Raw genomic sequence first — 72,089 nt, forward strand, 5'->3', positions numbered from 1 at the left:
TTTTTGGCACCAGGGACCGGTTTCGTGGAAGACAATTTTTCTATAGGGGCGGGGGGAGGGGGGCTTTGGATGGGGAGAGACGGTTCAGATGGTAATGGAAGCGATGGGGAGTGATGGTGAGGGGAGCGGCAGATGAAGCTTCCCTCTGTCGCCTCCTGCTGTGCGGCCCAGCGGTGCTGGGGACCCCCGCTATAGAATATGCCATATTCTGGGTGTGTCTGTTTCATTCCCTGTGCAATCACTTAATTTGTTTATTTCTCCCATAGTTTTTGTAAATGGAATTGTGCCCCAGAATCTTGATTAGATTCAAGTTCATTACTTTGGGCAATAATACTTAGTGTGTGGCGTTTGTAATATTGCTTCACATCAAGCACCACCGTGTCTGACTGCTTCTCTGTATTTATGTAGACTGATCAGTGTATTTGTGCAGTAACTGCTGAATCCCTCCATTGTAAAGATCACCATCAGCCTTTCACCTACTCGTTTCATCCATTGTTGATTGTTGCCTGAATTATTACATTAGGAGTTGCAAAATAGTGACTATCATTCCTTCCATATTCTCCATCTGTAATTTCTGTAGAGGAGAAGTGACACTTACTGGGGCTATTGCTTAAGTTGACACACTGTACGAGGAAACCTTAATTCTCTTCACTTAATTGTAAAATTTAGGATGAAAAGTTGATGTCTTAGCAGCTACCAATGCTGTCCAGTAAGTTTGAGGGGATGAAATTGGTGGTGACCAATTTCAGAGGAGAGAGGGGCTCTCTCTCCTTCTTTCCCTCTCATTAGTTCCATTATGAATTTATCATTCTCTATTAAATATACATCAATATCATTGATTTCAATGATGTCTAGTGTTCTACTATTTGGCTAGATTAATGGTTCTCGAAATGTGTTCCCTGGACCAGCATCATCAGCATTATCTGGGAACTTATTAGAAATGCAAATACTCCAGCTTCACTCCCGACCTACTGAATCAGAAACTACGCGGATGAAATCCAGAAAGATGTTTTAAAAAGCCCTCAGGGTGGTTCTGATACCCACCAAAGTTTGATAATCAGTGGGCTAAATCATATCTGAATTAACCACTCATTTATTGTTATTACGATAACCTGCTTTACTTTAGAATGACAAGCTTGTTTTATATCCTTTTCCAGTGAGGCCATAATTACGTAATTTTTTTTTTCAGCTTTGTTGTTTTGTTACTGTCTACAGTTTCAATGTGCTCATCTCAGGGTTTGGCAGACAGTTTTAGTTCTTTTATCTTTCTTGTATAATTTTAAAGTAGAAACAGTAAAATATTCATACGAGTCATAAAAACAAGTATCCAATTTTCATGCAAGAAAATGTGATATATTTATTTCTCAAACAAACAGACATTGATAAGGGACAAGGACAATAGAGTTCATTTGTAACTGCTGCTTTGTTTACAGTGGGCGAAAAAAAAATTGCTTCCCAAAGCAAGGTCAGTGCTTTTAAAAAAATGTACATTTAAATCTGTTTTTTAACCAATATATTGAGAGCATCATAAATCCAAAGCCGTTATTGGACCTATATGAGAATCACTGAGAAAGAGGTTTGCTTTAAAATATTAAATATTACTATTGGAACTTTGCTGAATCTCATGGACAATTAATTATAAAGATGCCATTAAATTGAAAAAGAAAGTAAACGCATATCTTACAACAGTAACATATACAGTAAAACCCCAATGTTAGTTTTTATTAAGGTTAAAACATTCTTCCCATAAAATAGAAGATCGTTGAGAAGATTTTTAGGTAAGATGGATTTTATTATGCATTTCTTTGAAGTAAGAGAAAATCTTTCAAAAAGAAATGATGCAATATAAGATGAACATGGGATATCACATTGCACTGTAAAGCAAGAAGGCTAATAAAGAGTAACTGGGCTTGGACTTCCCTGGAGGTCCAGTGGTTAAGACTCTCTATGTAGGGGGGCACGGGTTTGATCCCTGGTTGGGCAACTAAGATCCCGCATGCCGCATGGCACGGCCAGAAAGAAAAAATGGTTAATAAGATTAACTGGGCATGCCAACATGAGCCATAAAAGAACAGTGCAGCCCCCATGGATGGAATACCTTGCACTCCAGGACTTGCTCTTTGTATTTCGTATCCCAGTGTTTAACACAGTTCCTGGTACCTATTACCTCTTAGGTATAGGGATATAAGAATTAGGAAAAGGAAAATCAAAATTTGATCAGAGTAGTAGAAAGGGAAGTAGAGGGCACTAAAAATAAATGTACCTACTTAGATGTCTTCTCTTCTGTTTTCTTTACACCCATCACCACAATACCCCCTCCTGAGCTCATACCACAAACCAGCACCACCACCAGCACCACCACCACTTGTCAACCAAGCCCTGACTAGTCACACATACCCAACATCAATATACACCAACTAGAGGAGCAATTTGAGCCAATGTCAGGATTCCTGTGACCACACACCCAAACTTAGTCTCAGCAACAATGAGAACTAAACCAAGCTCATCCATTCAGTCATTTACTCATTACTTAGCCAATATTTATTTGTGTGCTAGGCTCTTAGACAAGGACCGGCAATACAAAGTTAAATAAGACAGAGTCCTTTTAATCCAGGAAATCTTAATCTAGCAAATCATTATACTATAGAATAAAAGTCGTGCAAGATCTGCAAAAGTCAAGAAGGGAAGAATTAAATGGGGTGAAGCAATTTGTCAGATAACTAACTAGGACATTTTATCAAGATGGTTACTTTGGACCACTAAATGGACTCCAGAATTTGCAATTCCAGGTCCTTTAACAAAGAAAGATATATTATAGTTCTATCCTCTACACTGTCTTCAGAATCTTAGCTAAAGCCTGGTAGATACTTGATTACATAACTTTGGATTTATTTGATGCCAGGTGGGTCATGGCAGGAAATAACACCTATCAACAGTTACTAAGTGCTGCGATCTCTTAAGTCCATGACACATCTCCCTTCCACATTGTCTTTGGTTCAAACGTGGTGTTAATAATACCACCGTTTTCCTGGTACCTGTATTTAAACCTCACTTTTATAACAAATTTCAATCCACCTATACCTAATAAGTTCCCATGGGATTCTACCTCATCATGCTTCACATAATGTTCCTTGCCTTTCCAGTTCCACCAAAAACCACTTCATGCTGGTCTTCATGGTCTCTTGAAGGGAATCCCATAATCGCTCCTTACCAGAGTAATTTTCCTAAAGCCCAATTCCCATCATGCCTCTCTAGGAAACACAGCTGTGCTCATCATTAAATTCTCATCAGTGCTGACCCATAAGCAGTCAACAAATGTTTGTTGGAATTGACCCCTGGCTCCTGCTAATGAACTTCCCAAGGTAAGCAGAGGGGATTTAATATTCACAGGATCTGCTTCTCTATAGTATCAAGAATGTTTATGTCCAGTAGCTGGAGTTTCTCTCTCCTTTGGACAATTGTAAATAAATTCAAGCACTGACATGTTCTTTTTTTCTACCCTACTCTTTGGTTTATAACAGGGCATGATCACACTGCCTCTCTGCATTTCCACCACTTTCAAACTGGGTTACTATTTTGAAGTTTACAGACTTTTTAACATTTATTGTATTTCAGGTTGACTACTTCCTAGTGGTATAAAGGGACTTCCTGTCAGAAGGTTGCCTTTGAATCACATCAGATGAGTTATCATACCTGTATATACTTGCATGCTTTATTTTATTTTTGGGGTATCATGGTTGTGACTTTTATTTATTGATTTATATACATTTATTTATTTATTTTTGGCTGCATTGGGTCTTCCTTGCTGTGCGTGGGCTTTCTCTAGTTGTGGCAGGCAGGGGCAACTCTTCATTGCGGTGCGTGGGCTTCTCATTGTGGTGGCTTCTCTTGTTGCAGAGCACGGGATCTAGGTGCTCAGGCTTCAGCAATTGCAGCACATGGGCCCTAGAGTGCGTGGGCTTCAGCAGTTGTGGCTCGCGTGCTCAGTTTAGTTGTGGCTCGTGGGCTCTAGAGCGCAGGCTCAGTAGTTGTGGTGCACGGGCTTAGTTGCTCCAGGGCGTGTGGGATCTTCCTGGACCAGGGATTGAACCTATGTCTCCTGCATTGGCAGGCGGATTCTTAACCACTGCACCACCAGGGAAGTCTCTTGCATGCTTTTTTTTTTTTTTTTTTTTTTTTTAAAAGGATATAATCCATAAGGATTTTTATGACCCTTTACCAAAGTCATATCTAGGTCAATATTTATGGGAATTCATCTTACTGGTGCATCAGAACTGTTATTCACTGTCTGTATAGGATCATCAATCTGTGTAAACAAGCTAATCACATTTGGTATTGTGTGGACTAATATAAGGCTCGTGTGGGTTGAATGCTCTCACCTGTTCTTTTTAAAACTAATTCTACACATAGGCAATATGGGAAACTTTGTGGATAATGTATCCCACACACTTATTCCATACATTGCACTTATTCCAATGTACTTCTATCACCATTCTGCTGTGCTTGTTGCTGATTGACTGCATTACTAGTGCTCCTTAGAGCTGAGGGATGATCTAAAAAAAAACCATCGGCCAGGACATAAGGAGACAACAGCTGTGCCATCCAACCTAGTAGCCACTACCATATGTGGTTATTTAACTTTTAATTTAAATTAAATAAAATTTAAAATGTGGTTTCTCAGGAGTTCCCTGGTGGTCTAGTGGTTAGGATTTGGTGCTTTCCCTGCCATGGCTTGGGTTCAATCCCTGGTCAGGGAACTGGGATCCCCCAAGCTACGTAGCAGAGCCAAAAAAAAAAGGGGGGGGGGTTTCTCAGTTACACTAGCTGCATTTCAAATGCTCAATAGCCACATGTGGCTAGTAGCTACCTTATTGGACAGCATGTTGTATAAAACATGCTGTATAAAACATGTTGTACAAAACATTTCCATCATCCCAAAAAGTTCAATTGGACAACTCTGCTCTATAATTTAGAACATTAATGTGCTTTAAAATCACCTGCAGGACATTAAAAAAAAAAAAAAAAAAAAAGGCTTGAAAAATAGATGGGTCCCGAAGTTTTTTATCCATTAGATCTGAGGTAGAGACAGAGAATTTGCATTTCTAGTAAGTTCCCAGATGATGCTGGTGCTTCTGGTCAGGGTCTACATGTTGATAAGCACTGGTTTAGGAGTTAACATCTCAGATTACTGAGACAGAAACATCTGAGTTTGAATCTTAACTCTGCTTCTCATTAAGTGTATGACACTGAGTAAACTTCTGGGCACTAGTTTTCTTATGTGTAAAATAGGAACAATAATGCCATAATGTAAATATAATACTTATCACATATATGCTCAATAACTCTTCATTGTTCTAATTATCTATGTCTACCTAGTTTTCCTAGTACCTAACTGATTCCTAGACAAAAGTGAATCCTATTGCCTAACTGATTCACAACAAGAGGAAATCAGTTAAAAAACAGGTAGCTTGTGATGGATGAGTAGGAAATGAGCACTAGAGATCACGATTAGGGTGCTCAGAATGGTCCCTAAGAAGAGTGTCCTAGTGCTTAAGATTCTGGGCTCTCGGGGTGCTACCTGTGTCTCTGGGTAAGGAACATCAGAGGATTTTTAAGGATGGCAACACTAAACACAGTCTTTACCAGTTTCACCACTTTCTAAGGATGTCCTGACCTCTCACCCTTAGTAAAATTCAGAATATCTCTGTTCCATTCAGACACCTTGTCTGATGAATTGGAAAGTTATACTTTCCTTTCTTCTAGTTGGCCTGAACCCATGCTCCATCTTTCATTCTAATACACAATCATTAATGTTGTACATAACAAATTAAATATCTTTTTAGTGTGGTTTGAATGTCATGTGCTTAAAATACTTTTAGGTAAAGAAATACTGTATTTTAAAATACAATTTTCTAACATAGGAAACAGTGCTTAAATCATTTTAATGCTTTTTGGTTTTACTAATTATAAAAATATTGCAGGCTAGTTGCAAGAATTTCCAATATTGGGACTTCCCTCATGGGGCAGTGGTTAAGAATCCGCCTGCCAATGCAAGGGACACGGGTTTGATCCCTGGTCCGGGAAGATCCCACATGCCTCGGAGCAACTAAGCCCGTGCGCCACAACTACTGAGCCTGTGCTCCTAGATCCTGTGCTCTGCAGCAAAAGAAGCCACTGCAGTGAGAAGCTCGAGCACGAAGAGCTGCAGCCGTTTACCACTAGAGAAAGCACACGCGCAGCAACGAGGACCCAATGCAGCCAAAAATAGAACTAAACAAAAAAATAAAAAAATTTCAAATACTACAGAAATGTCAGAAAATGACAATGCGCAATAATCTCTTCCCTCGTTCTCCACATTATTACTGTACAAAAATGGTGTCAGCGTACACATTGTTTTGAAATTTGCTTTTTTACTTAAAAACATACCTGAGATTTCTTTACTGTGTGAGAGTACATTTCTCTACTTCATTATTTTCAGTGGCTGGAAAACATTGTGTTATATGAATGCATCACAAATTTACCTATCCAGTTACCTATGGCTGGATATTTGGGCTATTTTAAGTTTTTCACTAATTCAGATAACGAGTATTTCATATTTTCTAAAGAACTTTCATATTATGGAACACTTTTATATGTTGTAACATACTTTCTTCCAATGAAACTTTGTTTCACTTTTCAAAATGTACTATATTTTGTCTTTATGATGTATTAGACTGAAAAATACATTAATTTTCTTTGACATATTCTGTACTTTCGACTCTTCATTCAATAGAACAGATCGTATCCAATAATTCTGAATGAATGCATGTGAAGCATAAAGGACACAGATAAGAGAGAGGCTGGAGGACTTTGGACCACCCCCACGTGTTGGAAGCCAACCTGGAGCCACTGTGCCATGACAGGGTCATGGAACAGCAATCCAAGACAGCGCTGCAGGGCAGTGCTGCGCCCAAGAAGCTGACTACATCTCTTCTGAGCTGTTTTGTAATTTTGTGCTTCTGCCTTGAAAAAGTACATGGGTAATTTGCCCCCCACCGTCCCAAACTTAACCATATAAAACATCCTCTTCCCCCTCCCAAACCAAAACTTACGAATTGGGACTTTTTAACAACAGCCCCTGGCTGGTGGGAGAAAAAACAAACAACCTGGAAATGTAGGGTTGTTTCCATGGAAAACACCAATAATAAAAAAACAGTGGCCCTACATGGGAGTAATAAATGATTATGGGTATTGTTGGTTCTGGTATAAGGATAAATTAATCATACAGAGTCAACTGCCAACATTGGAATTGTTGACTCGTCCATTGAGACAAGGCTTCTTGCCCAGAAGAACACAGTGATAGATTAAATAGTGAAATATATTGTAGATAATTTAGGGGTACATTGTTAAGACTTATCCATGTGGACCTCTGGGACACATAGGAGAGTTTAGGAAACTTCCTCCTCCATAGTTTCTTTTAATGGCTTGTTACATATTAGCTTGGCTTTGTTATTAGTACGGATTGAACCTACTCTAAGAAAAAACAATGACGTTTGAGAACCTTTAGAATTACTTTAAAAGTACATCTAGAAATATTAGATACAATCTATTGTGAATATCTTCTGAGGTTTTAGTTAAACACCTGATGATGTAATCACTTAGTGTATATAAATCTGACTGTGAGAAAATAAAGAGAGAGAGATCATGCTTGTACATACACAGTGTTATTGATTTATTTAACTTCCCCTCGCCGACGCTGTCCATCCCTCGGGTATTCCTGGACCTGCAGGAGCTGGACTCCTGCACCCACGAGCGAACCTCTCCTGGCCCAGAATTCCAGGACCTTACACTCCAGTTTATAAGCCTGGAAATCTAAGTTCTTCAGCACTAAGCAAATTACTAAGCAACCTCACGGGAGACAGAGGCATAAACCAGAATGATGCCAACTTACAAGGACAAATGTAACTCTCAAGAGAATCAGATAGCCTTCCTGGGGTGGTCATTTTCTCTTTCTAGCCAGTTATTCATAAGAAGCCAATTTAAACATGGAATGTTGTTTGGTGAGTAAGAAAACATGGCTTGAAGAATTAGAGGTTCTCCAAGGCTCCTGTCATCATGCCCTAACAGTAGATAGCACCTATCTTTCCCTGGCTGCACAGATCAGACCATGCTGGACAGTTGGACAGCAAAACACTCAAGAAGCAGGACACTGCACAGTTATAATATTTGACTGTAATTTCCAATGTGTTCATTATAAGTCAAACGATACAGAAATATATAAAGTTAAAATTAAACACATAGCTTCTACCTTTCTCTTTATCCCGTTTCTCTTCTTTGCTTCTGTGTTTATATCCCTCCCTGAAACTTTTACTTTGTGCTCTTTTTACCCCCGTTTTGTTTTGGGTCTTTGTATTTCTCCCTTTCCTCTTTTCCTTCCTATCCTCTCCCCTTCTCTGATAACAATGTATGAATGAAGCATATTTTTTAATAATGAGTAAGGGTTCTGCCCCCATTTTCCCCTTGGGGGCGTGGGGTTGTTCCCGACAACAACAAGCTATTCCCTGACACCTGCTGGGTGTCCTACAATTTAACTCAATTCTGACGCTATGTTCACAGAGATCGCTTCAGATCCCACAGACTGCCCCTAACCCCACTTCAGATGCCAGTTGCAAGTCCAGGCAATCACCTGTACTTCTGAACAACCAGCTAGGGATCGGAGGTTCCAACAATCCCCCCCTTGGGTTCTATTAATGTACTAGAGCAGCTCACAGGACTCAGAGAAACATTGTACTTGCTAGATCACTGGCTTATTATAAAAGGATATAGCTCAGAAACAGCCAGATGGAAGAGATGCATAGGAGCAAGACATGGGGAAGAGGCACAAGTGTCACTCTCCCAGCTCTTCCCAAGTTCACCAATCCCCACCCTTTCGGGGGTTTTATGGATGCTTCATTAGGTACACTGGATTAAATCATTGGCCACTGGTGAATGATTCAATCTCCATTCCCTTTCCCCTTCCCAGAAGTCAGGTGGGGGTGAAGGAGGGACTGGAAGTTCCAATCCTCTAATCCTGTAGTTGGTTCTCCTGGCAACCAGCCCCCATCCCTGAGAGCTTTCCAAAGGTCACCTCATTAACAAAACAAAAGATGCCTTTACTGCTCTGTCAATTAAGAAATTCCAAGGGTTTTAGAAGCTCTGCCCCCAAAAAGGGGAATGAAGACAAAATTTGTATTTCTTATTATAAATCACAATACCACAATGAGAAAGGTCCAAGACAATACCATTTTTTGAAATTCCATGTATATAGAAAAATGAAGAAATGACAATGTAAATTTACAGAAAATGTTGTACAATTGTAGAAAGTGTTTACTTCTAACTGTTAAATTGAACAATTGATATATATTTTCTTTTAATCCTGATGGTACATCTCTGGCTATAGGGATAATCTCTTTTGGAGATCTTTGAACTGTCTAAACATGAGGCTCTTTGAAAATGCAAAGCTTGGCTCTCTCGGTTTCCTTTATGGCATTGACAAAAAAATCAGTCAATCTAAGAAAGAGGTGGAAAATTTTATGGGAGCCAAACTGAGGATTATAACCCAGGAACAGCTTCTTGGAAATCTCCAGGAACTGTTCCACTCTAGAGGTCAAAGCACAGTTATATAAGTTTTTGAGACAGACAGCTATACATTAAATTATGTATTATTGACAGTTTGCACAATCCAGATCTACACAAACAAAGTGAGTAGTAGGTCAGGAAGGTTATCTCCTAAGGAGTTGTGACCCTTGGTGAGATTAAGGAGGAATGTTATCTCCTAAGGAGGTTTGGTTAATGTGGATGCACAATATACACTAAAGGGGAGGGAGGAGGTCCAAAGGGACAGAGAAAAATTTTACGTTTAAATTTTTTTTCCACCTTGTCATAAAATATGAATTTTATTTCATCAATAGTAACATCTGTTCTTATTTATCGTGAAAAATTTAATTACCTTGGGAAAAATATATTGTTTACTCTTTGCTTATCTTAATTTTTCTGTGAGTGATTAACCTTCAAAAAAGGTCTTTTTTTTTTTTTTCCTCCAATCTATTTAGAGATTTAGAGTCTCACTGTTTAACTTCTCTTACGTCAGGAATCAAAAATACATGCACCGGGCTTCTCTGGTGGCGCAGTGGTTAAGAATCTGCCTGCCAATGCAGGGGACACGGGTTCGAGCCCTGGTCTGTGAAGATCCCACATGCAGCAGAGGAACTAAACTGGTGCGCCACAACGACTGAGCCTGCACTCTAGAACCTGCAAGTCGCAACTACTGAGCCTGTGAGCCAAGAGCCCGTTCTCTGCCACAAGAGAAACACTGCAATGAGAAGCCCGCGCACTGCAACAAAGAGTAGCCCCCGCTCACTGCAACTAGAGAAAGCCCGTTCGCAGCAACGAAGACCCAATGCAGCCAAAAATAAATTAAATAAATAAAATTTTTTAAAAATGCATGCACCTATAGACAGATATAATATGAACATTTTAAAGTCACCAAAAAAATACAAGGTCACAACCTCACAAGAGAAAGTGTGTGAAGAGGATCAGTGGCAATGTATTTCTGGAAATTTCTAGACCTACTATCAATATGCAGAACACTTACAGTAGTGCAATTCAGGGCTCTAATAGGCAAAATTTCCATTTATACCACTGTGCACATCCTGTAAATCTTTTGCTTCAGCAGAGTGAAGAAGCCAGTTCTTCGATGCATTCTTGACGTGTTTGTTAGCACCATGATTGAATTGATTCCGGGGAGCAAAAGATGTTTTATCTCCTTCTTCATCTCTGTATTTTTCCACCGCAACTTTAGAACAGCTCAGAAAGATGTCCATTCATCACTTATCATTATGTTTGTCTCCCATGACAGCAAATGCCTCAATGCCACAAAGGCAGGTGGTCCATTGATGCCTTTGAACCTTGAGGTTGATGTTAGAGGGGAAGAAAAAAGAGAGAGATACCTGTGTTCAAAATCAATATACACTGAATTCTAGAGATGCTTTAACTCATTATCATATTTGAGAAGGGAAACCCAGGAATAAGGAAATTGCACAGTTGTAATTTTCAACCATAACACAGAATCAGCTACATTTTGCCTTCCTTTGAGATACTCAGATGAAAGGCAGGCTTGTTTGAATGCAAAATATTACCTATCTTCTCTTTGAGGTTGCAGTTATTTAGTAATCATTCTCATTTAAGTTACTCTTACTGTTCTCTGCATGGTTATGCTTTTACCTCAGGAGGAAAGCAATTCTTATAAAAGCCACCCTATTTCAGAGCTGGGTAACATTTAAAGTCAAAGAAAGTGAATTATATTTAACAGCAGTTAAGACTTCTGAGCAAAAATGCATACATGCCGCAGAATTAAATTGAGCCTGCTTTTATACAAAGTCTCATTCCTAAATTCCTTGAGATGGTCGTCTAGGTAAAAAAGCCTCATGTACTCATGTTTTCTATTCCCTGCATCACTGGGACACTAGAGCTGAAAGGACTTTATGGGACACCACTCGTGTCATACTCCTGTCCCCTGGAGGTGGAGAGCACAACCTTCTATAGTAAGCCTCGTGCGGAGGATGGTTTGGAAGGGGCAGGATGAATGAAGATAAGAACAGCAATAAGGAGGCTATTACAGTGGTGCAGGTGAGAAGAAATGAAGCCCTGAGTACAGCGGTAGCTGCGGGGATGAAGATGAGGAATGGCAGTATTGTGAAACATTGAGGAGGTGGACCCAATAGGACTTGGTGGGGAATGAGAATGAGGAAGGAGGGATTCATCCCTCACCCTGGGAAATGGAGGAATGGTCTTGTCACTGAATCCAAGCTAATACTGCTCACTGCACAATATGCCAATGAATTGAGAGACGAGTTGTTGGGGGCAAGGAATAGTGACTTTATTTAAAAAGCCAGCAGACTGAGAAGATGGTGGACTCCTGTCCCAAAGAACCATCTTGTCTGAGTTAGAATTCAGGCTTCTGGGACTTCTCTGGCGATCCAGTGGTTAAGACTCCGTGCTTCCACTGTATAAGCATGAGTTTGATCCCTGGGGGGAGCTAATTAATACCCTGCATGCCGCATGATGTGGCCAAAGAAAAAAGAATTTGGGCTTCTTTTATGCTAAAGGGGGAGGGAGTACACATTTCCTTGTCAGCCTCCGGAGGAGATGTTTTAATTTCTTCCTCCCTGCAGTCATTCACAGGTGGACCTGTTCAGGATGTTTCCTGTGAGCTAAACAAAGGTATTTTAGCATAATGGTCATTACCTGGGAGACAGGGTTCCCAGAGATGGGCCATTATGTATAGTCTAAGCTTATAGGCAACATCCCTTTAGTGATTAACTTGTAATTGAATACAAAATGTTCTTCCCTATTGTATTCTCTTTCCTTTACTTTGAAGTAGATCACTGTATCCAGGCAAGTTTATATGATCACCAAGACTAGTACAGAGCCAGGTATTTCTCTGTTTTCTGTTCAAATAGGTTCATTAAGGCCTACAGGCTCACAGTTGCCTCTCTTCCCCAGTAACATACAAACAAAGACTTGGGAAATCAACACTCACCTATCTACAGACACTATCAGTTGGCTTGGTGAAGAACAACCTTTGGGAAACATCAATATCCTCCACGGCAGTGATGAATCTCCTGGAGTATTGATAGATATAATTTATTTTGGCTTCAAAAAGCTTTTGAAGATATCCTCAATAACATATTTGAAATAAACCAAGCGCACAGAACTGCCATGGTAATAGTACAAGTAGTGGTCTCCACACGGAAGCTGCAGAGAAAGGATGTGAATTGAAGCTGGAATAAAGCTCAGGAGCCTCTTGTCAATCCCTGTGGCCTCACTCAGAGCTGCATCGGCCTGGAGAAAGTGGCAACTTTTTTCTAACTGGTCCACTTGAGTGGATGCTTTTTTGCAATTTGTCAGCTCCAAAGTGTTATTGGTTTCAGATGTATACTAAATTTCATAAGGGCTGATAATGGCCCTAGGACACACAATTACTTTGGCACTTAGCACATACAGGAAGATCAGAAGCTAGAAACCTAATAATTGAGTAATGATTCTCCTGGAGCAGTTAATTGGGAGGAGAGAGGGGAAGTTGGGAAGGGGAAGCAGAAGGAGAACATATTAGGTGAGATTGTCAAGGAATGTTACTGTTTTACACAAACATTTCGGTATTTATGTATAATCACTGGGACAGATCTATAAGGTCTGAAGCTTATACAACTTTGGAGTTCCCTTTTTAAGAAAAAGAATATAAAATTATGAATGCACAATTGCTAGAGCCCTCACAGGATCTTGGGATGGGCCAGTGCAAGTCAAGTACTCAAAGCTTAAGCTTTAGTAGCTTCATGGTAAATCTGCCCTGATTAGCAAAGTGAGTCCTGTTCTTTAAAATAGATGCCGAAGAAAACTAGGTATATAATTCACACCACTAGGTTTGCTCACATTTTGGGAACTCCTTCTACTGTGAAGAAATTAAGGACCAGAACCACCTTTTTGTTACTAGTGCCTAATACACAAAGAAAGGAAGGCAGAAAGGAAGGAGGGAAGTTGGGAGAGAGATAGTTTATAAAAAGACAGGTTTTTTGGTTTTTGTTTTTTAATTTCATTATCAGCTCTGCCAGCTACCTCCAACTTTTCCCTTTTTAAACTAAAGTTATTAACAAAGCTGATGGCCTACTTTACTGTTTAGATTTACTTCTAAATGACTGACCTGTTTCTTAAAATAAAATAACCTAATAAAGAGCAATAATTTCCCACTATAAGAGATACTATTTAAAAGGTACATTGTCATAAATTAGGTGTGCCAAGTTCCAGTGTACTTGTTAAAGTACCAGTCTCTTGGATATGGAGAAAGAGGGGTTCTCATACACTTTTAAATTGGTAAAATCTCTCTGGATATGAATTGAGTTATACATAAATTTTAAATAAGCCTAACTTTGGACACAGCACTTCTAGGAATACACAGTGCAGAGAGATTCTGGCAAATTCTCCAACCAGCCTCCACAGTCACACCTCCCACAAAATCTCTTTATTCCATCAATATGAAATGGTGGTTATGTATGATATAATCCTATTTCATCTAGTGTAAATGCAGATTAATGGCTTTTTAAGGATCATTGCCTCCAGGTAAACAACTGTAGGCCTCAATAACTCAGCTCATTTTATTCAATCAAAATTTGGGGGGAAGAGAAAATACACATAAAAACAAAGACAAAAGAAAACCTGGCAGAAATACCCCCATATCTCTCAAATCTGTCTTCTTTTCCAACATGCTAATAATAGAAACATTTAACATTGATCCAACACGTGCTGTGCCAGACACCATATATTGGAACATGTGAGAGCCCACTCCACTCTCCCACAACCCTTTGAGCAAGGGGTATCATTTTCATCACCCCCATTTTACAAGTGAAGAAAGGGAAAGACCTAGAGGTGTTAGATAACTTGGCCAAGGTCACACAGCTAGAAGAGGAGAGGTCGAGGTTCAAATGCAGTCTGGCTTTGGAGTCTACTCTTTTTTAGTTCCCCGGCCAGGAATTGAACCCGTGCCCCCTGCATTGGGAGCACAGTCTTAACCTCTGGACCTCCAGGGAAGTCCCTGGAGTCTGTTTTCTTAACCACAACTCTACATCACCACCCAGTCACAAGTTTTCACAGGCCTAAAAATGCCTCAGTGGCCTCCTAACTCATCTTCCAGTGTCTGTGCTGATTCATCTCCACTTCTTTCTCCTCACTGCAGTTGAGAGACCTTTAAAATATGCTCATCAGAATTCACTCACTCCCATCCCATCCCCACTGCCATCTTGCATTTTTCAATAGCTTTCCATTGCTCTTAGCCTACAGATCAAAAGGCCAAACTATCCAGACTCAGTTTACACTTTCCTCCTCCCCCTCAGGACAGAGCTGGGCTGATCTCTCCCCACCTTCCTCTATTCAGTTAGGTAGCTCACCTGGTCCTTCAGATCTGCTACTTTCTTGACTTCCTCCATGAAGTCTAAACCCCTGTTGCAGGCTGCCAAATGTAGGAAATTTTCCTCCTTTTCAAGGGTCATAATTGAATAGTTTACATTTGTTTTGATAATACATATGTATATATAAGATAAAAAGATATTTGGATTTTTACTTCATTCAATAATTCAGTAGTATTAATTATGCTCAAATGTTTTAAATTGTACTAATCCTCTTTATATTGAATATATAGGACATTATTTAACCCATTTTTTTGGAATGGTTGGTGCAATTCTTTTTTTGTCTTTATTTTCAGTTTTTGGCAGTGCCATGCAGCTTGTGGGATCTTAGTTCCCTGACTGGGTATTGAACCGGGGAACACGGTAGTGAAAGCCTGTGTCTTAATCACTGGACCACTGGGGAATTCCAGGTGTAATTCTTTTAGAATTGTGTTTCCCCAAATAGCGGTTGGCCTAAGAATTTCTAAATTATAATCTCAACACACAGTACCATCTACTAACACACAAATCACGGATTTTATCTTGCCCAGGATTAGATAGCTCTTAATTTAGAACTCAGTAATGTTACCTTCAATTACGCTGGGAAAAGGAAGATGATTCAATGAAATACTTGAATCAGGCAAACCTAAACTTGATTTCTGGTTCTTTCACTTACTGTGCCAAGCAAGTAACCAACACAATCTTATATACACTTTGGTCATCTATGAAATGGAGAACAATAAAATAATGGCTGTGTGGGGACTTCCCTGGTGGTCCAGTGGCTAAGACTCCATGCTTCCACTGTAGGGGGCACGGGTTTGATCCCTGGTCGGGGAACTAAGATCTCACAAGCCGTGTGGCATGGCCAAGAAAAAAAATTAATGATGATAATAATAATAATAGCTGTGAACCTTTAATCCCAGAATTAGTACAAAACAAATACTCAATGGACTTAAAATTTTTTTTTTATTTTATTATTTGCTGCATTGGGTCTTCATTGCTGTGCACGGGCTTTTTCTAGTTGCAGTGAGCGGGAGCTAGGCTTCTTTGCGGTGCACAGGCTTCTCATTGTCGTGGCTTTGCTTGTTGTGGAGCTAGGGCTCTAGGCACGCAGGCTTCAGTAGTTGTGGTGCACAGGCTCAGTAGTTGTGGCTCACGGGCTTATTTGTTCCGCGGCATGGGGCGTCTTCCCAAACTAGGGCTCAAGCCTGTGTCTGCTACATCGGCAGGTAGATTCTTAACCACTGAGCCACCAGGGAAGTCCCTCAATGGACTTTTTTTTTTTTTTTTTTTTTTTTTTTCGGTTCGCGAGCCTCTCACTGTCGTGGCCTCTCCCGTTGCGGAGCCCAGGCTCGGGACGCGCAGGCTCAGCGGCCATGGCTCACGGGCCCAGCCGCTCCGCGGCATGCGGGATCTTCCCAGACCGGGGCACGAACGCGTGTCCCCTGCATTGGCAGGCAGACTCTCAACCACTGCGCCACCAGGGAAGCCCTCCTCAATGGACTTTTAAAACTATTATTGTTAGTTGTTGGCAGATGGGAAGATTCCAGTTATTAGTAGTACTGATGGAAAACTGAAGTTTTAATAAGTTGAATAACTTGCTAAGAAATGAAACGTATATGGTAAAAGAAAACAGTTTTGCTTTCTTCAAGCCACTGGTTTGGCCCAGAATTCTGTTGTTTCCACAAGTTTCATCATTAAATCCTGTCACACATTTCCTTCAGAAGTCTCTAGCAACTTTTCTTTTTCCCTTGGAATTTTTCTGAAGGAATTTTCAACTTCCCAATGTCTCCGGAACCACACCCTCCGTAATAATGTTTAAAACCTCACAGGAAAGGGCCCGGAATGTTATTATGTATTCATTCATACAATAGTCACTCATGAATAAGAAAGTGTGCAAGCTTAGCTTATACAGGTTGTGGGGGAAGGAACAGAGGGGAGGAGAAAAGGAGAAGCGCTTACGGGTGCCGGAAGGAGGAGGAGCCTTTAAAAGAGCAATCTTGGGCCAGGGGCCATTTCAGAAGTAAGGAGAGTCTTTGTTTTATCAAGCTTGAGATTTCTGAGCATGGAGAGTGCAAAGAACACGGAGGTAAGTACAATCTGCATGGGTTTGCTTTTGTCTGTCTTTGTCAATCTTCGTGTTTCTCTTTCTCTTGGGTACACTTACTCCCTCTTTTGAGGAGAAAAGAAGGTCCCTTAGAATTTCCTTCCCTTCACTTGTTGAAAAAAAAAATCAAGTTCCTGGATATGATGGCTCCCTGGTATACTGGACCACATCCTTTAATTTCGCTTCTACAGACACCGGTTCGAGACCAAAATTGCTGCATCTGGATTCATCTTTTCTTAGGGTCGTTAGGGCCAAGGAACAATGGGAAACCAGACGTACTGAGGAGCACTGAGGACAGCAACTTAAGTCAGACAGGCTGTGGGGCTTTGTTGAGAAAAATTGAACCCCTCTGCCAGTGCAGCCTGACCGCTCTCGGGTTCTCTGTCCTAGAGCTAGGTCATTTTTTGCCCTCCCAATTTTAACTAAGACTTTGGGAAGCCCCAAAATGAGTGAGGTACAAAGTGAGCACTTTGTGTAAGTGTTATGCCAATGTGAGATTTGAATATGAATGTAAACCTGCTATAGAGATGTAAAAAATGTAATTCGTACTCCCTTCTTGGAGGTGATAGGAATTAGATTTGGGAGTAAATCTAGGATTTAATATTGATTTGGGGTTTAATTTCTATCGCAAGTGCCTACCTGTGTGTCCTTAGTTATGTAACCTCTGAGCCTCAGCTTCTGCATCTGAAAAACAAAATAATAGATTGTTGCTGGATTGCTGTGGGGATTAAAAGAAGGAAAATAAGGAGTCTGTGGTGTGGAACAATACCTGATGGAAACTATAGGCTCAAAAAATGTTTCCTTGTATCAAACAGCTTTGTTCTCACTGGTCTCTTGTTTCTTTTGGATTAACCAATATTTATTGAGTGCCTACAACCAGAGGGAAAGGAATTCTACCCTTGGGGAGCTTATAATCAAATGGAGTAACCGGCGTGGATCAAATCGCCCAAGCAAATGTAAAACTGCAACTGACAAGTGGTAGGAATGTGGCAACGTGCAGTAGATTTGTCTTGGTCTATAAAGTGGAGAAAAGGTTACCAGATGAACTAACACTTGAAGTGAGATGCAGAAAAAGGATTAAGGGTTTAAGAATATGAATATAAGGGAAGGTGGTGTGTGTGGAGCTGAGTGATATTCTTTCAGGCAAAGTAACTAGGTTGGAAAGGAAAGTAGTTTTGTGGCAGTAGCTTGGGGCAATAGTATGGGAACGGTTTATCTGGAAGAGGTAAAGGGGTGGGTATGGGGAAAGGGGGGGGAAATAGCCTTCCAGGTGAGGGATAATGGATATTGTGGGTGATATGTAAGGGCTTTCTCCAAAGCAGAGGCTAGTTTCTTCTATGACTTTTGTTTATATATATATACATATTTTTTAAAATGTCTTTTCTCGTACATTTTTTTTTTTTGGACCTTGCCGCCAAGGCTTGTGGGATCTTAATTCCCCAACCAGGGATTGAACCCTGGCCCTTGCAGTGAAAGTGCTGAGTGCTAACCACTGGACTGCCAGGGAATTCCCCTTTTCTCATACTTTCAGATTGGCCTTCCGCTTCTCTATCACTGCTTCCCTTTCTTATAAATAAACCTGAGTATTAAGCTGATACCCAGAAAAGAATCCATGTTGCCAGTGGAGTTCAATGATTATCTTGGTACCTTGGATGTGGGGTGTCATAAGTCAGGTAGTGTATGTGGTGGGCTGGACACCCAGAGGAGTGACTTTCTGGTTCCTCTATCCCCAGTGCAACTCCACAGAGAAGACAGAGGAAGAATATATGAGTTGCAAATTCACATGTACATCAGTAGATGCCAAAGAGGGACAGGGGGCTTCTGGTAAACCAGATATACTAGAAAACTCGGCAAAGGGGACCAGAAGAAAAAGATCTGTAAAAAATAACAGCGGTAAGAGATCTACAGTTCCTCAAATCCTATTTCCCTGGGTCTGAGAAGACTGAGGGATTTTTCTGAAAAAGTAGGGAAGAAATTTCAGTCCTGTATTCTGCAAATCCTACACTTCCTTCGAAGCCTAGTTTAAATCTCACCTCCTGGTTCTGATCATTATTTTGCCTACTCTAGATTCTGGGAGTTAAGGATCTTAATGTGCAATGATCTGGGGACAGAGACCTATAAATTCAAAATCCCATCCTTGAAACTCTACTTCCTGCCTTAAAAATATGAGGAAAGTACCTACCTTGCTGAGTTGCATTGAGGTCAGGGTGGAGGGTCAGTTGTAATTTACACAGAATAATTAGGTAAAGAGCCTACACTTCATCTGCCTGTAATGGGCACTCAGTCAAACCTAGTGACTATTAGCGTCAGTCTTTCCTGAATGGTGAGAGCGTGTGAGGTGCGGCAGGAGACCAGAGTGCTGCCCTAGTGGGGTGGGCTGCCAGAATTATGGGTATTAGTCATTGTGTAGCATTTCTGGGTGGCCTTATTTTGTTTTGTGGTGAGACGGCAAGGCATCGCCTAGTAGTTACGACCTCAGGTCTAAAACTTCTATCATTCCCTGCATCGCAAGTGCAAGCTCTAGGTCAACCTCCTCAGGGTCTGTGGTTTAGAGCTCTCACAAAAGAGCAAGTGTGCGTGAGTAGTGGGGAGTTTTAGGAAGTGAAAATACTGAGGGATTCAGAAATATTGTCAGTTTGAGTTTTGAGGTTCTATCCCTTGAAGGTTACGTGGTCTTTGGCAAGTCATTTAATTTTACGGTGGGGATTAGACTGTAAGAACTAAAAGCGATTGTACTTTTGACATTTTAAAAGGCTACACAAAAGTTAATTATTGCTAAGTTTTATCTCATTCTCCTTCAGCTTGCTGTCCACGAAAAATGCCACAATGTTGTGACACTGTGAAACCTCAGAAGAAGACGATGCCAATTCCTCCTTTACCTTCTATACTGCCGCCTGTCAATCTGATTCACAGGGATGTTGTGCGCGCTTGGTGCCAGCAGTTAAAGCTGAGCACCAAAGGCCCGGTGAGTGTCCAGGGTGGGAGTTGATGCTCTTGGGAGGAAGGCTACGAGCCTCAGTTGGATTATTAACTCATTTTTCTCTTGTCTTAGAAACTAGACGGATATAAACGACTCTGTGAACATGCCTATCCTCATCAAAAAGTGAGTAATTTGTAGGGAATTTGGCCACGTCGAAGGTGTAGTTATTCTCATCCGAATCACCTATTTTAGCGTCAAAAGGTGAGTAGAAGAATTGTCTTTAATCTTTTAAACCCTCTATGTAGAACATTCCTGCCACAGCCCAGGAGGCCAGGATCCTATCACTCTCGAGAAGAAAGTCAAAGATGGACAAGTTGGAACTACCTCTGGAATGTTCTGATGAAAAGATGTCTTCTGAAGTGGCTGCCCCTCCTGAGGAGGGAGCACCTACCCTTGAAGGAGCTCCTACTCTTCAGGAAATTGTATCAACTTCTGCCTCTGACCCGGGAGCTGTGTTTGCCTCTTGGAGTAGAATGACAGCCAGGTCCATGAACCTGGAGTCAACACAATCACAAGAAACCTGTGGTAAGCTCATTAGTAAGAACTGCTTCTGGTTCAGGTGGGAAAATGAGTTTAATTGATATTAACCTCTGATTAACTTCAGGGTATTATCAAAATCATCCGAAGACCTGGTGATTCCTGGGCCCCATCCACACATTTTTCTGGTTCAGGTCTGGGTAGGCCCTAGGAATTTACATTTCTAACAATCTCCCAGGCACGGCTAATCTGGGGACCACACTTTGAGAACCAGTGATCTAAATTAATGAGGTCATCAGAAGGGGATAGAAATCTGGCTTCATTTCTTTTCGCCTCCTTTAAAGAATTAAAAGTAAAAGCAGTCTCTAAAATCAACTGCCTGAGCTAAAGCCCTGGATCTTCTAGCATCTGTCAAGTAAGTGGCATCAACTGTTATTTAATCTAGTTCCCAGTTTGCTCGTGGTAATGCAGGTTAATAATAATACCTACCTCATGATGTTGTTGTGAGAGTTACAGGAGATAAAATTAGGACCATGAACTGGTTAGGACATTACAATGCCTGTTGAGACCCCTGTCCCCCTATTACTGGTAACCTCCCCCTCCCCTTAGGAGCAAAGCCTGGGGCCAGGCCCTGCCCACTGTTTGTTGCACATAGTGGGGTGTTGCTCCAGGATCTTGCTTCAGACATGTAAGATTCCCCCATCCATTAAACCATTGATGTCGCTAAAAAAAAAAAAAGAGTTGAGACCTCTGAACTTATTTTATGAGGGCCTTCCCAGACCACTCTGGTTTAGTCTTTCTATTGAAGGAAACCAGAACGTCACCCCAAAATATACCTCTTTGCCATAAAAATCTTGAGCTGAAGGCAATCAAAAAGCAGTAAACCCAAAAAAGCTCTCCCTTTTCGGCCTAAGGCAGGATTATCTATTCTCCTTTTGCTGGAGACAGACTTATCCACTGAAAGGGGGCACCAGAGCAACCAGCAAAGAAACCTCATCCATTAGTTTCCTCCCGTATATTTACCTTCCCACTGTTTGCCACCCTTGGGAGCCTAAAACTGCTTCCCTTTGTCCTGTCATTTCTTTGCAAATTGTATTGTTCTTTGTCAAAGATGTTACATAAGATGGAATTCTAAGCTGCCATTTTGAGCTAGTTTTTGCGTTTTTCCTGCAGTATGTGCACTGCATGAATTCATCAACTGTTTTTCCCTTGTTAGTCTCTTTGTTAGAGTCCCAGGTGAAAACCTAAGACGGGCAGAGGAAAAGCTTTGCCACCCTCCCAGCCACACTGTCATCTACCCACTTGCCTCTACACATCCAGATGTATGTTTTGTTTCTTTTAAAATATTTAACAGGAACTGTTTTTGCATTGTTTTCTAAAGGGGAACAGGGTAGAGTAAGTTAGGTTTCAGGGTTCATAACTGGGAGCTGGCGCTTGAGGAAGACAGTAGCATCAAAGGCCATGATGCAACCTCGAAGTTTAGTAGACTTTGGTCTTGCTATGCCCGTACTGAACCTCTCTTTCCTTCCCCAGGGGTCTGGTGGTGCGTGGTTCATGGTAGAGGTCTCCCTGCTAACAAAGAGGGCTGGGTTCATTTACAATTTCATGGCGGACAGGCTTGGGTGCCTGAAAAACGAAGGAGGGTGTCTGCGCTTTTCTTGCCGCCTGCGGGCAATCTTCCTCCCCCACACCTGGAGGACAACATGCTGTGCCCTGAGTGTGTGCACAGGTAACCACCTGGTACCCTCTACACACTAAAAGTGGGCATCTGGGTTTTAGTTGGGGGAAAGAGGAGATACATATTCATCTTAATTAGCCCTGTATTTCAAGCACAAGTTGTCAATAAAGATTTTCACAAAAAGTTTTACTTGAGTAAGTGTATTCCTAGGAGAAAGGGCATTTATATGTCAAGGCATAATGCTTCTACCTGGAGACCCATACTTTTGGAGCAGTAACCAATTGTATAATTACTGTATTACCTGTATACGCACTACACAGAAATAATGACTAGCAAAAAAACCCTCCTTTTAGGTGGCCTACGGTCTAAGGGGGATGACTGGTACGTAAACAACTGTATCACCATGTGATGACTGGTATCAAAGAAGAGGTTTCTTAATTTAAGGGAAGAATTGTCTAGACGGAAAGGAGGAAGTCAGAAAAACCTGGCTTCTACATAGTTTTTCAGTAATTACTTGAACACTGATAAGGAGAAGAGTTGCATTGGGTTGAGGACAGAGCTTCAAGGAACAGCAGTGTTTTAGGGTCATGTTAAAGGAGACAGAAAAGAAACAAGGAGAAAACCTGAAATATGAAATCAGTGGGGAGAATTTGCATGGGGAAATTGTCTTATAAAGAAGGTAGAGATAACATACTTGCTTGGAAAATATAAGGGATTCAAAGCGATAAAGAATATAGAGGGCTTTCCTGGTGGTGCAGTGGTTGAGAGTCCGCCTGCCGATGCAGGGGACACGGGTTCGTGCCCCGGTCCGGGAAGATCCCACATGCTGCGGAGCGGTTGGGCCCGTGAGCCATGGCCGCTGAGCCTACGCGTCCGGAGCCTGTGCTCCGCAACGGGAGAGTCCACAGCAGTGAGAGGCCTGCATACCGAAAAAAAATATATATATATATAGATAATTTGGGGATGGTTGAATAAGGGGAGGAGAGAAAGAGAGGCTACAATTGGAGGTATTTTCTGAAAGATACAAATGGAGAAGGGGAGCAGTAGGATGCTTGGAGGGGATTGCCATGTGTTTTCTGTTAAATTGGGCCAAGTGTGTTTCCGGGCTTAGCTTGGGAGAGGGGCCTGCAGAGCAGGAAGAGGGAAAGAAGCCCATCCCTCTGAATAGACGGGCTTGGAGCAGCCCAGACTTGGCTCCCAGGGATCCATCTCCTCACCCTGTAATTGTCCAGGAATCATCCTGGGTTTCATCCCGAGCTCTCTGTTGGCCTGCTGGGGACCCACTTTTGGCGTCATGATGACTGAACACCAGAGATCTAGGGCAGCTGGCAGAGGATAGAAGCCTCAGTGGGGCAGGGTTGGGGGTAGCTCAAGCTGTGGGATCTTAGTTCCCTGACCAGGGATTGAACCTGGGGCTATGGCAGTAGTGAAAGAACTGAGTCCTAACCACTGGACCACCAGGGAAGTCCCAAGGGCAATTTTATTGGCATTCCAGGAGTGGGTTTCTTGGTTATTTTCAAGAATGCAATTTGATATTTTTCGTCTTGATTCTAAAACATTTCATTTGCTTTTTAGGAATAAAGTATTAATGAAAAGTCTGCAGTGAGATCACAATACCAGTAAAAAGGGTACAGCTATGATTATAATTAATGAGAGAGAAGTGACTACAAATCAACTCCATGGTGATATTTGACAGCTTAACTCTGGGCCACTCTGCGCTCTCCATGCTTCCTGCTTACAGGGTTGCATGAAAAAAAAAGCCTGTGAACTGCCAGAAGTGGAAGTGGCTATCTCTCCAAAGATTCCCAGCCCTAAGGGAGCAGACGAGAAAGGAGATGGGGACATTTTTAAAATGCTAATTCAATGAATGGAATTAATTTACTTGAAAGTGCCTCAAGTAAATTTCTACATTGGGAAAGATGGGGCTTATAGGCAAAAGTTCAAATTTGGTTATGTACACCTTAACCAAGTATTCAAACTTATCACCAGGAATGGTAAGAGCAGCAATGTGTTTCCTGATGTGATACGATATATCACTGATAATATTCTTGCCCCAAAGAATCTATTCACAAGGAAGCAATCAGTCCTGATAATGCCTCTTGTCTCCGTATAATTAAGTGAGCTTACCTTGTTTTGGGTAGCAGTTACTTAGATGCACCCATATGTAAATATTCACAGAGCTATGCACTTAAGATGTCTGTATTTTACTTATATGTAAATTATTAAGTGTCCTACATTGAATGATAAATTATAGTGCCTCTAGTAAAAAGGCAACTAGAAAATTTTGAAATTAAAGCTTTTATTTTAAAACAAAATTCTCAATTGTTTATGTGAAATGATCCTTTTGAAATATGTCAGATCATGACACTGCTCAAAACCCTTCCATGGATCCCATTCAGGGAAAACCAAAGTCATTGTAATGACCTCCAAGACCTTAACTAAAGTGCATTCTACCCCGTGCCCCTTCATCTCCTGCCTCATCTCCAACACCCTGCCTTTGCTGGTCCTTGACCATGCCTCACACGCTCTTACCTCAGGGCCTTGTCACTGACTGGAATGCTCTTTTCCCCACGTCAATATGGTAAACTTTCTTTTAATTCTTTCTTCGAATGCCACTTTGTCAAAAAGGCATACTCTGACCCCCTATTTAAAATCACAAGCTGTTTCTCCAGCCCTATAAGCACCCTGGGTCCCGATTTCTATTTTTCCATAACACTTGTCGCCTCTAACATGTTAATTTGTCATTTATTGTTTGTCTTCCCCTAACAATACAAAAGGATTTCTGGGGGACTTCCCTGGTGGTGCAGTGGATAAGAATCTGCCTGCCAGTGCTGGGGACACAGGTTCAAGCCGTGGTCCGGGAAGATCCCACATGCCGTGGAGCAACCAAGTCCGTGCGCCACAACTACTGAGCCTGCACTCTAGAGCCCATGAGCCACAACTAGTGAGCCTACGTGCCACAACTTCTGAAGCCCGTGTGCCTAGAGCCCGTGCTCCGCAACAAGAGAAGCCACCACAATGAGAAGCCCGCGCACCGTGATGAAGAATAGCCCCCGCTCGCCACAACTAGAAAAAGCCTGCACACAGCAATGACCCAACACAGCCAAAAATAAAAATAATTTTTTTTTAAGAAAAGGGTTTCTGTCGGTTTTGTGCACTTAGGTATCACAACCTCTTAGAACAGCCTGACACATAGTTGGTACTCAATAAATGTTTATTTAATGGATGATGAATGAGAAGGTATGAAGTGAATTATAAAAGGAGATGGATTACAAGTTTCTTAGAAACCAATATTAAAGAATAGACCTCTGTCCTATCTATATTCTCTAGGAAAATAAATTGCTTTGAGTTACCTTTTGGAAAGAAAATACTTCTCTGTTGTAACACGCAGTATTCTGTTTTCTAGTTCCGCCATAAATCTCATAGTTTAATTTCCTCCAAAATACAATTTTGGAAGGTGTCTAGTAAATTCTTTTAAAACTGTTTAGCAGGGGCTTCCCTGGTGGCGCAGTGGTTGAGAGTCCTCCTGCCAATGCAGGAGACATGGGTTCGTGCCCCGGTCCAGGAAGATCCCACATGCCGCGGAGCGGCTGGGCCCGTGAGCCATGGCCGCTGAGCCTGCGCGTCCGGAGCCTGCGCTCCGCAACGGGAGAGGCCACAACAGTAAGAGGCCCGCGTACCGCAAAAAAAAAAAAAAAAAGCAGGATTTGTGTTTCCTCCATGAGCCACCCTCCTGTTTTAGAATATGAAGGGCCGAAGTGTTAAGAATGGCAGTAATCACCCAGTATTTCAATCAGCCTTACCTGAAGGATATAGCTAAAATTGTATTTCTTGAAAGAAGAGGAAAAAGAACTTCCATTACTAAGGGGTAGACATATCAGATGGCAAAAGATGAAGTAAATGGGTCCAGAAGACACTTCTCTTTAGAAGAATTAACTTGAGTCATCTTTTGTTCCTGGCCAGGAAAACCTAGATTGGAATGGCCTGAAGGAGGTAAATCACTCCAAAAGACGTTCCTTTTCATTTCTGAGTCCACTACTTAAAGGGACAGATTTCTCTGAGAAAGAGTTTTGAGCTGACATCAGATTGAATGGCAAATAAGAATTAAAAAAGGAGAAGAAAGGACATTCCAGCCAGTAGAAAGGGTTGTGAGGCTCCTGAGGTGGGAAACAAGAAAACTGAAAGGCCAGTGTGTTGAGAGTTCAGAACCAGGGAACTGGTTGAGAGTGGAAAGGAATGGAAGCCCAGACAAGAGAAATCCTTTGTTTTGCCTTTATCTTAAAAAATAGGGGCTTCCCTGGTGGCGCAGTGGTTGAGAGTCCGCCTGCCGATGCAGGGGACACAGGTTCGTGCCCCGGTCCGGGAAAATCCCACATGCCGCGGAGCGGCTGGGCCCGTGAGCCATGGCTGCTGAGCCTGCACGTCCGGAGCCTGTGCTGCACAACGGGAGAGGCCACAACAGTGAGAGGCCGTGTACCGCAAAAAAAAAAAAAAAAAAAAAATAGAGGGAAGCACTGGGAGTTCAAGGGGCTGGGCTGAAATGTTAGACTTGAATTTTGCAAACATGATTTGCCTCTAGTGTAGAAGAAGGACCAGAGGAAGAGGGTGTGAATTAGAGGAGACCAGTTAGGAGTTATTTATCTCTAGCAAGAGATGTTGGCAGCTTAGACTAGTGTGGATGGAGGTAAGCTGTAATGGGACGAGATATTGGGGGGAGGATAATAGAAAGTAAGGAAAAAGTGATTCTAAAACTGATGTCTGTCAACAAATTACCACTTCCATTGTTTAATTTTTTAGTCTCTTCATCATTTTTTTAAAAAATTTATTTTCTATTGGAGTATAGTTGATTAACAACATTGTATTCTCTTCATCATCTTTTATATTAAAAACCATTTGGTAATCAAGATAAGTAAGAAGAGGAACAGTCCACCTACCCAAAGTAAATAAGATGCCACTTCTTTATCCAACTAACCCATGGGGTGGGAGTGGCCAGAATCTCCTGTAAGGGGCAAAGAGAAAATTCTGTGGTGATGGAAATATTTTCTGTCTCGACTAGGGAATTGCCTACTATTTTTCAAAACTTATCAAACTGTACACTTAAGATCTGTGTATTTTGGGACTTCCCTGGCAGATCCAGTGGTTAAGACTTTGCCTTCCAGTGCAGCGGGGTGTGGGTTTGATCCCTGGTTGGGGAGCTAAGATCCCACATGCCTCATGGTCAAAAATCAAAACATAAAACAGAAGCAGTATTGTAACAAATTCAATAAAGACTTTAAAAAATGGTCCACATTAAAAAAAAAAAATCTGTGTATTTTACTGTAAATTTTACCTCAAAGTAAAAAAAAAAGGTTTAGTTTGGAGATCAAAGAGGAAATTGCGTCTGTCACATGACTCTACTCCTAGGATTTGTATACAGAGGCCTCAGAGTAGAGTTTGAGGAGGTCCTGTTTTTTCTCATGATGGATGACAAGGAGGAGTGCCCCAATACATTCGGGAGATTTATAACACTGAGAAGGCTTATAGAAGAAGTTCACAGAGACTGGACAAGATTTCCTCAGCAACTCAGAACTCCTGCAGCTCTAACACTGGAAAATGAAGGTCAGAACTTGATTTTTTCTGGTCTTCCCGCAAAGCCCTGATTAAATCTTCTCTGATAACTTTATTTGATATATTCCCTTTTTTTTTTTTTTTTTTGGCCGCACAGAGCAGCATGGGGGATCTTAGTTCCCAGACCAGCAATTAAACCCATGCCCCCTGCAGTGGAAGCACAGAGTCTTAGCCACTGGACCACCAGGGAAGTCTCTATATTTCAATTCTTAAAACTACAACGTGTTTTTATCCATACTGGATTGGAAGTCACCACTTATTTCTTACTGTTAAGAAACACAAGAGCCCAAGCGTTGTCTTTTTTTTTTTTTTTTTAATGGTATGCGGGCCTCTTACTGTTGTGGCCTCTCCCGTTGCGGAGCACAGGCTCCGGACGCGCAGGCTCAGTGGCCATGGCTCACGGGCCCAGCCGCTCCGCGGCATGTGGGATCCTCCCGGACCGGGGCACGAACCCGTGTCCCCTGCATGGGCAGGCAGACTCTGAAGCACCGCGCCACCAGGGAAGCCCAGTTCACTTGATTTTTAAAATGAAGGTAACAACTCACACTTGCGAGGTTGCTAGGTTGAAAAAAGTAATGTATGTAAAACAATTACGTTAGGAAAGTGATAGGCACTCAGCCAAGAGTAACTGCTGTAATTTCTACTATGTTTTGTCTCTATTTTTATTTTCTGCACTGAGCTGATATGTAATTACCAAGCACTTATTAGCCATTTCAAAGCTGTGTGGCTTTGGGAATTTAATTAATCTCTCCAGCCTTAGTCAGGTTTATTGAACATATAGGTTTATTTACATACAGTGAAATTCACCCATTTTAATGTATAATCCTCTGAATTTTTTTTTTTTTTTGCGGTACGCGGGCCTCTCACTGTTGTGGCCACTCCCGTTGCGGAGCACAGGCTCCGGACGCGCAGGCTCAGCGGCCATGGCTCATGGGCCCAGCCGCTCCGCGGCATGTGGGATCTTCCCGGACCGGGGCACGAACCCGTGTCCCCTGCATCGGCAGGCGGACTCTCAACCACTGCTCCACCAGGGAAGCCCCTAATCCTTTGAATTTTGATAAACGCATGCAGCCATGTAACTACCATCAGCTAGAACTTCCATTGCTCCAGAAAATTCCTTCTTGCCTCTTTGTAGTTAACTCCTTTCTCCTCCTCAACTCCTGTAAACCAAAGATCTATTTTCTGTTCCTATAATTTCATCTTTTCCAGGATGTCTTATAAATGGAATGAGTCTGGGTTCTTTAATTTAGTATAAGGCACTTGAGGTTGACTCATATTTTTGAATGTATCACCAGTTTGTTCCTTTTTATTGAGGAACAGTAGTATTCCATTGTGTGGATATTCCATGTTTGTTTATCCATTGAGGGAGACCAGAATATGCCACCCCAGAATGTGGCTTTGGCATACGGATTATTATGAGCTGAAGACAAGCAGGGACCAGCAGATTCAGAAAGAGCTTTTTACCTTCCCCTTAACTGCCTCAAAGAATTTAGATAGAGGACCTATACTAGGAAGAAAGCTATTACTAGAGATAATATTTTATATAAGAAAGACTTATTAACAGGACTTCCCCAGCAGTCCAGTGGTTAAGACTCCACGCTCTCAATACAGAGGGCACAGGTTTGATCCCTGGTCAGGGAACTAAGATCCTGCATGATGCATGACATGATCAAAAAAAAAAAAAGACTTATCTACATGGCAGACCACACATTTGTTTACCAAACATTTGCTCTTCTCATCTTCCTGAGAACTGTCTTCCTCCCCTTTGAAGCCCCAGACCCCTACCCCTTCTCTTTAGCTTGGGATGGTATATACGCCTCAGTTACCTGACTGCCAGGGAGTCCACATATTTTTATGGGGCTCCCACACATACAAAATTTGATTTTCTCCTGTTAATTTGTCTCATGTCAATTTAATTATTAGACCGGCCAAACTACCTAGAAAAGAAGAGTTTTCTGCTCCTACACCATTCACCAGTTGAAGGATATTTGGTTATTTCTAGGTTTTGTTGATTATAAATAAGCCCTCTATAAACCATCATATACAGTTTTTTGTGTGTACATTCAAGTTTCACTCATTTGGGGGTAAATATCTAAGGAGGGAGATTGCTGAGTCATATATTAAGTATGATTAGCTATACAAGAAACTCTCACACAGTTTTCCAAAATAGTGGTAACATATTGCATTCTCACCAGAAACGTATGATATCCTCATCAACACTTGATATGATCAGACTTTAATTTTAGCTATTCTAATAGGTGTATAGTGGTATCTTAATTGTGGTATTAATTTGCCCCCCATATAGCTTCTTGATGGAGTGGCTGTTAAAGTATTTTGCTCTTTTTTTTGGCAGCGGGGTTGAGGGGGGAATTGTTTTCTTATTATTGAGCTTGAGGAGTTCTTTATATATAAATTTAGAATCAGCATGTCACCTTTTGCAGCAAAAATCCTACAGGGACTTTGATGAGTTTTCTGGGTCAATGAGTAATGGGAAAAGCAGCTTGTTGCAGGTCCAACAGGAGAGACTAACTCTAGAAAAATGATATTTGGTATTGTGTTGTAATGTTTTAGGGATAGTTATGTTTCTTGCAAGAAGAATGCATGTATGTTCCTCTGTAAGAAAATATCTAGCCTTAAGTAGAATGCAGTGTGTAAGGAGTTCTGCAAAGTAGCAGAAGGCAATAATGGAATGCAGGTGGGTTGTATGTAGTGTGGAAGGTATTAGGAAATGAAGATAACAGTCAACTGTGTTAAATTCTAAGACTTCATTGCCCTAGATGGTTAATATAACTCAACTACAATCTAATGCAATGATCTGACCTGTGAGTGGGGACTATAGAAACAAAAAAGAAGACACACATGTATGTTGGGCAAAGTGTTAATGACCTGCAAAGATTAAGGAAGTAAGAAGTCTAAGACCTAGGTTTGAGACCAGATGTGCTATTTTAGTAGACGGTTGATATTGAGTATCTGTTACCTAAATAGCAGTGATCATAATATTTATCTCACAGGATTATAAGAATTAATGAGATAATATATATAATATACTTCATATATTGACAGTCTACGCAAATGCTATTTATGACTATTTTATTAAACTCTTAGCTTCTGTTCTTCAATGTTAAGTTGCCCCAAATAGAATACTTCCCTAGCCAAGCAGTCTGCCTCCTGTGGATGGGCTATCTTGAACACTTTGGGGTAGTTGGTGCCAACAACATAATTTGAGTAGTGATAGCAAGGTTAGTAAACTGGGAATTTGTACTGCTCAGAACAAAGACGGGAATGTGAATCCTTTTATTAACTTTTATTTCCCTCTTATTCTCTCCAGAAAAAATAAACAATTTATGAGAGATTGTGTAAACATGCATTTTTTACAAAGTCACTTGTTAGAAAGACATTAATGCTACAAAATCATAATTCTTACATTGAATCATTTTGCCTAATTTTGGTATAAAGCAAGGCCAGAGAAAGCAGACAGATAGAGAAGGGGAGGATATTATTCTTAGTGTCTACTACCATACATTACTCTCTCCATACTCTATTTTGAACTATTGAGATAAACAATGTTCATCTTTTAAAAAATGGTAGTAGTACCTTACTTTTGAACACTGATCATGAGACCTGTTTGCAGAATATGCTCACCTCAGCAGAAATGGTCCAGAAATTGTCACATTTGAGAGGAGAACAGATATTATCCAGATACAACTGGAAGGAAAAAAAAAATATATATATATATATATATATATATATATATATATATATATATCAACTTAAACCAACCCCTCCCCACCAAAAAAAGAGAGAGAGAGAGAGCAAGAGAGAGAGAGACCTGGTATTAGCTAGTCCAGCAATGCCTCAGCGCATTGCAGTGGCCACTACCCTTGACATGGCTAAAAGATTTGTGATAAATAACTCAGACAAAGGGACTGTACAACTATTATGTTCAAGAAAAGGTTCAAGATCAGACAACTCTATTGTAGTTGCCCTAGCTATTTTTACTGCCACTTCTGAGTCCTGGACCCAGAAAGTCTCTGGTAAGACTGATAATAGTGCTGGTCAGGAAGAGGTAAGAAGCTCAATTTTAAACAGCTTCAAATGGAAATAAAGTGATGGAACAAGCCACTTACCATTTAACAGTCCATAGGTTGGGAAATATTTTTCCATAAAGCTTCTCTCCACTTGCGGCAGCTCACTTACTACGGGCAGATGTCAACGTCTTTCCTGAATTGATTTCTAAGCCAAGTGATTTGGCCCCTGCTCTTTCCCCATCATTGAGTGTAATTATAATTTCAGAGGGAAGAATAAAGTGTTGATGTGCTCAGACCAGGAATGCCCCAACCTAAGCATACTCTATTTCTCTTCCCTTTCTTCAAGGCATTCAAGCAAAGGGAGTATAGCATTATGGTGTGGAGATCATGCAAATGTGCCTTTCAACTCTGTACTGCAGGTCACTGGCCCCATTTTTAACACCACTGCTGTGAAGTTCACACCTATGCTATAACTCCCATCTGCTCTTTCCAGCCACTAAGTGTAGCAGGGATTCTAAAGCAGAGGCATTCTTATTGCTTAGACTCAATGACTCTTCATCAGCCTTGCTGAAACTTTCTTAGAACTGCACTGCAGTTCAAGACTCTTCCTACCCATACTCCCTTCCTTCTCCTTCACAGGGGTCAGACCTACATCATGGTCTGACAACTCTCCCAGTCTTCCAGCTCCCTTCTTACTTTCATTCGCAGTTATTTTCTATATCGAATCTCTTGCATACCTAATCCCTTCTTGCCATCTGCTTCTTGGAACCTATGAACAAATACATATCATGCCAGGAGCAGTCAGGAAAAACCAGGTAATAAGATGAGATTCTGGAACTGGCTCACTGACCTGCTGGTGAACACAAAAGGAGAACATTCTGAGTGCCATATGGGGGATGGATAATCCCTGGCCCACGATGGTGGTCCAATTGCTAAAGATTTTACTGGAGGTGATCTGGGAAAATGTCCTTTGTGGAGGGGAATGCCCTCACAAATGCAGTAATTCAGGCATTTGGAAAATATAGGTGTAAAAGGAACTACAAAGTTAGTGGAGTTGGCTGGTTACTTGTAAGTCATATTAATGTCCATCAGTAGGATAATGAGAAACTGAAGGCCATTAACAAGCATTGGAAGATGAAGTGTGAGATGTGAGAGCCAAACAGCCCCTAGTAATTTACAGAGGCCCACATCTCCTGCTGTTAGATGAATGGACACAGCAAACAGAAGCTCTCATAGTTGAAGTTGCAGAGCTAGAGACTTAAAATTTTAGCCGAGGCAGGTCTGTCATGCTAAAGTCAGCAACCTGATTGGGAAAATCTTGGACCCTGAAACATCAGGTGGGGGTATGGGAGTGGGTGCCCCTGAGAGTGTCAGCTCTGTAGGGTCCTGTGAATTCTCAGACTTTACAGAGCTGGTCCGTGGTTCCCTAGTAAGAACTAACACTACCTGTATGCTGGAGGATGCTGCACAGGCCCCACTCCCAAAAGGTAACAGTGACAGGTACTCCCCTCAAAAGTTCCTCCATACTCCTCTCCCAGCTACTGGGCCAATAACTGAGAATTACATTCCAGCATAACCCAGCTGAGGAAGTGATGGGTCTGGCAAGGGAGGACAGAGAATATCCACCAAAGGATCCGGAGACATTAGCCAGCATGTTCTGGCAGGAGCTAGGGAAATAATTCTTGTGTTAGGTTTTAAAAGCAACTGACCAAAAGGACTGGGATACAACATTAGATAAGAAAGAATTTATTGTCTTGGAGGGATATTTTCTCTTTGCACGGGATTCAATATACTAGCAAGGATCCCAGGAGATGGGACAAATTCACTGCGAGGATGATTCTTAGAGGCCCAAGGCAAGTGACAGCCAACACTGAGCAAAGTATAAATGCCCAAGCTGCCCTGGCAGAGGGTAGAGGAGGGAATAAAGAAGCTGAGGAAAGTGAATCTGCAGGGATGGACAAGTTATGTGAGGGCAGACACCTACCAGAGAATGTTCCTCAGGAGGGCCCAGCATTCACCAAGGCCAGCAGGAACATGCTGGAGAAGGGAGCACCAGTATTGCTGAGACAAGGCTGATGGTAGGTGAGGCAGTCACAGAGTTGGGCTTGTTAATGTCATTCTGGGGATTATGGTCCCTGAGGTAAACGAGTCATATGGTGACACTTAACCAGCAGAAACAAGGAGGCTGCAATTACCAGGAGGGTTGGAGGGCAGCCAAGGGGGCTAGATTCACAGGGGGCTGTGGAGATGGTTAGTAGCACATGACAGCTAGGGGCAAAGTAGATGGGCAGCCAACAAGGATGCTGCTTCTTCTTTTTTTAAATGTGGAAGTAAACAATTACTTGTATTTAAAATTTTTCCAGTTTTATTGAGATATAATTGACATGTAACATTGTACAAGTTTGAGGTGTACAACATAATGATTTAATACATGTATCTATTATGAAAAAGGATGCTTCTTAACAGCTACAGTCAAAGTCAAGGATAGAGGAGCAGGAGGCTGAGGGCAGTCATTCTAGTAAGAAGTCACCATCTCTTGCTTAGCTCCCAGACCTGAGCTGATTTTCAGATCCAGAACCCACTAGGAGATGAGATGGCGGCTTCCTGTGAAGAAGGACCCTGTAACCACCATAACAAGTATTTCTTATAATTATTCCCCCTGTCTTTCTCCAAAGGGATATATAGGCATTTAATGATGTGACTGTACACTGGAAAACAGAAATGAGACATTTTCAAGACTATTGGACACAGGATCTGTGTTGACTTTGATACCCCAATTATCATCATGACCCCCTTTTTGTTAGGTTGGGGGCTTAAAGGAGCCCCGTAATAGCTGAGTCCTGGCTAAAATCTAGCTCCAGAAGGCCCACTGTTTGTTTTTTTTGTTTTTTTTTTTTGTGGTACGTGGGCCTCTCACTGTTGTGGCCTCTCCCGTTGCGGAGCACAGGCTCCGGACGCACAGGCTCAGCGGCTATGGCTCACGGGCCCAGCCGCTCCGCAGCATGTGGGATCTTCCTGGACCGGGGCACGAACCCGTGTCCCCTGCATCGGCAGACGGACTCCCAACCACTGCACCACCAGGGAAGCCCAGACCCACTGTTTTTATGAAGACACCCAGGAATCATTTTCTCAGTCTCTGAATGTATAATTGGAATTGATATACTTGACAGATGAAGTAACCATGACATTGGGTCCTTGGCCTGTGGGGTAAGAGCTATCACAGTGGGGACACCAATTCTAAACCTCTAAAACTGCTTCCTGTGACTTCCCTGGTGGTCCAGTGGTTAAGACTCTGCAGTTCCACTGCAAGGGGAGCAGGTTCGATCCCTGGTCGGAGAAATAAGATACTGCATGCCACGTAGCACAGCCAATAAATAAATAAATAAACAGAATAATTTAATTAAAAATAAATAAATAAAATTGCTTCCTATCTCACCCTGGTGCGCACAGCACAGACACTAAATTCCCTAGTTATGAAACTCAACTTGAGGTAACATACATCAAGCATCATCAAGAATGGGTAGGGAGACTTCCTTCATGGCACAGTGGTTAAGAATCCACCTGCCAATGCAGGGGACACGGGTTCAATCCCTGGTCCAAGAAGATCCCGCAGGGTGCAAAGCAACTAAGCCCGTGTGCCACAACTACTGAAGCCCCCTGGCCTACAGCCTGTGCTCCACAACAAAAAAAGCCACTGCAGTGAGAAGCCCATGCACTGCAACGAAGAGTAGCCCCCACTCTCTGCAACTAGAGAAAGCCCACACACAGCAACAAAGACCCAACCCAGCCAAAATAAATAAATAAATAAAATTATAAATAAATAAGAAAAAAGAATGGGTTGGGGATTTCCCTGATCTGCCCTCCAATGCAGGGGACACGGGTTAGACACCCAGTCGCAAAACTAAAATCCCACATGTCACGGGGCAACTAAGCCTGCGCACTCTGAAGCCCTCACACCGCCGCAAGGAAGAGCCCACAGGCTGCGACTAAGACCTGATGCAGACAAAAAAAAAAAAAGAAAAAGAAACACAGAATAGGTTGAATCTGAAAAAGAATGTGTGTGTGTGTATAAAACTGAATCATTTTGCTTACTCTGAAACTAACACAACATTGTAAATCAACTATACTTCAATTAAAAAAAAAAGGATAGGTTGGCTGGGAGGTAATATGATCAGTGAGAGATTTCAATAACGGGTTAGAGATGCTTTAGACAAGAAATAAGGCAATGGCAGTAGAATTATAGGAGAGGCAAAAATCAAGCAAGAGGTGTACATGTTTGACTCCACAGGACTTTGACCTATTGGAGTTTAAGGAGAAGGGGTGTTTTAACTAGTTGTTACGTTTCTGCCTTTAGATGACTGGGTGGATGATAACACATCTCAAGAAATACCAAAGGAGGTAAAAGTTGGTAAGGATGTCACTGAGTTTACTTCTTACTATGTTTGAAGTGCATAGCCCGATATGCCAAAACTTGGGTCAGTAAGGCAGGCAAAAAGATTGGGCTAGAAATACATATATGGGAGTCATCAGCATATAGGTGGAGGTTGAAATTGGAAAAATGGATGAAGCTGCTCTAGAAAAGTATGAAGCATGATTAAGAGTAGAGAAATGGGGCTTCCCTGGTGGTGCAGTGGTTGAGAGTCCGCCTGCCGATGCAGGGGACACGGGTTCGTGCCCCAGTCTGGGAAGATCCCACATGCAGTGGAGCGGCTGGGCTCCTGAGCTGTGGCCGCTGAGCCTGCGCGTCCGGAGCCTGTGCTACGCAACGGGAGAGGCCACAACAGTGAGAGGCCTGTGTACCAAAAAAAAAAAAAAAAAAAAAAAAAAGAGTAGAGAAATGCAACCTCATGGGACATCAGTGTTTTAGGAGTTAGGTGGGGAAAAGGAGACAGAAAAGCCATTAGACCAGAATGGAAAGGAACTAGTCAGAATAACAAGTTATGTTCAAAAAGTTGAACTGTGAAAGAAGGAAGAGAGAATAGTAGTTAATTAAAATGATAGTGTCAAAAGAGCTGTGTGTTTTAAGGAGGATGAGGTTAAAAATGTTTGTGTGCTAGTAGGATAAGACTTGTAAAGAGTGAGAGGTGGAAAACTCAGGAAGGAACAAATGATAGGCACATAGGAGGGAGTAACCTCAGTTTACTTTTCTTGGCCTGAGTCCCCATCCTTCCTCACCCACAATCCTTATATAGTGGCAATTGCTTGTGGTCCCAAAGTCCTTGGCACCAGTCTTCAGCCACTTCAAGATGACAACATGAATTAAGCTTTCCAACTCCAGCATGTTTCACATACATTCCATCTGTCTCATAGGAAACATCTTGATGAAAATGCAATATGCATTCAATATGGAAAGAGGAGGATGAGAAAAGACTTGGTTTGACTGGTCAAGGTCACTTGCTGGTGGGGACTAAATTTGCAACTATTATTGGAGAATCTACAACCAAATCAACTCCCTGTCCACTCCTCAAAAATTGTCCTTCCCACCTCATCTCCCCTGACTGCCATGCTCTGTCCTAACCACATCTTCTGAGTCATACAGAACAGGGGATAGACCTTACTTGTCTGGATTCTGAATTTAAGATTCTCCTAATTGTGACTGTTGCTTCATGATAGAGAAGAGATTTTTTTTCAGGAAAAAAAAAAAAAAGCAAAAATGCTCATTTATTCTCGATCAGAAGACGAAGATCTGTAACTACCGCTCTAAAGTAGAAATGAATTTTCAGTAGTCCTTGGAAGTGGGAATTTCTTGAAATGAAGGATGTGGCAAAGTTGGGAACATCTTTCAGAGTGCATCTCCTCAGAAAACTGAAGGACTCAGTAGCTGTCCCTTCCACATGAGAGTGATACCGAACCATAGTTTCCAAACTGTGTCTCAGCACCTGAGGGTTCTGTGGGGTGTCTTATGGTTTTTTATATTTCAACCAGAGTTGCTGCACTTTTATCTGTTACGTATTGGTGCTCCATAAACATTTACTATTACAGAGCATGTTCCTTTGATTAAAAAAAGATAAAGGAAAACTTTTGAAAAACATTTATCTAAACAAAAAAATACAATGTATTTAAATATTTAACTTACAATATGGTAAATAAACTATATTTGAAATAGATAATGCAGTTTTATTTCAGAACTATTCTCTATTATTGGCATAAATATTAGAATCCAAGTATCCATAAACAATTTTTTTTCTTTTTAAAATCTCTACCCTACAGTCTAGCTTATTTTTTATAGCTTAACAACCATTTAGTGGCTGCTTTTCAGCTTTGAGGTATATACTGAGCCCTAAACTAAAATTGGCATAATATGATTTGAGTCCTTTGTTGTGCCTAATTAAAAGCCTTCTCTAAACCAGGCACGGAGCTGAGCATGGGAGAATAAAGATGAGTCTGAGAACTTCACAATGTCACAGTCTGACAGGAGAGAGGCAGGTCAGTCCGGTATCAGCATTTACAGCATATCCACTAGAGAAGCTGCACAGAGAGGACCATCTACTGAAAAGGGAGTTGGTGGCATGGTGTGGGGGGCAGGGAATAGAGGCTGATGCAGGATGAATAACCAGCATTGATTGAGCCTCGGTTCTGAGCCAGATACAGTGCAATGCTCTAGGTTAGACCATTGCTCTCTGGAGCCTGCTGTCTAACTGGGGAGATGAAGTTAAACAATCAAAATTTCAAATATATACAGATTTAAAGAAATTCTATGAAGAAAAGGAGCAAGAGAATAACAGGAGTAAACTCTTTTAGAGTCACTACAAGAAATTTGCATTTACACTTAAAGAACAGGATAGAATGCTAATTATAGCTACAATGGCAACAGTATTACAATATACAGATGTATCAAATTAACATGTACACCTTACATTTACACAATGTTATATGTCAGATATACTTGAATTAAAAATAAATTTAAAGAATGGGGAGTCAAATGAGTGAAGAGAAAGGGAGTGTTCTTACAAAAAAAAAAGAAAAAAGAAGTTCCTGAACTGACTCTGATCAAGACCATTTACAATAAATGCAGAGGATAGAATACTAGCTTAAAGTGGAAGTACAAATGAAATTAGCAAAACCTAGATATAAAACTACAGGAAATTCACACAATTCTTTAAGCAACAACAAGAACAAAAACAAAATTTGTGAGGAACATAAAAGATGGAGGGAGAATTTACAGATTAAAGAAAATTTAAGGTGGGAATTCCCTGGCGGTCCAGTGATTAGGACTCCGTGCTCTCCCTGACAAGGGCCCGGGGTTGGATCCCTGATCTGGTCAGGGAACTAATATCCCACGTGCAGCGTGGTAAAAAAAAAAAAAAGAAAAGAAAATTTAAGGCACATATCCTTTTTAAAAAAAATTTATTGGAGTATAGTTGATTTAAAATGTTGTGTTAGTTTCTGTTGTACAGCAAAGTGAATCAGTTATACATATATATATCCATTCTTTTTTGTTTTGTTTCTTTGGTCGCGCTGAGCAGCTTTCGGGATCTTAGTTCCACTACCAGGAATTGAACTCGTGGCCCCTGCAGTGGAAGTGCAGAGTCCTAACCACGGGACTGCCAGGGAATTCCCATATCCACTGTTTTTTAGATTCTTTTCCCATATAGGGCATTACAGAGTTTTGAAAAGCATGCCCTGTGCTATATGGTAGGTCCTTATCTATTTTATATTAAGGCATATATCTAATCACAGTGTGTAGCCCTTATCTGGATCCTGATTCCAACAGATTGTTAAAACAAGAAAATGAGAGTATGAGATAATTGCATATTTAAATACTGCTGGATGTTTAAACAGACTGAATAGTGCGATAATATTAAAAAATTAAAAAATTATTTTTAGATATGAAAAAGATATTGTAACTATAGTTAGAAAAAGTCTTTTTTTCCCCTGAATTTATGAATGAAAGCTATGAAGTTTGGTATTTCTTTTAAAATAACCCAAGGGAGGGGGAATAGGTGGTGGTTTAGATGGAAACAGATTGGCTGGGAGTCAATAGTTGTCAAAGCTGGATGATGGATCCATGAGGGCTGGTGATATTACTGTCTTCTTTTATTATTTTTTTCTTTGTTTTCAGCTTTATTGAGGTATAATTGACAAATAAAATTCTGAGATGTTTAAAGTGTACATTGTGATGATTTGATATAGGTATACACTGTGAACTGTCTGCTTTTATATGTTTGAACTTTCCCATAATATATTTTCAAAAAGCAGAGGGGAAAATCCAAGAAAATAAATAAGATAATTATATTGTAATAAACGCTAAGAAAAGAAATATGGTAATGAATGGTCTTCCCAAGTGAAGTCCCATCCTAACCTAAGGCACTGGAATCAATCTGTTCAGGTTACCAGGTCAACTCCCTTCTAAATCATCCAGAAAAAGCCTATAAATTGGGGTCACACCCAAGTGGGGAGATGGAGTGTTTTCTTGACTGAATCTCTATGGGCCAATTCAGTTTCCTTTTGGAAGGGAGGAGCCAGGATTCCAAGCATTATCTGCCTAATCCAAAACCATTTGGTCACACCCTGATCTAGCCAATGTTTACAGAGTTTTAGGAGCATAAGAACAACCCTGAGGGCTGGTTGAAGCACAGATTTCTGGGTCCTGCCCTGAAGGATCTGATTCTGAAGGCCTGGGGTGGAGTCTCATAGTTTCATTTTCCAACCAGCTCTTCAGCAAACTGAGGCAGAGCCCTTGCACTTTGAATATAATATAGTATTTAAGTTAAACTGACCCCGGCTCCCTGGGTCCTGAGACTACTGAACCAGACCATTTACCTAGGGGAAGAGAAAACCCATTGTGGGACCAACAAATGTCAGAGTTGCCATACTGTTTGTGAATATTTTCCTTTAGAAACTCTGGTTCCTTAGAGTGACCTATGAAAGCATCTGTGACTTTTCCAACCTCATGTCTCATCACATCCTGCCCCCAACATTATCCTCCAGCAATTCCCAAGTTTTTGCAGTTCCTTCTCCTGCATTCATTAGTACATCACTTGCCTTAGCGTTTTGTCTCCTGCTGTTCTTATTCTGATAGCCAAACCTTTCCCTTCTATTCAGCTCGCCATTATTGCAGGCTTAAAATGTGTGTTTAGAGCTAGATCCAGGAGAGATCATGTTATCCAGTCCCTACAATCTAAATCTAATCTCCCAGTGAGTGACACACCCATGGGCATAAATCAGTTATAAAATACCTTTGAACTTCTATTCCCTCCACAAAGCATCATTCAATCTATCACCAATATTGTTTACAAAGATTGTTTATTTGTTTGTAACTTGTCAACAAGTGTTTGTCATTTTCAAGTTTCACCTAAGTCTCACCTTAAAGGAATAAAAACCAAAATTTTTTAAAAAAATCAGGAGTGATATTAATTACCCAGTAATTTAACTCTCGCCTAATAGACAAACCTGGGTATAAAACTGATGAAATTATCGCACTGTCAGATAACAAGGGAGGGGGAAAAAGAGGAAGAAGGAAAACAGCTCTTCTGGAAAACCGGAAGTAGGAGACATTTGCTTATAAAAGGAGAAATTGGACTAGAAACCTCAGGTTAAGAGGATTAAATTGCAGATATCCTTAACATTGCCGGCTCTGCGTTTCTCTGAGAGTTCCTTGGAATGGCACACCCAAATTATGAGAAGGTAAGTTTGGTTTGAATTTCATTTATTTTCCCGCAGATTCACTTTTTAAAACCTTTCTAGAGCTCACTTATATTTCCCTCTTTCTGGATGTAAGAAATCTTTATCTGAGAATCTCCCCCTTTTGCAAGCGAATTATTACTTTTCTTTCATGTGATTGCGGTATACAACTTGGGTGAAAGTAAAAAAGGAGAAACTAAATATTTCTGTTCCTAGTTCAAAGTAAGATATTTATTTTGTAGAAAGACACGTAGCTGGGCAAGATAAAACGGTAAAGAAATGGAGAGCTGCCGTAAAAAGAAAGTGAAAAGGGTAACGTGGTTAAGGTCAAGAAAGTGACGTGACTAGGTGGTTTCTTTACCCCAGGAGTAAGAAGCAAACCTACTCCCAATGGCCTTGGTATCAAAGGGTTTCCTGACTAGGCTTGGGTAGTTCTGGACTAGAGGAGAACATAAATTGAGTAGGTTTCATAGGTATTTGCAGGGGCCACTATATCGGGGTAGAGAACTGAATTGGCCAATATGAAGTATATGATTATGGGCAAGTCATATAGCTGCTTACCTCTTGAGTGGAATGATACCCTCCCAATAATGTCCATTTTTTTTAAGCTGACCAGTGAAGTGTTTCCTGGAGTGCTTTGAAAAAGTGGTGTACAAATGCAAAATCCCTTTTGCAAGCTGAAGTGCAGAGCAAAGAGATTTAAACCGGGGGAGGAGGGGAGGAGGGGCGGACAGGCGGGATGGGAGGGACGGGCGTGGCCGCATATTCACTTAGCTGTTCAGAGAAGAGAATATTACAATTGAGAGAATATTACAATTGAGCTGGAATGGAGTTTATTCACCCTTGGATTGGAGAGGAAAAGCTAGAAATTTAAGCATATGTGACTTTATGGTATTGGTCATTTAATTTCTGAGCCTCAGTTGCCTAATTTCTAAAATATGAAAACTAATAAATTACTACAAGTATGTTATAGGATTAAATGAGAAATACAAAAAGCTCCTAGCACAGTGCATGTGGACTGTACAAAACCAGTAAATATCAGTTCCTTCCTATTTATCCACTTTATCTTTCATTCATGAAATTGTTGAAAGAACACTGAGTGTCCACTCTGTGCTGGACACCGTGTAAGCCCTGCGATAGCAATGGAGAGTAAGACAGATACATTTGCTCCCCTCAGGTTGTGCGGCTGAAACAAGGTTGGTATGGCTGAAGCTCAGAAAAATCAGGGCTCTTAAGCTGGAAAGGCAGGCAGGGGCCCGGCTGTTCAAGAATTTATAGGCTGCACCAGGGAGTTTTTTATTTTTTTCTTTTTCGCGGTACGCGGGCCTCTCACTGTTGTGTCCTCTCCCGTTGTGGAGCGCAGGCTCAGCGACCATGGCTCACAGGCCTAGCCGCTCCGCGGCAAGTGGGATCTTCCCAGACCGGGACATGTCCCTGGCATTGGCAGGAGGACTCTCAACCACTGCGCCACCAGGGAAGTGCCGAGTTTTGTCTTTTAACGTTAAGTATTTTAAACAAGCAGGAGAGCAGTCTGCAGAAAGGAGCCAGAATGGATTGGAATCACAGATTACTGCTCCTGCCAGTAAGCGTTGATGATAACTTGAATCAAACAACAGAAGATGAAAAGGCAGAAACACCTTCTGCACAGATTTAGGAGATAAAATGAAAGTATTTGGTGTTTTAACTGATGGAGAGGAAGGCCATGAAGGAAATGGTTTCCTCAAACCCAAGATCCAGGCTTTAATTTCCTCTTATCATCCACATGTAAATCTGCTTTTGCCCATTTCCTCATTGTTTTTCTCATCTAATAAAGGGTCTATGAATCAATATCAAATTCAGGGAATCTCAGTCTTTCCATCCAGCTATTGGCTTCTCTTATTCATTAGTTGTGCCATGAAAGTAAACATTTTAGTTGTTCAGCATTAAATGAGAATCAGTGATTGACCCTTGCTTTTCCAGAATTTTTTTGAAGAGGTCTTAGGTGAAGAAAATATGGTTCTGTCATTGATTCCAGTTAATGAGGAAATTGTTGAAGATCATCAAACGGAACCAAGTGTTTCTTCAACTTCGGAAGTCAAAGTGGAGTCACTGAGTCCAGACGATCAAGGTATGAGAACAACAGGGTGAGCTCAGTTTGCTGCTCCTCAAGCTCTGGAAGCCCAGGAAAAGTAAGATTCTTCTTCCCCTGTCCTTTAACTATGCAACACCCAGCTTAAATCTCACCTTGATTATCTGTGGTAGGAGATTTCTCAAACTCTCATACTGCTCATTTGCTAAGCACCATTACTGTCTTGCTTTTAAAAAGACCCAAGGGCTTCCCTGGTGGTGCAGTGGTTGAGAGCTCGCCTGCCGATGCAGCGGACACGGGTTCGTGCCCCAGTCTGGGAAGATCCCACATGCCGCGGAGTGGCTAGGCCTGTGAGCCATGGCTGCTGAGCCTGCCCTCCGCAACGGGAGAGGCCACAACAGTGAGAGGCCCACATACCAGACAAAAAAAAAAAAAAAAAAGACACAAAAACTAGGCATGTGGAGTACTTTTGGACAGAACTTGACCTCTTTCCATTTTTACATACTTATGAAAACCAAATCATTCCGAGCTTTTTTCTTTTTCTTTTATTTCGAGCTTTTGTGAGATATAATTGTCACATAAAACATGGTGTAATTTTCAGGTGTACAGGGTGATGATTGATGTACATATATATTGCAAAAGGATTACCAAAATAAGGTTAATTAACATATCCGTCACCTCACACAGTTAACTTTCCCCCCACTGTGGTGAGAACATTTTAAGATTTACCGTCTTCTCAATTATTAAGCATACATTACAGTATTAACTGTAGTCACCATGCTATACATTAGATCCCTAGAACTTACTCATAGCTGAAAATTTGTACCCTTTGATCAACATCTTCCCATTTCCCCTACTCCCAATTTCTGGCAACCACCAATCTACTATCTGTTCTTGAGTTCAGCCTTTTTAGATTCCACATATAAGATCAGATGGTATTTGGGAGACTAAATCATTTTGAAAAGCATCTAGTTTTTTGCTTGGTGAGCAATTACTGATCAAATATCTAGCGGCTCTTAATATCATGACCCTTTGTATTAGGGCTTCATATGAAGGCATTGAATAAGTATTTTCAGAATGATTTTTTGGGGGGGCAAATAATGAGGACTTCCAGATAAAGTAGACAGTGATAAGTTAAGCTAAGCAAAGTGATGTGAGACAAGGTACATTTTCTCTGTAGAGAAAAATGAGGCAGGTTGACAGAATGGAGGACCATTGTTGGATGGGGTGGTTTTAATTATTTCTGTAGGGACAGATATTTTGTGGTCCAACATCTAGACATTTTGGAGGAGCAATCCAATAAAATGTTCTATCCAGGTGGTTGTTTATGGCTGCAAAAAGCAGGTTGCTATATGTAGTGTAAACAAGGTGGAATTTAGAATTTCAAAATGTGTATTTGAGTCCCAGGCCTGCCATTTTAATGGTGGTGTGATCTTGGGCAAGTCCTTTAACTCCTGAATCTATTATCTTATTTGTAAGATGAGGAAAAATAGTTGATATGTATATGTACAAACTGGGTTATAAGAAATAAGTGAGAACTTTGTAAAATTTTAAAGAATTTACAAATATTACATTATTACTACTTTGGTTCTCTTCTTTTCTCAGTTCATCTTCCTCAAACAGATGAACAGTTCAAAGCTTGCCCAAAATCTAGTTGTAGTAAACCAATTTATCCGTTGCCAACCATATTGCCTCCAATTAACAACGTGAGTCGGGACACTTTGCGGAAATGGTGCCAACAACTTAATTTGAGTACCGATGGTCAGGTGAGTGCACTGTTGGGAGTCTCTGGTGCTTGCAACAAGTATGGGAGCTCTGCCAGCTTTTAATTTTTAAAATTAACTTTAAATTAATTAATTAATTTTAAATTAATTAATTAATTTCGAATTAATTAATTAATTTTGGGTCTTCGTTGTGGTGCACGGGCTTCTCATTACAGTGGCTTCTCTTGTTCTGGAGCATGGGCTCTAGGTGCACAGGCTTCAGTAGTTGTGGCATGTGGGCTTCAGTAGTTGTGGGCCTGGGGCTCTAGAGCGCAGGCTCAGTAGTTGTGGTTCAGGGGCTTAGTTGCTCCACGGCATGTGGGACCTTCCCGGACCAGGGATCGAACCCATGTCCTCTGCATTGGCAGGCAGATTCTTAACCACTGTGCCACCAGGGAAGTCTGCAGCTTTTAATTTTTATTTCCCTTCTTAATTTCCTTAGAAAATAGAGGTTTATCTGAGACTCCAGAAACATGCTTATCCTGAAAAAGATCAGGTGAGTGGGGAGTGTGGTGATGTAAGTTCTGATTGTGAATTTTTCCTCCTCTTCACCATCTCTATATGATGGCAAGGTTTCTCAACCAAGACAATTGACATTTCAGGCCAATTAATTTCTTTTTTGTCCTGGGGCTTGTCCTGTGCATTTTAGGATGTTTAGTAGCCTAAATATCCATGGATTCTACCCACAATGTGTCAGTGATCTCCCTCCCTGTATACACAGTTTTGACAATCAAAATTTCTCCCAGTTGAGAACCGCTGCTCTGAGGGAAGTAACATTCCTAAACCCTTCCCACACTGACATACACAGGTCAATGTATGAAGAATGATAAAATCAACCCCAATGTCCTTGGGGCAGTGATGCTTCACTACATACTCACTGTGAATTCCATTTGCAGTATATTCCTGAATCATCACGGGAGGCCAGATTGCAGTCATGTCCAGGGAAGCACAAGATGGTGACCAGGAGAGCAAGTGTTAAGAAAAGGAAGATGATTGAGAATGAGGAAAGGACCCACATGGTTGAAGTGATAACTTCAGCACAGGCAGCCATGTTGGCAGCATGGTCAAGAATTGCTGCAAGAGCCGTTCAACCTAAGGCTGTAAATTCACGTCCCCTGCCTCCCTCTGTTGAGACCTTTTTGCCGCAAGCTTCTGGTAAGATCAACCTTAAAGAATGGTTCCCATGCCAGAGAAAGAAGGCACACTTTTATTAGTCCATAGTGATGGTAGTTAAAGGGAAAGTGATATTAAAATATCTGCAGATGGGATGTTAGGTTCATAGAGGGCTTATCTTGTGATTGATAGATAGCCAAGTTTTGCCTGAATGGCTGTCTGAGCCAGGTGGCTAAGTGGGGACACTTTCTCATCACTAAGCACAGATCCAAGGTGGGAAGAAAGCATAATCTGGTAATGTAGTCAGCCACCGCCTGAGGTCTTCCTCTTTCTCTTGGATTGGAAGAATTAATTGAAATGACCATGGTTCAAACCCTCGTCTTACCACTTCCTAAGTATGTGACATTGGCAAGTTACTCAGCATAAACCCTGGTATCCTGATTTATAAAATGAAGATTTCAACTATTCTACTTCATAGAATGATTGTGAGGCTTATGAAATACAACTTGATATCCTAAAAGTAGGCAATGATAATTAAAATGTTTTGGGCCCCTGTCCTCTTGAGAAATCTCGAGAATAACTTAGCCCCATCTTTCTCCAATTCCTGCTCCACTCTTTGATATTTCTCTTTTCATTTCCATCAGACCCTACCTCAGGCCAGCACAAAGTCATTCTCTCTTTTTTTTTTTTTTTTTGCGGTACGAGGGCCTCTCACTGTTGTGGCCTCTCTTCTTGCGGAGCACAGGCTCAGTGGCCATGGCTCACGGGCCCAGCTGCTCCGCGGCATGTGGGATCTTCCCGGACCGGGGCACGAACCCATGTCCCCTGCATCGGCAGGCGGACTCTCAACCACTGCGCCACCAGGGAAGCCCAAAGTCATTCTCTTTTTTGGCTTGAATTTTCCTCTCTCCACCCCATTTCCAGAGGTGTTCTGGATCCTCTTTTCTTTATTATTAATTAATTAATTTATATTTGGCTGCATTGGGTCTTCGTTGCTGCAGGCAGGCGCTCTCTAGTTGCTACTATCCGGGGCTACTCTTCATGGCAGTGTGCAGGCTTCTCCTTGCGGTGGCTTCTCCTGCTGCAGAGCACAGGCTCTAAGTGCACGGGCTTCAGTAGTTGTGTTGCACAGGTTTAGTTGCTCTAAGGCACGTGAGATCTTCCTGAACCAGGGATCAAACCAGTGTCCCTGGCATTGGCAGGCAGATTCTTAACCGCTGAGCCATCAGGGAAGTCTCTGGATTCTCTTTTATTCAGGACTGACCTGTGTGGTAAGGCACATCGTTCACTACACAAAGAACCCAGCCAACAAAAAGACTGGGAGCTGAAACTGGCCTACTATCTGCTCCCCCAGCTGTACTCCCTTCTGTGAGGAAAAATGGGCACCTTTTACTAATGTTTAAAAGCACTGTCCAGCCATGAAGCTGTCTCTGGAGACCTGCTTCCCCAAAGCGGACACCTTTTTCTAATTTTCATTAATGTGCCACTTTAGCTAGTAGCATCCCAGACTTACTCATCCTTTTATTCATTTTTTAAAAATAAATTTATTTATTTTATTTATTTAATTTTGGCTGCTTTGGTTCTTTGTTGCTGTGCGCGGCTTTCTCTAGATGCGGCAAGCGGGGGCTGCTCTTCGGTGCGGTGCGCGGGCTTCTCATTGCGGTGGCCTCTATTGTTGCGGAGCATGGGCTCTAGAGTGCAGGCTTCAGTAGTTGTGGCATGCAGGCTCAGAAGTTGTGGATCGTAGGCTCTAGAGCACAGGCTCAGCAGCTGTAGTGCATGAGCTTAGTTGCTCTGCAGCATGTGGGATCTTCCTGGCCCAGGGCTCGAACCCGTGTCCCCTGCATTGGCAGGTGGATTCTTAACCACTGTGCCACCAGGGAAGCCCTACTCATTCTTTTAGTTCCTCTTCATTCAGCAGTTATCAAGCACTTACTGGGATCCAGGAGTGTGCCTAGCCACATTCTTTAAATCACTCTTTTAAAATTTATTTTTTGAAATGTATTTTATTGAAGTATAATTGATTTACAATATTGTGTTAATTCTTACTGTACAACAAAGTGATTCAGTTATACATATATGTATACATTTTTTTCATATTCTATTCCATTATGGTTTGTCACAGGATATTGAATATAGTTCCATGTGCTATACAGTAAGATCTTGTTGTTTATCCATTCTGTGTATAATAGTTTACATCTGCTAATCCCAAACTCCCAGTCCATCCCTCTCACACCTCCTCCCCCTTGACAACCACAAGTCTGTGTTCTCTATGTCTGTGTGTCTGTTTCTGTTTTGTAGATAAGTTCATTTGTGTCATATTTTAGATTCCACATATAAGTGATATCATATGGTATTTATCTTTCTCTTTATGACTTACTTAGTATGATAATCTCTAGGTACATCCATGTTGCTGCAAATGGCATCGTTTCATTCTTTTTTATGGATAATACTCCATTGTGTATACGTGCCACATCTTTTTTATCTGTCAATGGACATTTAGGTTGCTTCCATGTCTTGACTCTTGTAAACAGCTCTGCAATGAACACTGGGGTGCATGTATTCTTTCGAACCATGTTTTTCTCCAGATATATGCCCAGGAGTGGGATTGCTGGATCACATGGTAGCTCTGTTTTTAGTTTTTTAAGGAACTCTGTACTGTTCTCCATAGTGGCTATACCAATTTACATTCTCACCAACAGTGTAGGAGGGTTCCCCCTTTTCTCCACATCCTCTCCAGCATTTGTTATCTGTAGACTTTTTAATGATGGCCATTCTGTATGGTGTGAGGTGGTACCTCAGTGTAGTTTTGATTTGCATTTCTCTAATAATTAGTGGTATTGAGCATCTTTTCATGTGCCTGTTGGCCACCTGTATGTCTTTGGAGAAATGTCTATTTAGGTATTCTGCCCATTATTTGACTGGGTTGTTTGGTTTTTTGTTATGAACTGTTTGTATATTTCAGAAATTAAGCCTTTGGCGGTCTTGTCATTTGCAAATATTTTCTCCCAGTTCATAAGTTTTCTGTTTGTTTGTTTGCTTATGGTTTTCTTTGCTGTACCAAAGCTTGTAAGTTTGATTAGGTCCCATTTATTTATTTTTGCTTTTATTTCTTTTGCCTTGGGAGACTGACCTAAGAAAACACTGCTACAATTTATGTCAGAGAATGTTTTGCCTATGTTCTCTTATACTATCATGTCTTATATTTAAGTCTTTAAGCCATTTTGAGTTTATTTTTGTGTATGGTGTGAGTATGTGTTCTAACTTCATTGATTTACATGCATCTGTCCAACTTTTCCAACACCATTTGCCAAAGAGGATGTCTTTTCTCTATTGTATATTCTTGCCTTCTTTGTCAAAGATTAATTGAGCATAGTGTATGTGTTTATTTCTGGGCTCTCTATTCTGTTCCATTGATCCATATGTCTGTTTTTATGCCAAAACCATGCTGTTTTGATTACTGCAGCTTTGTAGTGTTATCAGAAGTCTGGGACGGTTATGCCTCCTACTTTGTTCTTTTTCCTCAGGATTGCTTTGGCAATTCTGGGTCTTTTATAGTTCAGTATAAACTGTAGGATTATTTTTTTAGTTCTGTGAAAAATCATGGGTTGATAGGGATCACATTAAATCTGTAGATTGCTTTGTGTAGTATGGCCATTTAAATAATATTAATTCTTCCAATCCAAGAGTGTGGTAGTCTCTACTCTTATTTTACAGTCTGACTGGGGAGATTTTATAGATATTTAAGCCTACAGTGATTGCTCCTTTCTCTCAATTTCAGACACTTGATATCTATAGGACTTACTACTCTGTTGTCTCTCAAATATCTCATCTTCCCAATTAAATTGTTCCTTAGACTTTTAAAAAAGATCCTTTTGCCTGTTTTCTGTAGTTGAGGCAGTACAATATAATGGTTAGGCAAATTGGCTGTGAATCAGAATACCTAGATCCTTGTTTTGGTTCTGGGAAAATTATGATATTTTAACACTGTAAGCTTCACTTAATTCACCTGTAAATAAGAAAAGTAAATAGAAGGTAAATATTAATAATGTTCTTAAGAATAAATGTATTAATACATGTAAGTCACTTAGCAAAATCCTGGACACAAAGCAAGGTTTCCAAAAGTTAATTGTTATTGTCCTCTGTGCTATGTAGTTTGTGAAGTTAGATTACGTTGTCTTTTGGTCTACATTTTTCATGCTTCTCATTCAGTTGATTCAAGAGTGACTCACTGAGGGATTGAATTGGGGTACTGTTACCTGATCGTAGCAGTTTATATTTGCTTCTTTTTCCTTGCCTAGGTGTCCGGTGGTGTGTGGTCCATGGCAGACCACTGTTGGCAGACACAGAAGGTTGGGTTCGCCTGCAGTTCCATGCAGGTCAGACCTGGGTGCCTAGCACTCCCAGAAGGATGATCTCTCTCTTCATGTTACCTGCCTGCACTTTCCCATCGCCAGACCTAGAAGATAATATGTTATGTCCTGAATGTGCTAAGAGGTAATCCTTAAGTATCTATCTAAATATAACACAAAGAACAATAGATGTCTAGATGGGTTTCTGAAAAAGTTAGTAGGAGAAGGCAGAGGGCAAACATGCTGTTTTCTTAATTTGCCATATAGATCAGGCAAAAATAGGAAGCAAAAATAATTTAGCAGTGAATTAGAACTCAGATAAACGTGGCTTCTTCTTAGCAACCTTAACAAAGTAGCCGACAAGTTAAGACCTCAACTGCCTCAATTTTAGAGAGATCTGGTTTTTTTTTTGTGTGTGTGGTACGCGGGCCTCTCACTGTTGTGGCCTCTCCCGTTGCGGGGCACAGGCTCCGGACGCGCAGGCTCAGCGGCCATGGCTCACGGGCCCAGCCGCTCCGCGGCATGTGGGATCCTCCCGTACCGGGGCACGAACCCGTATCCCCTGCATCGGCAGGCGGACTCTCAACCACTGCGCCACCAGGGAAGCCCGAGAGATCTGTTTTAAGAAAGAAAAAATTAGGTTCTTACCGTATGTCAGATACTTAGCTGGAGATACAAAAATTAGTAAGACAAAACCTATGTAGCATGCTGAGATGAAAATGAGTAAGAGATGCTATGAAACTATCTGGAAAGTACCTATATTGCAGTGACTTAGGGAAACTTCAGAAGGGATTACATGTACTGAGGAAGAGTTTACCAGTTAGAAAGTAAAAATTTGGGCATTTTGGTAGTCGAAACAGCCCCTACCAATACATGGAAGAATATGACCTGCTTAGAGATTGCAAATAGGCCAATATGATTGAGGCTTATATTGACAAATAAGTCTGGAAAGGGAAGGAGCAGACAATTGAAGGTTTTATATCTATATTAAAGGTCTCATATTATCCTGTGGGTCATAGTTTCTCAGTAACTTTTGGGACATAGATTTCTTTGAGAAAATAATGATAACAACATCTTCTCCACTCAAGAAAATACACTTTGTACGTACACATAAGCAGTGCTTTAGGTTTTATATAGACGTGGAACTCATGAGCACAAAATTCAGCTTTTGGTGACAGAATTGGATGGAGGTGATGCAAGATGGGTGTGAAGGGAAATTAGGGTTTTTAAAAAAATTTTTATTATTTATTTATTTTTGGCTGCATTGGGTCTTCGTTGCTGCCCACGGGCTTTCTCTAGCTGTGCGAGTGGGGGCTACTCTTTGTTGTGGTGCACGGGCCTCATCGTGGTGGCTTTTCTTGCTGCGGAGCACAGGCTCTAGGCGCGCAGGCTTCAGTAGTTGTGGCATATGGGCTCAGTAGTTGTGGCTTGTGAGCTCTAGAGCGCAGGCTAAGCAGTTGTGGCGCACGTACTCAGCTGCTCTGCGACATGTGGGATCTTCCTGGACCAGGACTCGAACCCGTGTCCCCTGCATTGGCAGGTGGACTCCCAACCACTGCGCCACCAGGGAAGCCCGAAATTAGGTTTTTATTTTTATTTTTTTATAGTTATATATTTTTAAAATATTTATTTATTTGGCTGCATCAAGTCTTAGGTGCAGCACACAGGCTCTTCATTGTAGCATGAAAGATCTTTCATTGCTGTGCGCGGGCTGTTTGTTGCAGCTCATGGGCTTCTTTCTAGCTGTGGCGTGCGGGCTTAGTAGTTGTAGCACATGGGCTCCAGAGTGTGAGGACTCTGTAGTTGTGGCATGCGGGATCTAGAGCATGTGGGCTTCGTTGCCCCATGGCATGTGGGATCTTAGTTCCCAGACCAGGGATTGATCCCGCATCCCCTACATTGGAAGGCAGATTCTTAAACACTGGACCACCAGGGAAGTCCTGAGGTTTTTTGTTTTTTAAGAAAGTAGATTGAAATCTTGTGACAGAGACTAGATTGGAGGGTAAGAGATTACTATAATAACTCTGGGAAGATGTAATTTATGACCTTGGCAGAGAATTTGAAGCAGAATGGGACAAATGTAAGACCTGCAGGAGTATAGAGAACAGAATGCCATCTTATTAGAAGAAAGGCAGAAGTTCAGTTCAAGGGCAAAGAATGATACATGGGACATGCTTCACATGGGTCTAGTGTTCAGAGAAGTATGGGTTAGAGAGAAACATCTTTGGGAGTCATTAACATGCAAATTGAACATAAGAATATGTAAGAATAAGAAGGGACTGCAGAAGAACCTTAAAAGAGAATCAGCTTATTGATGGCAGGTGAGCAACGAAGACTGAAAAAGTGCAAAGAGATAAATGAGAAAAAAAGCAATGGGTCGAGAGTTCCAGAAGGAAATAGTTGGTAGTGAGATGGCCGTGTAAGATTATGGTTAATGCAGTGTTGCTGGGAATGTCAATTTGGTACACCATTGGCGGCCTTTTTGAGAGTATGTTGAGAGGGTCGGGTGATAGTTGGAGCAGACCATGTGAAGAACTAGAAACAGGTCATATTGATGATCTCTACTACCTTGAGCTAGAGGAGATAGCAGTTAGTTGAGGCAGTAATATCAAAGGAGCTTGTTTGTGTCTTCCCTTCCTTCCTTCCCTCCCTCCTCTGTTTCTTCTTTTTAATTTTTAATGGGAATACCAAGAGCGTGTGTGAACAGAGAGGGGATGTGGAGAGAAGCTGTGAGGAGGAAAGGAAGAGTATAAAGATAAAGGAAGTAGAACCAATTGTAGTTTAGAGAATAGGAGCCCTGATATTAAGTGGACAATGTTGTTCCTTTGCTTACTACATAAAATCTTTTTACCCAGCATCCTTGGGTGGTGGGGCAAACTACTCACAAATTCCAGAAGAGTATTCCTCATTTTATTGGTCATTTTCAGGGGGGTTGGTATGTAATGGTCTATCTTATTCTAACCATTTTCCAAAATTTTTTTCTGACTTACTTTTTAGGAATAAGAAAATTATGAAAAAATTAATTGCAATGGGGAAGAGGAAGAAACCTGGTTTGGACATACCAACATCATTGCTTTTAGATGGGCCATGTCTTAATACAAAATAAATGGTTAGCGGAGGGGAAGGGGTGGGGTGTGGGTGAAATGTGTGAAGGGGGTAATTGTATGGTAATGATGGTAACTAGACTTATATCAGTTTTGTAGTGTACACAGATATTGAATTACTACGTTGTACACCTGTAACATAACGTTATATACCAATTTTTACCTCAATATAAAAAAATGTTTGTTAGAATACACCAGTGAAACCATCTAGTCCTGGACTTTTGTTTGTTGGGAAGTCTTTGATTATGATTCAATCTCCTTACTAGTAATCATGAAAAAAAAAAGATAAATGATGGAGAGCCCACAGTTAAATTGACTTGCATCCCAATGATTGCTATGCTCTGTCCTCGCCATCCTCAGTGTTGCCTGATGCTCTAAGTACAGATGGGAATGTCTGGATTCTGTACTTAGGTTTACCAAAAAGTGACTGTTACTGCTGCTTCAAGTACTAACTATATGGAATGTAATTTGGTTTTATTTTAGTTAATAGATTTTTGTTTTTTTAGCAGTTTTAAGCTTTCAGAAAGATAGAACAGAAAGTACAGAATTCCTCAAATACCACCCCTCCTCCCCACTCCATTTCCTGTACTATCAACATCCTGCACCCGAGTGGCACAGTTGTTGAACCTACATTGACCCATCATTGTCACCCAAAGCCCATAGTTTATAGTAGGGGTCATTCTTTGTGTTGTATACTCTATGGGTTTTGACCAATGTATAATGACATACTCATCATTTTAGTGTCATACAAAATAGTTTCACTGTGCTATAAAAATGTTCTGTGGGGCTTCCCTGGTGGCGCAGTGGTTGAGAGTCCGCCTGCCGATGCAGGGGACACGGGTTCGTGCCCTGGTCCGGAAAGATCCCACATGCCGCGGAGTGGCTGGGCCCGTGAGCCATGGCCGCTGAGCCTGCGCGTCCGGAACCTGTGCTCCTTAACGGGAGAGGCCACAACAGTGAGAGGCCCGTGTACCGCAAAAAAAAAAAAAAAAAAAAAAAAAAAAAAAAAAATGTTCTGTGCTCCACCTATTTAATACTTTCTTCCCCCAACTCCAGACCACTAATCTTCCTGTCGCTATAGCTGTGCCTCTTTACAGAATGTCATACAGTTGGAATCATACAGTAGCCTTTTCAGATTGACTTCTTTCACAACAGAAAATGTATTTAAAATTCTTTCATGGCTGGATTGCCCACTTTTTAATGCTGAATACTCCATTGTTTGGATGTACCATAATTTATCCATTCACATATTGAGGGCCACCTTGGTTGCTTCCAAGTTTTGGCAATTATGAATAAAGCTGCTATAAACATTTGTGTGCAGGTTTTTGTGTGAACATACATTTTCAACTCATTTGGATAAATATAAAGAAACATGATTTCTGAATCATAAGAGTATCTTTAGTTTTGTAAGAAACTGCCAAACTATCTTCCCAAATGGCTGTACCGTTTTGCATTCCCACCAGCAATGAATGAGAGTTCTTTCTGCTCCACATCCTCACTAGCATTTGGGGTTGTCAGTGCTTTGGATTTTGGCCATTTTATCTTATTTATTTTAAAAATAAATTTATTTATTTTATTTATTTATTTTTGGCTGTGTTGGGTCTTTGTTGCTGCATGCAGGCTTTCTTTAGTTACGGCAAGTGGGGGCTACTCTTTGTTGCAGTGTGCGGGTTTCTCATTGCGGTGGCTTCTTTTTGTTAATTTTTCTGGATTAATTAGTATATTTAGAAAATTGATGTTCAACATGATTGATATAGATGGATTAAGATCAATATTTGTTTTCCTCACCCTCTTTTTGAATTTTTTTGTCTTCCCCTCTTTTCCTTCTCATTTTAGTTGAACATCTTATATGACTCCATTATTTTCCCCTCTCCTGTATATCAGTTACACTTTCACTACTGTTTTTTCTCTGTGGATGCTTGCCCTTGAATTTGCTATGGTTACTAGCAATCAAGTTCTTTTTCTTCTTTTCTTTTTTTCTTTTTTTTTTTTTTTGTGGTACGTGGGCCTCTCACTGTTGTGGCCTCTCCCGTTGTGGAGCACCGGCTCCGGACGCGCAGGCTCAGTGACCATGGCTCACGGGCCCAGCCACTCCACGGCATGTGGGATCTTCCCGGACCGGGGCACGAACTCGTGTTCCCTGCATCGGCAGGCGGATTCTCAACCACTGTGCCACCAGGGAATCCCCAGCAATCAAGTTCTTTTTCCTTTCTTTTCTTTTTTCAATATAAGTCATTTTTAAAAAATGAATTTATTTATTATTTATATTTGGCTACGTTGGGTCTTTGCAGCTGCATGTGGGCTTTCTCTAGTTGCAGCGAGCAGGGGCTACTCTTTGTTGCAGTGAGCGGGCTTCTCATTGCGGTGGCTTCTCTTGCTGCAGAGCATGGACTCTAGGCGCGCAGGCTTCAGTAGTTGTGGCACACAGGCTCAGTAGTTGTAGCTTGAGGGCTCTAGAGTGCAGGCTTAGTAGTTGTGGCATATGGGCTTAGTTGATCAGTGGCATGTGGGATCTTCCTGGACCAGGGCTCAAACACGTGTCCCCTGCATTGGCAGGCAGATTCTTAACCACTGTGCCACCAGGGAAGTCCCCACGCTCTTTTTTCAAATAACAATATAGCAATTCACGAGTATTGCAAGTGCCTTGTAATATAGTATTTCCAACTCCTACTTCTCCCTTATAACATTGCTGTCATTCATTTTATTTATCCATTTATTTATTTTGAACAAACATGTTAGATCAATTAGGAATAAGAAAAATAAAAGATTTTATCTCCTTTTACTTCTTCTCTAGAACTCTTCTTTAGAGCTGAGTTTCTGACCTATATCATATTTTTTCTGAAGATTGTTTAAAAAAATAATCCAGGTTTATTAAGCCAGAGAATAATTTTCAAGAGATTTGTAAAACAATATTACTCTTCTGACTAAATTTCTTTTATGAAAATATATTATTTTCCATAAAGATATTTATGTTAACATGTAATGGTTTATTATTTTTAGTGAAAAAATATTTTTAAAAGTTACTCAGTTTTAATGTCTAATCTGGCAAATATTGATAGACAAACAAAATCTCAATAATTCTCAATTTTTTTTTTTGTTGCTGTTTTAATTAATTAATTAATTATTTTTTGCCTGCCTTGGGTCTTTGTTGCTGCTCATGGGCTTTCTCTAGTTGTGGCGAGAGTGGGTTTCTCTTCGTTGCAGTGCACAGGCTTCTTATTGCAGTGACTTCTCTTGTTGTGGAGCATGGGCTCTAGGCACGCGGGCTTTAGTAGTTGTGGCTCACAGGCTCTAGAGTGCAGGCTCAGTAGTTGTGGCTCATGGGCTTAGCTGCTGTGTGGCATGTGGTGTCTTCCTAGAGCAGGCCTCGAACCCATGTCCCCTGCATTGGCAAGCAGATTCTTAACCACCGCACCACCAGGGAAGTCTTTAGAGTTGTTTCGAAAGTTAATTAAGAATACCTTATAAAACTAAGCTACCAGTGGATCAGGCGAGTTCCCTGGTGGTTGAGTGGTTAGGATTCAGCACTTTCACTGCTGTGGCTCAGATTCAGTCTCTGGTTGGGGAACCAATTTTTTAAAGTTCACATTTTATTAGTTAAGAAATGCAGGGAATTCCCTGGTAGTCCAGTGGTTAGGACTCAGCGCTTTCACTGCCGAGGGCCTGGATTCAATCCCTGGTTGGGGAACTAAGATCCCACAAGTCGCACTGAGATTTAACCTCAGGATGATTAAGCATCTCTTCTGACTTGACAGCTCTTCCAATGTAGCTCATCAATAGTAACATATCAAATAAATGTAACTGTTTCTAGCACTTCTCTTTTTACAAAGTTGAAGCACACATCTTTGAGATTCCCCAGAGGGCCTGGTCGCTGGGGGTTCCTCCCGTCCCCTTAGGTGACCGTGGCCCCCACTGGTGCCTGGTAGGTGCCCTAGTTGTGAGGAGACGCAAATTTTGCGTCCTCCTAGTAAGCCATCTTCCGTGTGCATTCCTTATAGTCCAACTTATCCAAGTGGCAAAAATGAATGTGTCCATTAACAAACCAAAGATACAGCCTCCCTGGATTTGAATACCAGCTGCTGTCACTCAGTAGCTGTGCGACCCTGGAAGAGTTGTCTCTCCTCCCATTGACTCACTGTCTTCATTGCACTTTGCCTCCTTGCACCCTTGGCAACCTTCTGATCAGAGTTGGCTTTCTCGTGTTTAGTTTTTTGGCTGTAATTAACAAAAGACTTGACTGAAACTGGCTTCCATAATAAGGGTTTTATTTTCTCAGAGGAGCGGTCTGAGGAGTGGTAGGTGTAGGGTCGGTTAATCTCGTGGCTCCACACCGTCAGCAAGGATACCAGATTCTTTTTGTAATTCTGTTCTGCCGTGCTTGGGGTGTTGGCTCTGGTCCTCTAGCCCATCTCCTTACAGTTAAAAGATGGTGGCAACAGCCCTGTCCATAACATCCTCACACAACAAAACGTGAAGACCACCTTCAATAATTTTTAAGAGTGTGAAGGAGTTCCAAGACCAGAATGGTTGAGAATGGTTGATCTAGTCCAACCCTCTCTCTCTTGTTCTCCCAATTTTTAGAGGCTTGGAGTGGGAAGAGGCCCTTCCCAGGGAGATTGTGGCTCTGGTCCTGACACTCCATATTTGGTGAAAGCCTTTGAAAAGGATACCTCCTCTCCAGTGTATTCATTCTCTCTTCATTAGATCCTTATTTGGATTTAAATGTCTTCGAACTTTTTTGAAAAAAGGCCTTTCTCTATACATATACCTCCTTCCACCTTACAGTTGCTAGGTCCTTGTAACAAACTTCTTGAACAAATTGTTTACACTCATATCCCTACTTTCTCATCTTTCACTCACTCATTCTATATATATATATATATATATATATATATTTAATTTAATTTAATTTTTTTAAAGAAGATTTTGGGGGTAGGAGTTTTATTAATTAATTAATTTATTTTTGCTGTGTTGGGTCCTCGTTTCTGTGCGAGGGCCTTCTCCAGTTGTGGCAAGCGGAGGCCACTCTTCATCGCGGTGTGTGGGCCTCTCACTATCGTGGCCTCTCTTGTTGTGGAGCACAGGCTCCAGACATGCAGGCTCAGCAGTTGCGGCTCACCGGCCCAGTTGCTCCGTGGCATGTGGGATCCTCCCAGACCAGGGCTCGAACCCGTGTCCCCTGCATTAGCAGGCAGATTCTCAACCACTGCGCCACCAGGGAAGCCCTCAATATATATTTATTGAGAGCTATGTACCATATACAGTTTTAGGTGCTCATAACTCAACAATGAATTAAACAAAACCCTTGTTCTTTTAAATCTTACATTCTAGTGAGGGTAGACATGTCCAGAAAAATTGTCCAGAACTTGTAAATGGGCAGAAGAGGATTACTGGGTGATCTTTCATTGTAGTGCTGGGGTACACCTTTGATTGACTTTATATTGACTAAGCTATCTTACAACTTTGTAGGGGTAGAGGCTAACTTGTAGAAAACTGATAGCAATGAAAATAATTCTTGTCTGAGAGCAATGCAAATACTTCCTAGTAATGCAAATGGATTTTGTCTAGTAGAGATGGAATTCATTTCCATCTGGTAGAAGAAATAACTCCCAGAATTGGTTTTTTGCTTCATAGGATATTAGTAGTTTTGCAACTATTAGCAAATTCATTTCAGTATTCCTTTGGCTGATAATCTAAATCTCTGAAACTCAAATTCTCATTTGAACAAGTCTTACCTACCATCTTACTGGTTCCCTCATCATTTAAGATAATAATGGATGAGTAGTTTATTATGATGAATAAAATCTTTGTCATGTGTTCATTTTATATTTTTATAAGAGATATGTTTTCAACCTTTTGAAAATTATTTAGCAGACAAAAAGAAAATAAAATACATATCAGGTGGTAATAAGTCAAAAGAATAAAACAGGGCAAAAGGACAGCTATTAACTGGTGGTGTAGTATGGTACTGTTTTAGATAGGACCAATCAGTCAAGTCCTGCACTACACTCTCTTACTGTAAGTGGAATCCATTCTCTCCTCTCCATCTTCACTGCCACCATACTAATCCAGACCATTACTTTCTCTCATGTGCTCTCCCCGCCTTACTCCTACCTACTCCGATCATCGGCTATCAGATGATCATTTTTATAAACAATTATCTGATCATGTCCCTCTTTTCCACTGGCTCCCTATGTGGAGTCAAGTTTTGTGGGGTCTAAACCTTACGCAATTCGGGAGGCCCTCTTTGAGAAAAATAATGCAAAAATTAGGTACCAAGCCTTGAAAAGGGTAGTGCAAATGACAGGTTCTGAAACTTAAGCTTCATTAGCTTCACTGTAAATCTGCCTCTGCCTACAAGTCTAGCCTCCTTTTTCTCTACCTCAAGACCTTTCTCCGTACAATTTCTGCCCAGAAGGCTCTTTCCGTCCCCTTTTGCCTAGATAACTCTTGAAGTACTCAGCTCCCGATCCTCCCTGAAACCCCAACCGGATTAGGGACCTTTACAGCCTCTCCCAAGTCCAAGCATCCCAGCAGAGCCAGCTTTCTGTGCAAATAATCCTTCCAAAGATCCCTGGGTGGGCGGGGTTTGCACCTGAGATGTATCTGTGGGCGGAGCCCCAGGCGAGAGTGAGCCATGGTCCTCTCCCCTTTACGTCCGGAGTGGGGCGCACCACCTCTCCGGAACCTGCACGGCTCCCGTTGCGGTTCCGGTCGGAATTACTGGGCGGCGCACGCCGACTCGGCTGTGCAGGTAATGAGTGTGCTCGGGTAATGCCGAAGCGTGTGGACTTCGCGACTGTCCCTCGGTGACATAAGAAGTGGGTAAGATCCAGTGACAGCAGCCTCTTGCCGCCGCCCCTCGGGAAACTTCTCCAGCCCTTCCACTCACTTTTCTCACACTCCTCTGAAAATTTTCTAACATTTCTTACGAGACAGATCTACTGGTGACCAATGCCCTCAGTTTTTGTCTGAGAAAATTTCCTCTTCACTTTTGAAGGATAATTTTGCCAAACATAACTTTCTAAGTTTTTCCTTTAGATACCTTAAATATCGCTTCACTTTTGCGGTACGCGGGCCTCTCACTGCTGTGGCTTCTCCCGTTGCGGAGCACAGGCTCCGGACGCGCAGGCTCAGCGGCCATGGCTCACGGGCCCAGCCGCTCGGCGGCATGTGGGATCTTCCCGGACCGGGGCACGAACCCGTGTCCCCTGTATCGGCAGGCGGACTCTCAACCACTGCGCCACCAGGGAAGCCCGCTTCACTCTTTTCTTGCTTGCATGTTTCCCGAAGAGAAGCCATAAATTTCCCATTTCTCCTTCAGACCTTCATTAGGAAAACATTAAAACACAGTGAAGAGGCTTCCCTGGCGGTGCGGTGCTTAAGAATCCGCTTCCCAAAGCGGGGGACACGGGTTTTTGAGCCCTGGTTGGGGAAGATCCCACGTGCTGTGGAGCAACCAAGGTCGTGCGCCACAACTACTGAGCCTTCGCTCTAGAGCCCATTCTCTGAAACAAAGAGAAGCCACCACAATGAGAAGCCCGTGCACCACCACGAAGAGTAGCCCCTGCGCTCTGCAACTAGAGAAAGCCCGTGCAGCAACAAAGACCCAGCGCAGCCAGAAATAAATAAATAAATTTATAAAAAACAAAACACACTGAAGAACTGAAAAAAACAATACAATGAATAATACCTGTATTCCCTCTACCTAAATTTAGTGTTAACATTTTTCTAAAGTTGATATATATTATTATAGCATATATAATTTTTTTACTAAATTATTTACAAGTTGTAGAGATCAAAACCAGAGTTTTTCAGATTTTCACATTTGTTCAAAATGTTTCTAAACAAAATCCAGTCAATGTTTACATATTATATTTGGTTATTAAAACTTTTTCAGGATCTATTCCCCCATTACTTTTTTTTTTTTTTTTTTGGCCCTGCCTTGTGGCTTGTGGGATCTTAGTTCCCCTATCAGGGATTGAAACTATGCCCTGGGCAGTGAAAGAAGGGAAACCTAACCACTGGACCACCAGGGAATTCCCAAGTACAATTTATTTTGGAAGAGTCTAAGGCAGTTGTTTTGCAGAAGGTCCTACTTAAAAAAAAAATTAATTAATTTATTTATTTTTGGCTGCATTGGGTCTTCGTAGCTGTACACAGGCTTTCTCTAGTTGTGGGGAGCAGGGGCTACTCTTCGTTGTGGTGCAAGGGCTTCTCATTGTGGTGGCTTCTCTTGTTGCACAGCATGGGCTCTAGGGCGCGTGGGCTTCAGTAGTTGTGGTGCACGGGCTCAGTAGTTGTGGCTCACGGGCTCTAGAGCGCAGGCTCAGTAGTTGTGGTGCATTGGCTTAGTTGCTCCATGGCATGTGGGATCTTCCCAGACCAGGGCTTGAACCAATGTCCCCTGCACTGGCAGGTGGATTCTTAACCACTGTGTCACCAGGGAAGCCCCCTCCTTTTTTTTTTTAAGTATAGTTGATTTATAGTATTTCAGGTATAGAGCAAAGTGATTCAGTTATAGGTATACATATACATACATATACTTTTTCAGATTCTTTTCCACTGTACATTTTTACAAGATATTAAATATAGTTCCCTGTGCTATACAGTAGGTCCTTGTTTATGTATTTTATATATAGTAGTGTGTAATTGTTAATCCCAAATTCCCAATTTATCCCTCCCCCCTTCCCCTTTGGCAACCATAAGTTTGTTTTCTTTTTTTTGTTTGTTTGTTTGGTTTTGACGATTACAAAAGTTTATTTAGTAACGAAGTTCAGTAAGGAAATGTACATGACTCAGATTTTATCATAGTAAAATGTGGAGAGGCGACACATAGAAGCAGTTGATTTCTCTGGTGAACACAACCATTGTTCATACTTGTTCCAAGGCTTCTAATATGATGATACTATTTCCTCATATTACCACCATTCCAGTATTGTTCTGTTGCTCACTAGTGCCATCTCCACACATTTATGTATCACAAGATTCATAAAGGGATCGAATCCCTACAGTATTCCTTGGACATGTCTGCCACCATTTAATTTTTATGATAACTTCTTGTCCATAAGTTTCTTCAACTCGGGAGGGTGAGCTTTGCTCATGATGTCTACTCAGCAAGCTCAAAGATGCCTCCAAACAGAATTCGAGTCATCCCTCATGCTCCAGCAGTAGCCATGTTTGTTTTCTATGGCTGTGAGTCTATTTCTGTTTTGTAAATAAGTTCATTTGTATCATTTTTTTAGATGCCACATATAAGTGATATGATATCTGACTTTGTCTAATATACTTCATTTAATATGATAATCTCTAGGTCCATCCATGTTCCTGCAAATAGCACTATTTCTTTTTTATGGTTGAGTAATATTCCATGGTGTGTGTGTGTATATATATGATATGATATATATATATAATATATATTATACTATATATATGCCACGTTTTCTTTATCTGTTAATCTGTCGGTTGACATTTAGGTTGCTTCCACATCTTGGCTATTGTAAATAGTGCTGCTATGAACACTGGGGTGTGTGTATCTTTTCCAACTAGAGTTTTTGCCTTTTCCGGATATATGCCCAGGAGTAGGTTTGTTGGATCATATGGCAACTCTATTTTTAGTTTTGTAAGGAACCTCCATACTGTTCTCCATAGTGGTTGTAGCCATTTACATTCCCAGCAACACTGTAGGAGGGTTCCCTTTTCTCCATACCTTCTCCAGCATTTATAATTTGTAAACATTTTTTTTTCCATGCCACGCAGCTTGTGGGATCTTAGTTCCCTGAGCAGGGATTGAACCCTGGCCCTGGTAATGAAATCGCCGAGTCCTAACCACTGGATCACCAGGGAATTCCATATTTGTATACTTTTTGCTGATGGTCACTCTGACCAGTGTAAGTTGGTACCTCATTGTAGTTTTAGTTTGTATCTCTCTAATAATTAGTGATGTTGAGCATCTTTTCATGTGCCTTTTGGCCATCTGTGTGTCTTCTTTGGAGAAGTGTCTGCTTAGGTCTTCTGGTCATTTTTTTGATTGGGTTGTTTGTTTTTTTGATATTGAGGTGTATGAACTGTTTGTATATTTTGGAAATTAATCTCTTGTCAGTCCTATCATTTGCAAATATTTTCTCCCATTCTGTCACTTGTCTTTTAGTTTTGTTTATGATTTCCTTTGTTGTGCAAAAGCTTTTAAGTTTAATTAGGTTCCCCCCCCCTTGTTTTTTTACTTTTGTTCCCATTACTCTAAGAGATGGATCCAATGAAATATCGCTGTGATTTATGTCAGAGAGTGTTCTACCTATGTTTTCTTCTAAGAGTTTTATAGTATCTGTTCTTACATTTAGGTCTTTAATCCATTTTGAGTTTATTTTTCTATATGGTGTTAGAAGATGTTTTAATTTTATTTGTTTACATGTAGCTGTCCAGCTTTTCCAGCACCACTTGTTGAGGAGGCTGTCTTTTCTCCATTGTATATTTTTGCCTCTTTTGTCATAGATTAATTGACCATAAGAGTATGGGTTTATTTTTGGGCTTCCTATCCTGTTTCATTGATCTATGTGTCTGCTTTTGTGCCAGTACCATACTGTTTTGATTATTATAGCATTGTAGTGTAGTCTAAAATCAGGGATTCCTCCAGCTATGTTCTTCTTTCTCAGGTTGTTTTGTCTGTTCAGGGTCTTTTGTGTTTCCATACAAATTTCAAAATTTTTTGTTCTAGTTCTATGAAAAATGCCATTGGTAATTTGATAGGGAATGCATTGAATCTGTAGATTGCCTTGGGTAGTATGGTCATTTTAATGATATTGATTCTTTCAATCCAAGAACATGGTATATCTTTCCATCTGTTTATGTTATCTTCAGTTTCTTTCATCAGTGTCTTATAGTTTTTGGGGTACAGGTATTTTACCTCCTTAGGTATGTTTATTCCTAGGTATTTTTATTCTTTTTGATGTGATGGTAAGTGGGATTGTTTCCTTAATTTCTCTTTTTGATAGTTCATTGTTAGTGTATAGAAATGCAATAGATTTCTGTATATTAATTTTGTATCCTGCAACTTTACCAAATTCATTGATGAGCTCTAGTAGTTTTTTGGTAGTGTCTTTAGGATTTTCTATGTATAGCATCATGTCATCTGCAAAGAGTGACAGTTTTACTTCTTCTTTTCCAGTTCAAATTTCTTTTATTTCTTTTTCTTCTCTGATTGCCATGGCAAGGATTTCCAAAACTATGTCGAATAAAAATGGTGAGAATGGACATTCTTGTCTTGTTCCTGATCTTAGAGAAAATGCTTTCAGGTTTTCACTGTTGAGTATGATGTTAGCTGTGGGTTTGTCATATTTGCCCTTTATTATGTTGAGGTATTTTCCCACTGTGGGTCCTACATTCTGAGTGAGAAGATATTACTCCCTTTACCTTACTCTTTTTTTTTCTATTATAAAATGATTACATGCTCATTATAGTCAAAAAATAAATGTAGAAAGTAAAAACTGTATATCTGAAACTTCCAAGAGACAATAAGTAACCATATATTAATGGAAGGGTCCATTCATCAAGAAGATATAACAGTTATATCTGTACCAAACACGAGCCCAGAAACGTATGACTCAAGCAGAATTGAAAGGATAAATAGACAGTTCCACAATATTTGGAAATTTCTATACCCCACTTTCCATAATATATAGATTACAGAAGTTCAGTAAGGAAATAGGAAACTTAAATAATACTATAAACCAATTAGACCTAACAGATATCTGTAGAATACCCCAAAACAACAGAATACACATTCTTCTCTAGTATACCTGAAACATTTTCCAGGATAGACAATATATTAGGCCACAAAACAAGTCTCAGTAAGTTTTAAAAAATTGGAATCATGCAGCATATTTTTTTCTGACCAAAATGGAATGAAGAAATCAATAGAATCAATAATAGAAGGAAATAGAGCAGATATAAATGAAATCAATAATTTAAGAAGAAATAACAGAAGGAAAGCTAGAAAACTCACATCTATGTGGAAATTAAACAACACAATTTAAAATAACCAATGGAGGGATTTCCCTGTTGGTCCAGTGGTAAAGCGTCTGCCTTGCAATGCAGGGGACACGGGTTCGATCCCTGGTCAGGGAACTAAGATCCCACAAGCCACAGGGAAACTAAGCCCACATGCCACAACTACTGAGCTCATGTGCCTCAACTAGAGAGCCTGCGTGGCACAAACTACAGAGCCCACGTGCCCTGGAGCCTGCACTCCACAACTAGAGAGAGAAAACCTGCCCACCACAGCTAGAGAGACACCCGTGCACCGCAATGAGAGAGAAGCCCGCATGCCTCAATTAAAGATCCCTCAAGCCTGAACGAAGAATCCTGTGCGCCACAACTAAGACCTGATGCAGCCAAAAATAAATAAAATAATAAATAAATCTTAAAAAAAAATAACCAATGGATCAAAGAATAAATCACAAGGGAAATTAGAAAATACTTAGAGATTAATGAAAATGAAAATGCAACATACCAAAACTCATGGATGTAATGAAAGCAGTGCTCACAGGTAAATTTTTACAGTAAATGTCTACATTTAAAAAGAAGAAAGATCTCAAATCAATAACCTAGCTGTATACCTTAACAAACCAGAAAAAGAACTAAACCTAAAGTTAGGAGATGGAGGAAATAATAAGGATTAGAGCAGATATAAATGAAATCAATAATAGAAAAACAATGGAATTAATGAAACCAGAAGTTCCTTGAAAATATCAAGAAAATTGGAAACCTTTAGCTAGTTTAAAAAACAAAACAAAACAAACTCAAATACTAAAATTGGAAATGAAAGGCTGGCATTTTCAATTTTACATAAATAAGAAGGATAATTAAGAAAATATTGTGAATAGCTGTATACCAAGAAATTGTATAAGTTGGACGAAATGGAAAAATTCATAGAAACCCATAAACTACGAAAACCAACTCAGGAAAAACAGAATAAATCAATATCAAGGAGACTGAATCAGTAATCAAAACCTCCCAACAAAGAAAAGCTCAGGACCAGATGGCTTCACTGTTGAATTCTATCCAACATTTAAAGAAGAATTAATACCAGTCTTTCTCAAACTCTTTCTAACTTGTTCTAGGAGGCCAGCATTACCCTCATACCAGAACCAAAGACACTATAAGAAAACGATAGACCAAATACCTTGTGAATATAAATACCAAAATCCTGAACAAAAATACTAAAAAGAAGCTAAATTCAATGACATATTAAGAGAATTATACACTATTACCAAGTGGGATTTATCCCTGTGACACAAGGCTGGTTCAACATGAAAATCAGTGTAATATACCCATTAATAGAAAGAAGGAAAAAAACACATAATTGTTTCGGAAGAAACATTTAAGAAAATCTAACACCATTTCATGATGAAAACATTGAATAATCGAGGAGTAGAAGGGGACTTCCTCAACATGATAAAGGTGCAAAGCCCACAACTAACATCATTCTCAGTGGTGAAAAGCTGAAAGTTTTTCCCCTAAAGTCAAGAACAAGGCAAGAATGCCCATTTTTACCACTTCTTTTCAACATGGTGCTAGAGGTTCTAGCCAGAGAAGTTAGGCAAGAAAAAAAGAAATAAACATAATCTTACTTCAAAAGGCAGAAATAAAGTTATATCTGTACACACATGACATGATGTTACATATAGAAAACTCTAAATCATCCATCAAAAAACTTTTAGAGCTAATTATAGGATTTCCCTGGTGGTCCAGTGGTTAAGACTCTGCACTTCCACGGTAGGGGCATGGGTTCGATCCTTGGTGGGAAACTGAGATCCCACAGGCCGTGTGGTGCAGCCAAAAAAACCAAAACCAAAATCCCCCACAAAACTATTAGAGCTAATTATATTTGCAGAATATAAAAATCAACACAAAAATCAGTTGTATTTCTTTATACTAGCAGTGATGATCTGAAAAGGAAATTAAGAAAATGATTCCATTTACAATAGCATCAAAAATAGCATAAAATATTAAAGAATAACCTTAACTAAGAAGGTACAAGACTTGTACACAGAAAACTATAAAACATTGCTGAAAGAAATTACTTTTCCCCCTTAGTTAATTAGTGTGGTAAAATAAAACTGATCAGTTTCAAATGTAGAAACACACTTGTGTTTTTTATACTGCTAACTTATCATGATTCATTTTATGATTATATTTTATATGTTTTATTTGAAAAACTTTGCACCGAAGAAAAGTTGAAAGAATGGAAATAATTTACCATTTGTTAACATTTTGGCCATATTTGATAAACCTCTTTTTCTATTTGTTGTTGATTGGTTACCCTGCCAGATAAGCAGACACAAGAGTAAGCAGACACATTCTTGGTCCCTAAATACCTCAGCATGCATCTTCTAAGAATAAGGATGTTCTTCTATGTAATCACAATATCATTATAAAACCTAAGCAATATACAGCCATTCCATAATAGCATTTAATGTCTAGTTCATATTCAAATATGCTTAATTGTCCCCAAAATATGTTTTGTAGTTTTCTTTGAAAAATCCAGGATTCAATAGTCTTAGGCATTCTATTTGATTGTAATATCTTTTTAGTTCCTTTTAATGAAAAAAGATTTTTTTTTAATAATATTGACCTTTTGAAGAGAAAAGTCAGTTTTCTTGTACAATATACCACATTCTGGTTGTCTCCTCATAGTGTTCTTTGATTAATTTTCTATATTTCCTGTAAATTAGAAATTAAGACTGGAAACTTGATTAGATTCAGATAAAATGTTTTTGGCAAGAATACTTCATGCATGAGATTGAGGACTTTATATTCCATTATGTGAGAAGATACACAATTCAGATCGTCTCATCATTACATTAAAAATGTTATCACTTTATTAAAGTGATGACCACAGATTTCTCCAAGGTCTAGATGCAGAATTCACTTTGGAATTTGTAACTACTCTTTAAGGTGATACTTTGACATTGTGTGACTATCTCGTGTCTTCCCATCAATTCTTCACCTAATGAATTTTAGCATCCAGTGGTCTTCCATGTCTGAATCAATTATTACACTGAAGGCTGCAAAATCTTATCAGTCTTTTTTTTTTTTTTTCGGTATGCGGGCCTCTCACTGTTGTGGCCCCTCCCGTTGCGGAGCACAGGCTCCGGACGCGCAGGCTCAGCGGCCACGGCTCACGGGCCCAGCCGCTCCGCGGCACGTGGGATCTTCCCGGACCGGGGCACGAACCCGCGTCCCCTGCATCGGCAGGTGGACTCTCAACCACTGCGCCACCAGGGAAGCCCTCTTATCAGTCTTTATTCAAGTTTTAGCTGACATTCTACTGTAAAGAAGAACTTTCCTTTTCCTCTTTCCTTTTTGAGTACCATTATGGCCTCATGGATTAAAAATGTTTATAAAAAATTTATTTATTTTTTAATTAAAAAGTGTTTTCATATTTAACTTTTGATTATGTGCTATAACCAATTAATATTATTATAATGCGTTAAAAGACACTTGGGTTCGATTAGCTCATATTTTATTTAAAATTGTTGCATTACATGAGTGATTAGCTTGATCATATTTTTTACATACCAACGTACCTGGCTTAATAATATAGATTATACTGGTTTCATTAACAGGTTTGGAAATGTTATCTCCTTTCTGTTTTTTGGAAGAAGTTATATAATCAGGGAATTATTTAGTGCTTGAAAGCTTGTGGTATTCACATGTAAAAACATCTAGGCAGGATTTGTATTGAGGGAAGTAGGTGATCATTTCAATTTCTTACATCATTATTGGTTTATTCAAGTTTTCTATTTATTTTTATGCTACTTATTTCATCTTATGTTTTTGCAGAACTTTGTTTCTTGCAGGTTTTCAAAGTTATCACCATATTTTATTGTCTGCTCTGTCAGTAGTTAATTTCTCTTTTAGATTATATATTTTGTTCATTTGATTTTTCTCTTGTTTTCTTATTCAGTCTTGTTAGAGATTTATTCATGTTATTAATCTTTCCAAAGACCAATGCCCAGGTAGGGTTCTTCAGTAAGCAGACTCTGAGAGGTTAGGGTACAGGATATTAGGGAGCACCTTAGGACCAACACCGATAGAAGGAAAGGGAAGAAAGTGGGATTGGGGAGAGGGAGAAATCAGAAAGTGATGCAAGCAGGAATCAAAGGCTTGACTAACCTCTAGGGGCAGTTCTGGAGCTAAAATGTCAGGGTTGGCCCACCTTAAGTTAAATGTTTCTGCCTTATACCCTAGCCAAATTAGTCACTGGTTATGGGCTGCACAGGGAAGGTATGACCTTGGGCAAGGGCATTTGTCTGCAGCTAAGGGGCTCTTCCATGGACTGACAGCTGGAGATTGTCTCCTGACAACACTCTTTTTCACTGAAGGGGAATCTGGGCAACTCACGTCCAAGTCCACTATAGCTGATTTCTGGTTTTGATCACTCTCTGCCTTGCTGTTTTATTTTCTATTTCCTTAATTTCTGTTATTATCTTTATTTTTTCTTTCCTTTATGGTTCTTTGAATTTATTCAATGGTTCTTTTTGTAGTTTGAGTTGTAATTTTCCTTGAGTTAAATTATTGGCTCATTTATATTCAGTCCTTCTGTTTTCTGATCAATATCATTATTATTATATTTTTATAACCTGGGCATGCACAACTCCATTCCTTTGTCTGCTGGGCCAACATCATCTCTTTTACCAGGAATTGAACCTGGCCATGGTAGTGAAAGTGCCAAGTCCTAACCATTGGACTGCCAGGGAATTTCCTGATCAATATTTTTAAAGCTAGAATTTTCCTCATAACAATTGCTTTCTCTATTTCTGATGAGTTCTCAGTCATTATTTCTTTTTTTTCAGTCATTATTTCTTCAAAACATTTACTGCTGTGTATTTTTTTCCCTCTTCCAGGTCTCTTATTAAATATTGTTAAATTTCTTCCCTAATAGCTCTTTCTATCTTTCTTTCATAATTTTATCTTGGGTTTGTGTCTGGAAGATCAGGGTTGGTATGGCATCTGCCAGATGGAAGGACTCTAGAACAAGGAGTTCCTAGATTCTTCCTTCTCTTCTGTTTGCCCAGAGTAAATTTATGCTACCAGGCAGTAGCTCTGCTCCTCAGCAAGCTAGCAGGATTCCCACCACCTCCAGGATCACCTCAGGATCAAAGTGGGAGAAAAGCCGGCCCATGTCATTGTTACTTTTGTCCCAGCCACAGTCTCCAAACTACTTTGCTCTTCTTTTTCATTAATATTTATATCTAATCCTCCAGCGAAACAAATGGCTTCTAGTTATTGCACTCTCTCCAAATGCTTCTATTTCATACTTATGTTTTTAAACCTAGCTATCTATAATTTGTCCTCTGCTCTGAGGAGATGAAAGAAGGGTAGAGAAGGGACAGTCTGTGGTCCCAAGTAAGCACTTATTTTCATCTTTTACACATTTATTGCTTACAGTTAGAACTCTACAGGTATGAGTGTGACCTGAGATATATTTTGTAGGACTAAGGTGAGGCTAACTTGAACTCAGGCTATTGATGGGTAATGACACAGTTTCCAATCATCAGTCTATTTTAGAGGGAACCCAAACCAGCAGGGAGACTAGACCAGAAAGATCAAATGTCACTTGGAAGCCTTCCCAGTAGTGTGCTTTGTTGTGCTCTCAGGGCAAAATAGACTTGGGGCAAAGTGATACGAGGTCTGTCTTCTAAAAGCATCATGAATGAATTGTCTGCTAGTATAAAAACTTCTTGCCTGGAGACAAGCACAGGATTAAAAAACATATCATCACTCTTTGAAATAACTAAGAAGGAATCTAATTCAGTAACCCAAAGAAAACCAACTCTGGCTATATGTTATTTATTTTCTCCTATTTCAGTCTGTCATTCTTTCTTCATTAAAAGTTCTATTGGGACTTCCCTGGTGGCGCAGTGGTTAAGAATCCGCCTGCCAGTGCAGGGGACGTGGGTTCGATCCCTGGTCCAGGAAGATCCCACCTGCCGTGGAGCAACTAAGCCCGTGCGCCACAAGTACTGAGCCTGTGCTTTAGAGCCCGTGAACAACAACTACTGAGCCCTCGTGCCACAACTACTGAAGCCCGCGTGTCTAGAGCCCCCCCCCCCCCCCCCGTGCTCTGCAACGAGACAAGCCACAGCGTTGGGAAGCCCGTGCACCACAATGAAGAGTAGCCTCTGCTCGCCGCAACTAGAGAAGACCTGTGCACAGCAATGAAGACCAAAC

At 40.7% G+C, this 72,089-nt stretch overlaps 2 protein-coding genes and 1 pseudogene across 2 annotated transcripts; 2 read left to right on the forward strand and 1 right to left on the reverse strand.

Annotated features, from left to right (window-relative positions):
- The first annotated feature begins 17,019 nt into the window (after nt 1-17,019).
- Nucleotides 17,020-23,802, forward strand: DPPA4 (developmental pluripotency associated 4). The gene is made up of 7 exons (XM_059063631.1): nt 17,020-17,043; nt 18,795-18,954; nt 19,863-20,026; nt 20,114-20,164; nt 20,287-20,566; nt 22,052-22,247; nt 23,772-23,802. The coding sequence occupies exons 1-7, from the start codon at nt 17,020-17,022 to the stop codon at nt 23,800-23,802; spliced, it is 906 nt and encodes a 301-aa protein (XP_058919614.1).
- A 17,632-nt stretch (nt 23,803-41,434) lies between these two features.
- Nucleotides 41,435-53,857, forward strand: DPPA2 (developmental pluripotency associated 2). Its single transcript, XM_059063629.2, has 7 exons — nt 41,435-41,458; nt 43,415-43,562; nt 45,129-45,289; nt 45,729-45,782; nt 46,183-46,441; nt 50,701-50,896; nt 53,749-53,857. Exons 1-7 carry the CDS (start codon nt 41,435-41,437, stop codon nt 53,855-53,857), a joined length of 951 nt encoding a protein of 316 aa, XP_058919612.1.
- An 8,872-nt stretch (nt 53,858-62,729) lies between these two features.
- On the reverse strand, nt 62,730-62,959 carry LOC131756630 (small nuclear ribonucleoprotein G pseudogene; annotated as a pseudogene).
- Between the last annotated feature and the right edge of the window lie 9,130 nt (nt 62,960-72,089).

This window comes from Kogia breviceps, chromosome 5 (genome assembly GCF_026419965.1).
Source record: "Kogia breviceps isolate mKogBre1 chromosome 5, mKogBre1 haplotype 1, whole genome shotgun sequence".
In the NCBI taxonomy this organism is placed as follows: domain Eukaryota; kingdom Metazoa; phylum Chordata; class Mammalia; order Artiodactyla; family Physeteridae; genus Kogia; species Kogia breviceps.

Coding starts and splice junctions, on each gene's coding strand:
- DPPA4 (XM_059063631.1), top strand. CDS start 17,020: ATGGAGAGTGCAAAGAACACGGAG. Junction 20,567..22,051: donor ACAATCACAAGAAACCTGTG/GTAAGCTCATTA, acceptor TTCCTTCCCCAG/GGGTCTGGTGGTGCGTGGTT. Junction 22,248..23,771: donor TGCCCTGAGTGTGTGCACAG/GTAACCACCTGG, acceptor TTTGCTTTTTAG/GAATAAAGTATTAATGAAAA.
- DPPA2 (XM_059063629.2), top strand. CDS start 41,435: ATGGCACACCCAAATTATGAGAAG. Junction 45,290..45,728: donor ATTTGAGTACCGATGGTCAG/GTGAGTGCACTG, acceptor TAATTTCCTTAG/AAAATAGAGGTTTATCTGAG. Junction 45,783..46,182: donor CTTATCCTGAAAAAGATCAG/GTGAGTGGGGAG, acceptor TTCCATTTGCAG/TATATTCCTGAATCATCACG.